This window comes from Panulirus ornatus, chromosome 42 (assembly GCF_036320965.1).
Source record: "Panulirus ornatus isolate Po-2019 chromosome 42, ASM3632096v1, whole genome shotgun sequence".
In the NCBI taxonomy this organism is placed as follows: Eukaryota; Metazoa; Arthropoda; class Malacostraca; order Decapoda; family Palinuridae; genus Panulirus; species Panulirus ornatus.
This window is the reverse complement of record NC_092265.1, coordinates 14,906,594-14,978,682: the sequence shown is the minus strand read 5'-3', so window position 1 is coordinate 14,978,682 and position 72,089 is coordinate 14,906,594.

The window sequence follows — 72,089 nt, the reverse complement described above, 5'->3', positions numbered from 1 at the left end:
CTTGGAGGAAGAGGGATGTTATAGGTACCTGAGAGTGGTTATGACAGCAAACTGAACCACAGGAGGTGAAGTGAGTCACAGAGTGGGTAAAGTGACAACGTTTTTGAGTTTATTAAGTAACGTGTGGAAATAGAGGTCACTGTCTTTATGGGCAAAAATGGGTATGTTTGATGGTGTAGTATTTCTGAGTGTTGTATTTGGTGCTAGGCTTAGGCCTTAAGTAATGCTATGAATGTAGATGTGTTGGAAATGAAATATTTGAGGATAATATGTAGTGTGCAGAGGGTTGATCGGCTACGAAATGATAGAGTAAGAGAGAAGTGTGTGAGAGTATGAGGAGTATGTATGAGAGAACTGAGAAAGATATGATGATGTACTGGGGTGCTTTTTGACGTAGGTTGAGTGAGGAGGGGATGACTCAAAACATATATATGTCAGGTGTGGAGGGAATAAGCAGGGGAAACCAAGGGGGAGGCGGAAGTATGGAGTGACAGATGCTTTGAGTGTTCGGCGCCTGAATGTAGGAGAGTGTGAGGCGTGCAAGGGATAAGGTGAAGTGGGGGGATGTAGTATACAGGGGACGACGTGCTGTTAATTAGCTGAATTAGGGCGTATGAAGCGGTTAGGGGAAACCACGGAAAGGTCTGCAGGGCCTGGTTGTGGATGGGGGCTCTGATACCCGTGAATGATACATGTTGGCTAGAGAGTGGATGGGAGCGAATAAGACCGTTTCATCGTCTGTTCTTGGTGCTGCCTCCCTAACGCGGGAGACGGCGAACGTATTTTTCCTCGTACTTGTTCGCCATTTGCCATGTTAGGAAAGTTGCCCCAGAACTGTCGAAGAAATGCCTTATCCGCTCAAATTCATTCTCTAGCTGTCATGTGAAATGCACCGAAACCACAGCTCCCTATCCATATCCAGGCACCAAAGACTTTTCCATGGTTTACCCCGGACGCTTCACAAGCCCTAGTTCAGTCCAATGAAAGCACTTCGTCCCTGTAAACCTCATCGTTCCAGTTCACTCTATCCCGTGCACGCCTTTCACCCTCCTGCATGTCCAGGCAATGATCACTCAAAATCTTTTTCATTCCATCCTTCCACCTCCAACTTGGCCTCCCCCTTCTCCTTGTCCCCTCCACTTCTGATATATATATATCCTCTTTGTCAACCTCTCTTCCACATTCTCTCCATGTGTCCAAAGCATTTCAGCGCACCCAATTCAGCTCTCTCAACCACACTTTTCTTATTACCACACCTGTCTCTTACCCTTTCATTATTTACTCGATCAAACCACACCGCATAGTGCCCTCAAACATTTAATTTCCAAAACATTTCATTCTTCTCCACATATCGTCTTCTAAAGCCCACGCCTCGCACCCATACAACATCCTTGGGATAACTTTACTTTAGAACATACCCGTTTTCGCATTTCCAGATAACAACATTTATTTCACACAATCTTCCTTGCTACCGGATCCTTCGCGCCCTCACCCACCCTTTGACACTTCTGCTTCCATGGATCCATTCGCTATCATGTCTACTCCCAGATTTTCCTATTTCAAACTCACACCCCAACTAGTCTGTCCTCCATTCCTGCCAACCTTACACATTTGCTTTTATTCATATTTACACTCAACTTCTTGCTTTCACACACCATCCCAAACTCAGTCAACAACTTCTGCAGTTTCTCACTCGAATCTGCCACCAGGGTTGCATCATAAGCAAAAAAAAAGAGGGAGACCAAATTGGAGGTGGAAAGATGGAGTGAAAAGGATTTTGTGTGATCGGGGCCTGAACATGCAGGAGGGTGAAAGGAGGGCAAGGAATAGAGTGAATTGGAGCGATGTGGTATACAGGGGTTGACGTGCTGTCAGTGGATTGAATCAAGGCATGTGAAGCGTCCGGGGTAAACCATGGAAAGCTGTGTAGGTATGTATATTTGCGTGTGTGGACGTGTGTATGTACATGTGTATGGGGAGGGTTGGGCCATTTCTTTCGTCTGTTTCCTTGCGCTACCTCGCAAACGCGGGAGACAGCGACAAAGTATAAAAAAAAAAAAAAAAAAAAAAAAAAAATATATATATATATATATATATATATATATATATATATATATATATATATATATATATATATATATATATATAATTTCTTCAATATATTTGCCATATGTAAGTTCGTCTTTTGACCAGGTTTTTCTTTATGAGTCTGGTGATATGTCTCTCGTCACATTTCCATGTATTACATACATATACCTATTCTATTACATGTATACATATATTTTCTTCTGAACTGCTGTTGGCTGCCATCTGTTGTGTCTGTTAATATGTTTTAAAATGTTTGGTTATTTGCTGTCACTTGATAGCTCGTGTGCTGGTGTGTAGCAGGTGCGAACGAAGGCTGGTGAGTGTGAGGATGTCAGGGCCACAGCCACCCTCCAGGATCAACCTGGATGGGTCCGTGGCCGGAGCCTGACCCGGGTCAGGCCACGGCACAGGAGCTGGTCAGCCAGGACCGTCCGAACCCGCTCCCGCGATGAACCTGATCTTAGCAAATTGAACCCAGTCTACAGAAGCAGCGTTAGGTTCCACGACCAAACCCATTACTGATAATGAACCCGACTCTCGTGAAGGATTCGCTTCAGTGTGAGCTCGACACCTTAGTACGGAACCGGGCTACCATATCGAACCCGGCAAAAGAGTCAAGTCTGGATTCGGTGCTGATCCGAATTACTGTACCGAACCCAATACCGGTGTCGACCCTATCTTGGGCGTTGATTCGGGTCCACTGTACCGAACCCAATACCGGTGACGAACCTAGCTTAGCTGTTGATTCGAGGCCACTGTACCGAACCCAATACCGGTGTCGAACCTACCTATGGGCGTTGATTCGGGGCCACTGTACCGAACCCAACTGTAGCTGTGAACCCACCTGTCCGTCAGACCCAGCACGGGTGTCGAGCCTCGTCCCTGGATCACATATGCAATAAAATTGTTTGTGAAGTATTTTAATATTGATACGCCAAACTCTGAACTCGGAAAACAAAATTCAGGTAATAGATCGAGCTCTCTGGGAGCGCTGGAGGCGTCAATAATAAATGGGGGTAGACTTTATTTATCATTCATGGTAGGTACAACGGGGACAGAATTTTAGCACAAAGATGTATGTGTTTGGTGACTTACAGGGTGAACGTTTTACCATGGCTGTATACACACACACACACACACACACACACGCACACGCACATGCCCGTCGTCAAAAACGACAAAATGCACAAACATAGGCGCACCTATATAAATGGAGATAGACACACACACACACACACACACACACACACACACACACACACACACACAGGCAGACAAGCAAACTCACACACGAAATCACAAATTCGTGCATACATTTGCATAAAGACAGACCTATGCACCAAATAATACTCAAATAATCGCTCTTTTAACTGAAAAAAAATATATAATTTCGCTTCATAGCTTCAAAATCTTTATTGGTCTACATATACTTAAGGAAAGGCTTTCAGTGATTAGGTGGGTGAAGGGTACATGGGTTGGGGGGGTGATGTAGGTGGAGGCAAGGAGGATGATAGTACAGTGTGATGATGCTTGGTGTTGGGGGGGTGATGTAGGTGGAGGCAAGGAGGATGATAGTACAGGGTGATGATGCTTCATGTTGGCGGAGTATAGCGTTGGTGGCTTTGGTCTTGCCTGCACCCGTTGCCTTCGAACAGAAATGATTAGAGAAAGAGGCTGATGAGAGGTAAAGAGAGGAAGGTAAATAGGAGAAAGCTGAAGACTGGGAGGGAGATATATGCCAGGGAGAGAGGAGGTGATTAGAAAGCAAAATCATATGCAGATGGGTTTGGAGAATTAGAGGAGGGTCAGTGAAGAGTAACATAAAGGAGAGAAAAAGCGAGAAGTGAAAGATTAGATGGGTGAAATTAGAGTGAGAGAGGGAGAGTAGTGAGTGGAGAGGAGGTGAGGGACATGGTCAAGAGAGAGAGAGAGAGAGAGAGAGAGAGAGAGAGAGAGAGAGAGAGAGAGAGAGAGAGAGAGAGAGAGAGAGAGAGAGAGAGAGAGAGAGAGAGAGAGAGAGAGAGAGATTTACAGGAACAAGAAGTAATGATGATGATAATGTCATCAGTATACACAAAAGCCCCGCCCATGGCCATACATTATTCGTTACCCCAGAGCCCCGCCCATGGCCTTGCCTTATATAGTATATCTTAAAAGCCCCAGACATGCCTATACTTTTATCAGTATACATTAGAGCTCCACCCACGGTCATACATCATACAATACGCACTAAAACCTCACCCATGGCCATACATCTGTCAGCATACACTAAAACCTCACTCATGGCTTTGCGGTTATATACACTATTCAGTGCAACTCCAACCATAGCCATACGTTCAGCCAGGATTCATCATCCATGACCCTACATAATGTAGGTAGTAGCCTGTACACAACAGGGGCCCAGGTTAGTACTATCATCCTTACTTACTCATGCTGAAGCTGTGTTAAGAGCCATTATATAACCTCTGTGTTAAAGATTACCGACCTTCCTTTGGTCTATCAATAAGTAAACTATTAGGCTAGTTTGATGGTCTCCTTACAGTCAGTTAACATATATCGTAAATACTTTTACCCCCATCTTCACATTGTTTTCTCTCGCTTTTTCATCATTATAAACCTAAGATACAAACGTGAGAGTGCAACATACATGAAGTCCTGAGTTTCCGGTACGGGGTACGAAGTCTTTCCTGAGTCTCTTCTGTCTCTGCTGCCAATGAGAGGGAAGGCTAAGACAATAGCCATACCGGCCCCTCCCTAGACTCTTGACCTTCTGGTCGACTGGAATGTTTTTTTTTCAATACTTTTATAAACATTCACGGTATCTATACTCTCCTTTCTTCTGCTGAACGCCACCTGGCAAGAACCTCGCTCCTTCGAAGAACGAACGGTATAATGATGTTCCTGGTAATCACTTTCACAACGTTCACGAACCTGCTCAGAGTAAGGGAGTATGCTTACTGCAACTCCAGGACACCTGTTACAACGCCTCGTGGATCTTGAATTCCTAAACTAGTAAGTCACCTGACTTATGATTTGTATCGCAAATACCATTGTCTTTCTCTGTGTCGCTTCCTGTTTTCTCTCCTGCATCATTTTCCTCAAGTGTCTAAATTCCTGCCAGGGGCCTGTGCTAGCCTCTCCTCCACAAGCTGACGTCCTTAAACTCAGTCGTTTTCAACGTGTACCGGAAGGAATGACTGAAATCCTCCAAAGAGGTGGTGGGGAGTTTGAGTCGCTCATTACTTCCATTCTTAAAGATCCACAGCAAATCATACACTACATTCTACACTCTGACCGTCCTCCAGACCGTCACACCTCTCGATCTGTGTCTGACTTCCAGTCCTCCACCCTACAGCTACATCATGTCTCCTCCAGCTGTCCCACCTGACCACACACTAGTAACGTTGGTCTTACTTTATCTCCTCCTCTGACCACCACCTCTTAACGTCATGACTGACACTTCCGTGGCGTTAACTGGAGGACAAACACGATGAAATAGATATATTCTTAAGCCATCTTATGAGAGGATTATTGTCTCACCTCTGGTGATGATCCGGTGTTAAGTGTATAACAAATGATGTTATTGTAGGAATGAGGTCATATATCTCCTCTCCCTTTAATCTTATCTCTTCTTCAGATCTATGTTTCAACCATCCCTGTTCAAAAGGTCACTCGGGCAAGGGCCCTGGCAAGTCGAACCTGGAAAGACTTCTCCCTCCTACATGCATCCAGCCGTCACCACCACCTGGGACCATTGCTTACATGTTATTTGTGAGGGGAAAACATTCCTTCAACGAGCGGACGTGAGATAACCTCCTTGGCTTCCCCAAGTTATATGGATCTGTCTGGTCTTAACCAAAGGCATCTTTAACATCATCTGTCGTGATGCCTTTCCTTCCCTTTATTTTCTCATCGACACCACAGGTAGGTGTTCCTCTTGATGACAAAGTGGTTTATTTTCTTCTTTCTCTCCCTCACCTCCACCCTGGATGACTTGAACATTTCCTTACCCCCTGGAGCATCTCTACTAATCCTATGCCTACCCCAATAATCTCCTATTGTACGATAATTTGAAAAAAAAATCTCTGAACACAAATATGGCTTATGGAACAGTTGGATAGATGAAGCCCAACCCAGTTGAATGTGAGCCTGTGCTTGCTCGTCTATTCCAATTATGTACAAAAACCCAAAACTTTTTCTTCTTCTTGGAACCTTGCATTGTTATGGCCTAACCTTAAGAGAATAGTGACCGTTCGAACCCTTCCAGTTATCATCCTGCTGCTCTGACCTCTACTATGTTCAGTCTTCGATATTCTCCTGAATTCCCATTTCCTTAGGCACCTTCAACCCGAAAACCTTTTCTCTGATCATCCATATGGCTTTCGCAAGGCTAGATCCACCGTTGATATCCTGTCCTGCCTTGCTAATACCTGGTCATCCTCTGTTGCAGCCGTTCATATATCAAGAGAAGTGACAGCTGTTGCATTGGGCTCTGATGGTCAGGCTACACCTTCTAGATTTTGTATGATAGCTAAATGCCTTAATCATAGGAATATGATATTTATATATATATATATATATATATATATATATATATATATATATATATATATATATATATATATATATATATATATATATATATATCCTGTTGCTCTGACCTCTACTATGTTTCCTTGCGCTACCTCGCTAACGCGGGAGACAGCGACAAAGCAAAATAAATAAATAAATGTATATATATATATATATATATATATATATATATCAACAACGGGGTCTACACTGGTCATTTCCCATCAGGCTCACACAGCCAGCATTTTACCGAAGCTAACTGTACAACGCGGAGGTATATGAATACGTACAAAGTGTATATGAACGCGCACTTTCATAGAACATTCAAACCTCCAACAGCCAGGATCGAACCCGGGACCCCTGTGCAACAGGCGGGAGCGCTACCGCTAGGCTATGATCGCCCTAATAGGAAAATGACTATACGAATACTATGTACTCGAATACCCTTCGTCTCGGGTTGGTGAGCAACGGGGTCTACAATGGACATAATAAGGGCATTTGAAGCGGCTGGGGTAAACCATGGTAAGGTCTGTGGGGCCTGGATGTGTTATCTTCGTAACTGTAGATGGATCAACTTCCCCCTTCCTAACAACAGTAGTGTCCCTCATTATTTTCTCCACTTTATTACTCTCATCTTTCCTTTGTTTAGCAACAGATAGCCAAGTGCACTCCTGCTCTGACGACTGAACAGTACGTACATTCCTCGATTTCTTTCAAACCCACTTCAACTTCCCTTGCTCGAGGTATGTCTCATCTCGTCACAACTTCCTCAATAAACTCAGAGTTGTAGAAGATTTTTCAGATAGGGGAGACTCATCTTACTTCAGTTCATTGTTTTTAAAAAAAAAATAAATTTCATCTCATATTTTTTCTAGAATCCTTCTCAAATTTACCGTCTCTTCTTATGGTTCTGTTCTTCTACCCACAACAGCAAACATTTCTGTTCTCTGCGTAACATATATTGCGTCTTCGAAGCTGTTCCTTACACTAATAGCCAAGTTTCCCTGTAAGAAATTGAGAGTCATGTTCAGATGCTGAAAGACAAAGGAAAACTTGAATGAATACAAAAAAGATCATCAAGACCAATTCCTTCACTGGGGATAACCTTATGAAGAGCGACTTAAATATATGACATTATTGTTTGTGAAAACGTGCTGGACTCTTAGGCAAACCTTGAGTGACACCTGCTCTAACCTGAGGCGCCCCTGGGTTCTCAGGTGAACCTTGAGTGACACCTGCGCTTAACTGAGGCGCCCCGGGGCTCTCATGTGAACCTTGAGTGACACCTGCTCTGTTAATACAAAGGAATGGTTCGTTCTTTTCTGGAGTATTGCCCTCATGAGAAGGTTAGTTCTAGCTCCAATATTCAGTTAAAAGAGTCCAGTTCAAAGTAATCCGATTGACCACATCTCCCAATCTGACCTCAAAACTTAACTCTCCCAACGCCTCAATGCGCAGTCTCCCTGTTTCCCTGTGTACTATAGATATTGTTTTGGTTTCTGCCACCGAGAACTGGCGGGTTGTGCGCCCCCCGTCGTTAGGCAGACCACGTAATGTTTGGCAAGCCTCTGTGTCGCATGATAGCTGTGCGATCCTTGGTATCTGAGGGATGGGCAGTTGTGATGTCTGTTTCTTTCCCCACACCACTAAGCTTTGGAACTGTTTACTTTCTCGTATCTTTCTTAACAACAAGGGCGACCTGCTCCTTTCTTAGAGGAACGGACTACCAACAGAGACCACATACACTGTGGGAGTGTATGTGGTCTTAGAATTATCCTCAGCACCTGCAGAAGGTGTCAACGCTTCCTAGACTGAAGGTTGCAGCTCGGCTTTAAGGACCCTGGCAGGTGATGGGCCTCAAGACCAAACAACCAAGCAACTTCTAATAATATTATTGAATGATTTAGCCGCCATACTCCTTAATTCTACCTTCTTTTTAATCTTTTAGTTTTTATTTTTCAGATTAGGCCATACATTATGCAGTATGCTTTATACCCTTGCTCATGGCTATACATCATACAGTATGCTTGACGCCCTCACCCACGGCCATATGCTCTAGAGCCTCACTCGTGGCCATACATCATTTAGTATGCTCTTAAGCTTCACTCATGGCCATTCATCATACAGAGCCCCAGCTCATGCCTATTCGTTCACAAAGTATACATTTAAAGCCAACATCCATGACCATACATCATACAATATACACCAGAACACCAGCATGACCATACATCATACAATATACACCAGAACACCAGCATGATCATACATCATACAATATACACCAGAACACCAGCATGATCATACATCATACAATATACACCAGAACACCAGCATGATCATACATCATACAATATACACCAGAACACCAGCATGATCATACATCATACAATATACACCAGAACACCAGCATGACCATACATCATACAGTATACACCAGAACACCAGCATGACCTGACCATACAGTATACCAGGGAACATGGCCACCCCGTCTAACGCAGGTGGAGGCGGGGTCACTCTGGGCGCAGACCCGGGTGATACAACACAACAGGTCCTGAGCCCGGGGCAGGAGCAGCAGGGAGAAGCATATGCAGATGTGTGAAGTACAACAGCAGCAGCTGCAGCAGCAGCAGCAGCAGGGGAGTGCCAGGTGATCCATGGTTCAGCTGCAGGCGGTAGAGTGTTACGGGCCAGGTCTACCCCTTCTTCCGCAACAGCCGCGTTACGGGCCCAGCTGCCTCCACAACAGCCGCGTTACGGGCCCAGCTGCCTCCACAATAACCGCGTTAGGGGCCCAGCTGCCTCCACAACAGCTGCGTTACGAGCCCAGCTGCCTCCACAACAGCCGCGTTACGGGCCCAGCTGCCTCCACAACAGCCGCGTTACGGGCCCAGCTGCCTCCACAACAGCCGCGTTACGGGCCCAGCTGCCTCCACAACAGCCACGTTACGAGCCCAGCTGCCTCCACAACAGCCGCGTTACGGGCCTAGCTGCCTCCACAACAGCCGCGTTACGGGCCTAGCTGCCTCCACAATAACCGCGTTACGGGCCCAGCTGCCTCCACAACAGCTGCGTTACGAGCCCAGCTGCCTCCACAACATCCGCGTTACGGGCCCAGCTGCCTCCACAAGAGGTGCGTTGTGGGCACGGCTACCTCCACAACAGCTGCGTTACAGTGCGTTACGGGCTGGGCTGCCTCCACAACAGGTGCGTTACAGGTCCAGCTGCCCGTGAACAACCTTTGCTTCCTGCTAGAGCGAGGCTCCCGTTCCTCGTCCATCCATACCGCTGCAGTTCCTCTCCCATTACTCTCTAGTTCCTCTCCCTCACCTCCTGTCCCATCATTCCCCCCTGACTCCCCCTAATCTTCCCTCCCATCACTCTCCCTCACTGCCTTTCTCATCACTCTTCCTCATGTCCTTTCCCTTCACTCATCATCAGCATCTCCTCTCCTATCACTTTCCTTCAGCCTCAGCTCCTCTCCCGTCCCTCTCCCTCGTTTTTCTCGCTTCTCTTCTCAGTTTCCGTGAAGTCGATCGTGTAATTTGATATTCGTTGTGAAGAAAAGCGAAAGAAGCAGCGAACTGGGGAGAGAGAGAGAGAGAGAGAGAGAGAGAGAGAGAGAGAGAGAGAGAGAGAGAGAGAGATGTGTTGAGGGTGGAGAGGGTGTGAGAGAGAAGCGTTGTCTAGCATTGGGCCCAGCTTCACTGAGAGCGTTATTACGGGTGGCGTCTCCTGCTCCGTAGTGCCACGGAGCATAAGATAGAAAATCCATCTCTTGGCAACGTTGCCCCGCCCGTATATGCTCGCCAATAAGCGCCCCTTTTCGCCCGCCGCGCGCTGCCCTTTACGCCCCTATGCCATCCTCGCCCAGCGACCATATATGAATGATCCGCCCGGCTGGCTGCGGGACGTAACTCCCTCCTCGTTAGGATGGTAAATTAACCTTTACGTCTCGCTGTAGTAAGAGCTACCTTTGCTCGCCGCCTGAGGCAGTGTAGGTCCGTGGAGGGAGCGTCCGCTGCAAGCGTGCTGTTGACGTGGTCGCTCGCCCGTAATCCTATGCACTTCGCTCTCGTTTGCGTCATGCCATAATATTCTGCTTGCCGTTGCCGGAAAACACTCGCGTCTTGGGGCCAGACACGGGCTCTTAAACCTGTCACCTCACTCGCCGCTGTCGTTGGAGTGTCGTCCCGGGCCACGGTAGGGGCGCCAGAAGAGCAGGACGACACACCTGCGCGGACGAAAGCGACTGAACCCTTTTACAGAAGGCTGGAGTGGCCCGTGAAACAAAGACACGGTGTATAATGCAATCCCTTACCTCCTGCTCTTTTTGCCGGCCACGTTTTGAGGTCTCTCGTTGTGTAAGTGAATTACAAGTCGAGCGGCAGGCACTTGGAGGCAGACGTCAGGCTACCAGCGGCGGCAGCAACCCTCCCTCCCTCCCGTTCTCCCTCCCTCCCTCTCTCTCCCGGCGGCCGCGGGCAGGCTCTGGCCCCCCCGACATTAACCTCCACTTACGTGTGGATTAATAAGGAGATGATGGTCAGGAGGGGTCGTTGGGCGCGGCCTCGGAACCATCCTCCTCCACTTGTTGCTCCACCAGTCGACTCCTCCTCCTCCTCCGCCTCCGCCTCCTCCACGACGCGTAGCTTCTCCGTATCCACATCTCTCACCACTTCCGGCTCCTCTTCTTCTTCTTCTTCTCCTCCTCTTGTGGCGGAGCTGTCACGCCTCTTGCTGCAACTTGTGATCCACCTCCACACATTGTGGGTTGAATTTCCTCTGGTTTCTCCTACGTATATGTGACCCGACATGACCTGACTTGAAACACACCGATAACTTGACTTGGTGTGTGACACACCTCTGACCTAACCAGACCTGACACCTGATGCATGAAGCATCTTTGACTGGAGCTGACTTGTGACTTGCTCCTGATCAAACCTGACCTGCGATACACATGACCTGTCTGTGGCACCCTCCTGACCTGGACACTGACCTGTGACACTACATGGAACGGGCAGGAGGTGGGCGGGCAGGTCGTGCCTTCTTGCTACAGGGCAAGAGCTGAGCGGATTCCTTACGCCATATGCAGACACGAACATTGCTGTGTGGATATAAGGTCCAGTAGTGAGGAGCCGCTGGGGGTCGATGTGTCATGCATTAAAGCGTTGATTCCAGCATAGCTCTCCTGCCTCTCTTTACCCCTCCCTGTTTATCTATCAACCACAGTCCACCACCCTATATACCCATCAGTGTATCTATCTACTACTGTCTACTAGTCTCTATTCATTCATGTACCAGTCTACCACAGTCTACCACTCTTTTCCTTAGCCATGTACCTACCTACCTCTGTCGGTCTAACCATGAACATCAGATTGGTCTCCATGCACGGGACTGGGTACTGTGTACGGTCATGGGTGTGAGTGTACACTCCTGTACCTATTTGTACCGCATGGGGAGGAGAATTTGCACTCGCGGGCACTCCATCTCTTGAGCATCTCCTGCTATCATACAACTTCTGAAATTTACACATGTTGTCTGCATTAACAATGTCCTTAGTCAACCAGGTCCATCCATCCACCACCCTTATACCATACAAATATTTTTTTTACATATTTTAGTGAAATTTTTTTTCTTCATTTCTCGTCATGTCCATCGGCTGCTCTGTTCTCGCGTCCCAGAAAAAAAAAAAAAACTATTCACTGTCTACGTCATCGATATGTTTTAGAAATTTAGAGGTTATGATCAAGTCACCCCTCACTCTTATCTCTTCCAAGGTGGTCCTATTTAAAGTCTGTAGCCTTCCCCTGTAACTCAGCTTTATCAACTCTCATCTTTTTTTCTCTCATTGCTCTCCTCTGGAACTTCTCTCTTAGCTCTTTGTGCTTCTTTAGGTGCGGTGACCAAACTTGAGAAGCATATTCTATCTTCGGCCTTACGTAGGATATGAGCAGCTTGCTAAATATAATCCTCAGTCATATACCCAAGGGCTATTTTGATATTTGCCAGCAGACAGTGAGTCTCCTTAACTCTTCTACTAATGAGGGATTCTGGCGACAGGTTAGGGACAGTGTCTAGCCACATTTCCCTCTCGAAGAAAGAATTCTGAGGCTTATTTCCTGCTAGACAATGATAGTATTAAGGCCTCTGTCACTGTGTCCCATCTTCATGACTTTGCATTTCTTCGTGTTGGATTATTATCAACCATGTATCACACCAACATTGGAATCTGTTTAGGTCCCCTTGTAAGTTGATGCAAACCTCCCCATTTTCCACTTCCCTCATGACCTTTGCAACATCTGCAAACATTTTCAGGCATAAGTTCGTATCTCCAGGCAAGTCATACACACACATCAAGCAGAGTAATAGTCCCAGAACAGTGCCTTGTGTGTGTGCGTGTGTGTGTGTGTGTGTGTGTGTGTGTGTGTGTGTGTGTGTGTGTGTGTGTGTGTGTGTGTGTGTGTGTGTGTGTGTGCGTATGCATCAATCATGGATGTGTTATATTCGCCTGATAAACTGTAGCGTGAGTGAAGCGTTACAGATACCCAACAAACGTGAGCGTCTAGACTTATAGGAAAATGGATGAGTATGAGGCAGATGGTTGCATTAATTATATGGATGAGGTTCAGGGGCTGGTTAAGCCTGAGTATTAGAGCAGGTCATCATGTACATCGGTGTCAGTTAGGAGATTATAAAGGGCATAAAACATGAATACTGGAAGTCAGTCTGAAGTTGGTGATGAAGGTTGTGGGTGTGAATTACACTCTCGGGAGTGGGTGGGTGCATAGTCATGGATGTGCACATAGTACTGTGTGTGTGTGTGTGTGTGTGTGTGTGTGTGTGTGTGTGTGTGTGTGTGTGTGTGTGTGTATACATAGGAGTAGATGGGAAGGACAGATTGATAGGGGAGCTGATGGTTCACGAAGAGGTTATCTGCCTTCGTAATCTTAAAGTATGGGGAAAAACAAGATAGTAAAGAAGAAGGCACTTGCCTATCCACCTCTCCCTCCGGCTCAACTATCAGCAGGAAGAAAAGAAAATAAGATCTGAGAAGAAACGCTATTTTGTGTGACAAAGTATACTTCCATGGAAATTTTGTAGGGAAATGTGAATGGTTGAAAGAAATCTCTACCTGCATTGCTATTATATGTCCTTCCATGTAACTTCATGTAGTAATTTCTGGCCACTGAATCTCTATCCAGTGCGAAGATATATTTCTGTGTTATATCGACGATATGATTTAGTATACTGAAAACATCAATGATTAGATCTCCTGGGAGTCTGTGCTTTTTTTAGTAGGAGAAATATTCTAAGACTCGGAGTCATTCTTCAGCCTTGTTTCTGAGTGGTGGAAAGAGTTTCGTTGCTCTTCTTTGAATTCATTCTAGTTTTTTCCTTAACCTCGATCAAGTCTGGTAACTAGAATGTGATGTATCTTTCATTTTATAGTTTAGATTTCTGGCTATGACACCTAGCAACCTGCTGGGTTTATCATGCCCTGCTAAGCACTGGGTTTTACGTACTGTAATAATTACTGGTAATTACGTAAACATCTTTTCCTTCTCTTTTTATACAGTCGTGGGTTTGCGGATGGATGTGAGTATTAGAATGGGCGTTTGTAAGTATAGTCATGGATGTGTGTATGAAGAGTCATTATGTATGTATAGTTATGGATGTGTGTGGGTTTAGTCATTGATGTATGTACGTACAGTCATGGGTTGTGTGTGGATATGCTCAGTCGTGAATGTGAATGTATAAGTGATATGTAAGTACTTTCCCAGCTTCATGTAGATTAAGTAGTAAGCCTTTGAGCTAGTTCCGATCCCTGCTTACATCTTTCGTCTACCTCAAAAAAAGGATCCTTTTTTTTCTTTTTTATTTATTTATTTTTTTTGGAAGCCTTCCTTAGTGTAGTACATCCCTAAGAAATAAGACCGTTCCAACTCACCCAACCACTACCCCATCTCACTTCTACCATCTCCAGAATCTTTGGAACTCTCCTAAACTCTCACTCTCTCAAACTCAAAAATCCCGTAGCGTTCTTTCTGACCATCAATATGGTCTTCGTGGTGCGAGTTCTTCCGCTGGTCTCTCCTATGTCCTCTATGTCACGTCCTCCGAAATTTTAGTGAATCTTTTGTCGTATACCTGGACGTCTCCACAGCATTTGAGAGGGTGTGGGATAAATCTTTCCTTTCCAAACTTCATTCCTGATGCTTCTCTGTTTTTCTCTGTTCCTTGATGTATAGCCTCCTCTCTGGCTGGTCCATTGTAGAAGTCGTTGATGGAGCGACTTTCTATTATTGTTATTGTTTTAACACTGGAATCCCTCAGGGTTCTGCCCTGTCGCCTACTATCTTTCTCCTCCTCATAAATGATCTCTCTTTAAAATCTAAACCTGTTCACCCTCACACTGACGATTCTAATCCATAACTATACAATATCACAGACCAAGAAAACAGTAAGTAACTTGGTCAAACTCATCAGTGCTAAAAAGCAACTTATACCAATATCTCATATTGAATGTCACTCCTCTCCGTCCATGCAGTTTGAAATTAGTTCATTCCTGCAATGATATAATCATGTTAGGTATATCCTCATCCTCCACTCTATCCCAGAAACCTCACAACAACATTACAGTCTCCTTCCCATGACTTAGTGCTGTCGTACTAGGCTGTAATTAGACCTCTTGGGCGAAGCTACTGCATATATATATATATATATGTATACATACAGGAGTCTCATTCGTCCTAGAATGAAGTACTGCTCAGCCATCTAGGGTGGGTCTTCCTCCATCTCTTTATCAGCAAGAGTGGGATCAAAAGCCTTCCTTCCGTCTGATTAGTTCTCCAGGCATCGTCCCTCTCCTTCCACCCCTCTCCTTCCAACCCTCTCCCTCCGCCACGATGCTCCTGCTCTCTCTCTCCCTGCTCTACAGGTATCATTCTGGACGCTGCTGTTGTGAGCTGATTGCATACGTCCCTGCCACCAAGGCAGGGACCCGTGACTTGCGCATGACTGCTGGATCCCATAGTTTTTGTGTGGAGATAAGCCACGCGAGAATTGACCGTTATGACTTCCTCTCTCTCCCTTCGAACAGTGAACCTGTGGAAGTGTCTTCCATCTACCGTCGTCACCTCTTCCTATAACATTTTCAATTCTAAAAGTTTACAATAACCAGAGGAAAATGGGTTACTCTCTATTCTTAGTCTTTCCTCATTTTCTCCGCACCAGAGATGGTGTTGACCGGGGCATTTTTCGCCCGTGTCATGTGCCTCACTAAAGAGAATTATGATAAAAGTCTCTTTTCTTAGTGACCTTCATCGGCTGACCTTGAGGCTGGCTTCGATGGTTCGATCATTACGGGCGCTTTACTGGCCGGACGCACGCCACACCACTGCTGCCTCCACTGCATGCGCCTCACCCCCATCACCCTACACGGCCCTACACTCCCTCGAACTTCACCCCCTACAAGGCCCTCCCAACCCCCGAAACTCACCCCCTACACGGCCCTCCCCTCCCTAGTACCTCACCCCTTACAAGGCCCTCCCCTCCCTCGTACCTCACCCCTTACAAGGCCCTCCCCTCCCTCGTACCTCACCCTTTACAAGGCCCTCCCCTCCCTCGTACCTCACCCCTTACAAGGCCCTCTCCTCCCTCGTACCTCACCCCTTACAAGGCCCTCCCCTCCCTCGTACCTCACCCCTTACAAGGCCCTCTCCTCCCTCGTACCTCACCCCTTACAAGGCCCTCTCCTCCCTCGTACCTCACCCCTTACAAGGCCCTCCCCTCCCTCGTACCTCACCCCTTACAAGGCCCTCCCCTCCCTCGTACCTCACCCCTTACAAGGCCCTCCCATCCCTAGACTCGCGACCCCCGTACGGCACTCCTTCACTCCGGCCCCCACCTGTTGCACGACCCTCTCTTCCCCGATCCTCACCCCTCTACCGTAAACCCGACCCCCTACACAGCCTGACCCTTTATCGAACCCCCAATCACCCCCCCCCCCCCCCTGCACGGCCTTCCGCTCTCCAAACCTTTACTCCACCCCACACGACCCACTTCTACCCAGAACCCCAGGCCATACAGGGCCCATCCCTCCCCAGATTATCATCCTCTGGGATGTCTTCTCATCCTCAGACCCAGCAAGTCCCTCCCCTTCCAGGATCCACACCCCCATCCCACCCCCCAGCAGGGTCTTTCCTACGCAGGCCCCCATCCACTGATGGTCTGTCAAGTCACTGTGGGTGTGGTGGCCAGCTGTCTGATCCCTGACCACAGCGGTCTGTGACGGATGTGGTTACATACAAACACTCGCTGCTAGGTAACTCCTCTTTAGTCACGAACAGCAACCAATTCCACCCAGCTTAAAGCCCATCGACATTACCATTTCAGATAGATGTTTCAGTCTCGTAAATAGGCCACTCCATTATTGTGAGACGTCATGCTACTGCCTCTGGATTTTCTGTCTTTGCATCGTATATTGAACTGTTCACTACTGACGTCATCAGACTGGTTTAAAAAGTAGGATTTTAATCAAGGCACCCCGTGCTCTTCTCTCTTCCCAGGTGGGACAAATCTGTAGGCTCTACCCTCTCAGTGTAACTCGGCCGTCTTAGTTCTGGTACCATCTTTGTAGCCTTCTTTTGAACCTTCTCTATCAACTCTTTGTGTTTCTTGAACGCTTCACGATTTGGCATGTCATCCTTGATTCTTTAAGCGCTGTGACGAAACTCGAAAAATATATATATATATATATTCTCGTCCTGACTTAATAAAGGATGTGAAGATTTTCCTGAATATTTCCTCATCTTTGAAACTAAATGTAATTCGGATATTTTCCAACAGAAAGTTTGTCTGCTTTACTAGTTTTCTGTAGGCTTCAGAGGTGCCTTAGGGACAGGTTAGGTATCATGTTGACACCCATGTCCCTCTTCCCACACAGATTCCTGAAGTTTATCTACTGTCAAAATCGAGACCTTCTTTCACCGTATCCCATCTTCAGTGTGGGTTCACTGAGGGTTGAGTATCAATGGCTATGCAAGAGACCAGCTTTGGAGATTGTCTAGGTCCCCTTGTAAGTCGATGCAGTCCTCGCTCATCACTCACCTCATGACCTAAGGGTTGTTATCCAGAAGTGAATTGAGGAAGGAGAACAATCCTTCTGGTAGTTGATATACATAGATCAAGAAGATCATTGGTCCCAGCACTGCACCTTGCGGTGTGCCACTGGTGACTCCATCTGAAAAAGCTCCCCTGATATGTGTCCTTTGTTCTCTCACACGAAGCTGATTTTCTATCCATCTAAGGAGACTCTTCCATATCCCTGTCTGAAGATCTCTTTTTTTTTTTCCTACATGTCAATTTGTAGAACACACAATCTATCCGACCCTCTCTATCGTCAACGATGGAGTTCAATGTCACACAGAAGTCGGAAAGACTCGTTGCACAAGACTTTCTTTCTTCTCTTGAAATTCATGTTGTCTCCCGCTGAGGTGGGTTCTCCTTAGCAAGTATTCATCCATTGCCTTTATGATTACCTTTGCCAGTGTCCCACACACCGTATATACACGCGCACTTCATGAAGGTAGTTATGGCATGTGCCTTTCTACACTCCTTGGACGCTTTGCCTTTCCCCAAGCGACTGAACAACATCTTAGGTGGTGTGTCCAGTATATTTCGTCAGGATTGTGGGCCTTATATGAGACTAAGATCCTTCAGGTATTTTGCTTGTGTCTTTTCAGTTTAGTGATTTCTAGGACCTCTTCCCAAGGTGTGTGTGTGTGTGTGTGTGTGTGTGTGTGTGTGTGTGTGTGTGTGTGTGTGTATCTAGGGGCGTGGGCGTGGCTCTAAGAGAGGGCGTGGCTCGGGCTTAGGATCAAGAGCTCAGGACTGAGTCAAGAGGTCATGCCAGAGGTCAGACTCCTTTCAATGGGGGGGAATGGGGGTTGATGAAGAGGGGGTAGAGAAGGGGTTTGGGGGTGAAGGAGAATAAGGGAGTACGGAGAGGGGTTGGGGGGGTTGGGGGTTGGTGGGTGTGAGTTTAGGGCAGTGTGAAGGTGTCTGGGGAGTGTGAGGGAGTACGGGAGGTGTGGGGGAGTATGGGCAGTGTGAGGGAGTGTCAGGGAGTGTCAGGGAGTCTAAGCAGTGTGAGAGGTCAGAGAGAGTGAGAGAGGCGAAAGAGACTGTGTGAAGTCAGTGGAAGTGGTCGGGGGAAGAGAGAGAGAGAGAGAGAGAGAGAGAGAGAGAGAGAGAGAGAGAGAGAGAGAGAGAGAGAGAGAGAGAGAGAGAGAGAGAGAGAGAGAGAGAGAGAGAGAGAGAGAGAGAGAGAGAGAGAGAGAGAGAGAGAGATTACCCATGATGAGACTTGCCTCACGAGTTTCTGAAGCAATATACTTCATTCTGCTCCTCAGGTTAACTCGACGGTTTTATTGGGCGTTTAGATCGATGTCTTAACAAGTAATTAGACGGTTGGCTGGATAACTAGGTGGTCAGATGACTAGATGGTTGGGTGGCTAGATGGCTGGATAACTAGGTAGCTGGATAGCTAGATGGTCGGATACCTAGATGGTTGGATGGCTAGATAGTTGGTTAGCTAGATGGTAAAATACCTAGATGGCTGGATAGCTAGATGGTTGGATACCTAGATGGTTGGATGGCTAGATGGTTGGTTAGCTAGATGGCTGGATAGCTAGATGGCTGGATAGCTAAATGGCTGGATAGCTAGATGGCTAGATAGCTAGATGGCTGGATAGCTAGATGGCTAGATAGCTAGATGACTAGATAGCCAGATGGCTAGATAGCCAGATGGCTGGATAGCTAGATGGCTACATAGCTAGATAGCTGGATAGCTCTTTTCATAAAGTAAACTACGTCTATACAAAGCATGAGAGGTCTTCTTACTTCCCCCAGCCAGACACCTGATCACTGCGTGTCTCACAGTCTTCATCTTGGTCCTCATGGAGACTAAGAACCTACAATAAGCTTCAGCTGGAACATCGTCAGTGTTGGACGAAACTGAGAAACGTAATATGAAAGAAAAAGAGAGGGGAAAAAAAAGATACATTTCATGGCCGGAGTAATAAGCCAGAGACCCTCCTCCCAGTGCGCCTGAAGGTTCCAATATGACTGGTAGAGTAGAGAGGATATGACTGGTAATAAAGCTAGAATATGATCGGCAATAGAACCACGCTCTGGGGAGTTGAGACCTACCGAACTTTACGAGGCAGTTTGACAATATAGTTTCTTTTCAGAATTATTAAATGATATCAACTTGGATGTGTGTACGACATAGCACACGGTAGGGAGACAGTGTTCTGGTTCTCATAGTCATTAGAAAAATATGCGTTTAGTAACTTGGCGAACGAGATAAGACTTCGCTGCCCTACCTACCCTTTCACTACGTTGTCATCTCCTGACTGCCTGACTACTGACTGACTGACTGACTGACTGACTGGCTGATTAACTGGCTGATGAACTGGTTGAGTGAATAACCAAATGGTTGGTTAGTTGTCAGACTGAATGACCAGCTGATTGGTTAGATAAATGAATGACTAGCTGGCTGACTGGTTGCCTGGCTGAGTGGGTAGCTGATTGGCTGACTGACTGACTGGCCGGCTGGCTGGCTGGCTGGCTGACTGAGTGACTGGCTTACTGGCTTACTGGCTGGCTGGCTGACTGGTTTACTGGCTTACTGGCTGTCTGACTGACTGGCTGGCTGGCGGGCTGACTGAGTGACTGGCTGGCTGGCTGACTGGCTGGCTGGCTGACTGGTTTACTGGCTTACTGGCTGGCTGACTGACTGGCTGGCTGGCTGGCTGACTGAGTGACTGGCTGACTGGCTTACTGGCTTACTGGCTGGCTAATTGATTGGCTTACTGGCTTACTAGCTGGCTGAGTAAATGTCCAAATGGTTGGCTGACTGACTGGCAGGCTGGCTGACTGAGTGACTGGCTGACTGACTGGCTTACTGGCTTACTGGCTGGCCGAGTAAATGCCCAAATGGTTGGCTGACTGACTGATTAACTGATTGGATGAATGAATGAACGACTGACTGGTTAGCTGACTGCCTTACTGATTGACTGATTTGCTGGCTAAATGACTGACTGGCTGGTTGACTGACTAGCTAGATAGCTGACTGGCTGACTTAATAATTAGCTAACTGACGGATTGACTGAATGAATGACAAACTGGATGACTGACTAACTGAGTAGCTGACTGATTGCCTGGAGAAATGACCGACTATTTGGTTGACAGGCTGGTCCTGGCTGGCTACCACTATCGACCTAAGACGCCAAGGTGGAGCGAGCCATGATAGAGCCATCTCCCTCCACACAGGTCACACAAGAGCTGGTCAACGTGCCCGCATCAGCTTGTCTCCTCAGCCGTTCCCCTCCGGCGGTACGGAGCTGTGAATATCATCTCCTGCGAAGCTCAGATGATATTCACAGCGCCGCGGCCCTGCAGGCCAGGTCAGCCTGAGGCACAATGCCCGTCGTGCCACAGAAAACATTTCACAACATTGTGAAAATTCTGCGCCACGCGGCGGTCAGGGGAAGGAGTGGCAGTGAGTCACTGTGCGGTTCCGGTGACAGGATGAGGAGGTCACCTCCGAATAAACATGAAGATGACAAGACACTGGAGATGGGGAAGTTCCAACATACATGTATACGGTGTGAGGGGAAGGTCTAGTCCATGTACGTGATGGTGTGAATCATCTCGGTGCACCAGCACACTGACTCACTCATCAGAGGGCAGGTGGGTGCGCAGTGCGTTGCGAGGGTGGTCATGGATGCAGGTTCGTAATGTCACACCGTCTCACACCAACTTCCTGGGATGGTGTATTCCCAGCGGAGGTCTGGTCTGCCCGGGACTCCTGTCGCAGCATCGGCCACCATCACGCGTCACCCACCGTCACTGTATTAATCAAGGGATCACCTGTGACAAACAGGCCGGCACTGTTTCCTGCTGGGGACCCGGCCCAGGTGTCGGGCCACACGACCCCCCCAGCCTGGTGAATGGGTTACGCAAGCCTCTCCTTGGGGGAGGAGGTGCGGGCTGGGGGTGGAGAGGCAGGCAACTACAGGGGTGTAGTAAAGAGGGGATGGGAGGGGAGAGGGTTGTCCTGGGAGTGCAGTAAGGAAGGAAGGGGCAGAGGGACGGGACTAGGGAGTGTAGTATGGAGAGGTAAGAGAGGATATGATTGAGGGAGAGAGAGAGACGGAACTGGGGAATGTAGTAAGGAGAGGAGGAGAGAAGGACAAGGACTAGGGAAGAGCAAGGAGGTGAGGGGGAGAGGGACACGACTGGGAAGTGTAGTGAGGAGGTTAAGGGGGAGAGGAATGGGTGGTGAAATATATTAGCTGAAGGATGGGTTGGTGGGGAGAAGAGGACACAGAGGGAAGTGAAGGATAAAGAGACAAGTGGAAGAAAGTCGTTAAGGGTATGGCAAAGGGAGAGGGCAGTAAAAAACAGTAAGTAAAGATAGCTACTTTACCAGCTGAAGCCAGAGTAAAATAGTTTAATACTTGCACATGCAAGCATTTTTCTAAACACTCTTTTCAAAAATCTCAAAAACATCCTCGCGAACAGCAGGTATTCTCTGACAGGTCAACGACGTGTAGGAATCCATGGATCGCAGGGAATCCATGACCAGCAGCGAAAAGAGGAGGGAATAACTGTATGAAAAAAGCTAGACTAGTGACCGAAGCAGCCACAACAGCAGAAGCAACCTCCGCTGCAGAATGATGAAGGCAGTCATGAGCCACCTTGTCAGTCGACTGAGCTTACATGGGCAGGTGTATAGCAACCAAGGACTCCTTCACTGCGGATTGAACTGCCAGCGTTAGCGAGGATTTTGTGACCTTCATGGTGTGCCAGACAGATCTGTTGCGGCAATTGGGTCCACCGGTTCACGAGATGTTGGCACGATGATCAGCGACGACCAGTTGACAATCACTGGTAGCGGGAAGGTGTGGCGAACCATGCAGTAAAATCCAGATCGGTCATGAGGGATTCATGGCTTGTATTTTGCTGGTCGTAAGAACGCAGATGCGAGCACTGTAGAGTACTACTGGAGGACAGGCCGTGAAGAGCATGTTTCTCTGACCTGTGAAACAGAGGCCCACTCCTTTGGCCGTATACCTCGACCATCCCTGGTAGGTCAGCCAGACATACACTGTCGTCTTCACTGATAACATGACCAATCACAACGCAGTACCTGCAGGTAGTCGTGATGGAACAGGGGAGTGTGAAAACTGCCCCTACAGGTGGAGATGCTACGTTCATCTACGATTCCCCCGCCAGGCCCGTGCAGTGCTTAGTGTGCCAGCGCCATGCGAAAATGAACTCCCACTACGTCACTATTTGGAGGTCATCTTGATGGTCCAACCACAGGATCTCAAGCTTTTTACGGACCCGCTGGGCAAGCTTTACAAACTTGTGGGTAACTTTGTGTCGGTCATACAAGAGAAGCGACGTCTTTGACCCACCTGTTGAGGAAACAGACTTCAGTAAAGTTCAGAAATACTTGTGGGAGAGTTGTCAAGGAGATATCAAGTGCTCACTGGCTCTCATACACGACGGCTGAGAATCCCCAGAGAGATGACCAGTCCAGGTGGGTGCCACTGCTTTCATAATCGTACGATGATTATTTGTTACATGGAAAAGTCCATCTTTTTTTCGGTAATTGTGACCATCCTTGTGCATACATACGCTTCATACCTCTACATCTTTCTTTCACCCTCCCCATTTTTCATATGATCCACCCTCCTCACTCCACATGCTGTTCTTATGTATTTCAGGTCCAGAACATCCACCCTCCTCCACCACTATGTCATCTCCAGCTCCACGTTTCGCATCGGTACACCACGGATGAGACATCCACCAAGTGGCTCGAAACCAAACCTCTTCCATCTTGCACCAATGAAGAAAAACACCTGTGGTGGACAAGTGACAAGTCTCGCTTGTCTTTCCAGTGAACTGAAGCTCAAAACCGATCCTGAGACTCAGACGTGGGGGAATACCGTGCTTTTGGGCCCGAGTTTACCTACAGTCCCACCACTGACTCTGACAGGCGAGATGACAGCGAGACAGAGCCTCCAGTGACCATAGTTATGGCTCGATCAAGACTTGACTTCCTCTGCAAAAGGGGTAAACGTTTGTACAAGGGGGAACGTTTATATAAGGGGAAACGTTTGTTGTACCCACACCCCACGTTTCTTAAGCCAATGATGATAGCCATATGAGAAAGCAGCGCTCTGGGTCAAGATATCGAGCGAGACAGTCTCATTCATACACATTTCGAATCCCGAGTTTCGTTGGACATAAATACCAGGCATGTGAGTGCCCCCTGCACCACCCTGTGTGGTTGGCTGGGTTACGTATGGGTGAAACTCGGTCACACAGCCACTGTCTCGTGAGACAGACTGGCGCTCTCTGGTCCACATACCCTGATATTTCGACTCCCATTGGAGAGAATGAGATACATAAACGATGATTTCAAATTATCGTATATTGTTAAAGAATAAATGATTTATTGAAAATGTGAAAACGCAATTTTTTCTCTGTTCATATTCAAGGGTCAAGAATGATTTTATTTTGGTCTAATAGATCACTCCACCCTACGGAGGGGGAGGGAAGAAGGGATGGGGTGGAGAACAAGGGGAATAATTAAGGGAGAACGGAGGAAAGGGTTGGAGTGGAAGGGAGTAAGAAGAGGGAGATGAGGACGAAGGCAGCACTACGCGGCCTGTGATGGAGAAGGGAAGATTAACTGGTGTCTCGTGGGAGAGTGTTGGTGAGGGGTCAAGGGGAGAGTGGTGGTGAGGGGTCGGGGGGGGGGGGTTGTGAGGGGTCAGGGAGAGAGTGGTCGTGAGGGGTCAGGGAGAGAGTTGTTGTGAGGGGTCGTAAGGGGTCAGGAGGAAAGTGGTTGTGAGGGGTCAGGGAGAGAGTGGTCGTGAGGGGTCAGAGAGAGAGAGAGAGAGAGTCAGGGAGAGAGTGAGGTCGTGAGGGGACAAGGGGAGAGTGGTCGTGAGGGGTCAGGGAGAGAGAGTGGTCGTGAGAGAGAGTGGTCATGAGGGGTCAGGGAGAGAGTGAGGTCGTGAGGGGACAAAGGGAGAGAGAGTGGTCGTGAGGGGTCAGGGAGAGAGAGTGGTCGTGAGGGGTCAGGGAGTTCATGTGAAGGACAGATAACAAGAGACATGATGGTTCATGACGAAGGATATCTGCTGACTCGACTTAAATTGTGGTAGAAACTGAACCATAAAGCGGAGGGCGACTCCCTCACCCACCTCTCCCTCTGGCTCAATTGACTTCAAGGGATAGAGTTGGCGGCTATGAGGAGAACCAGCACGTAGCATGAGGAATGCACACTGCCATGAAGATTTTACAGGAGAGTGTGAGCCACAAGAGTTCTGTCCCAATCATACAAAAGGCTTCGCTGGGATTGGACTCTAAGAGAGAGAGAAGGGTTTGAATATCCCTTCTTAAAACAAGATGATTTGCTGACAAGGTTATAGCTGAAGGTATTTGTCTCGGTTTGATTTGTCAGTATTGATATCTTTGCATTTACTACGTCTAGAGGTAGTTTATGTTAATGTATCTCCACTCTGCAGCTGAATCTTTTTTTTTACCCACATTATCATTGCACCTTCTTACCTTAATCTTCATACTGTTATTTCTGGTCACTAAATCTCCGTCTTGATTCAACATTTTCTTTTATCACATTGTCGTAATTATCTAGTATTTTGAATATTTCTATCAGATCTCCACTTGATCTGAGCTTTTTTATATAAGATAGAATAATTGTTTTTCTCATGAGATATATTCCCAAATAATGGGATTAGATTTGCTGCTCTTCTCTGAATTTGTTCTGCTTTTTCTTCATCTTTGATCAGCTTTGGTGGCCAAAACTGAAGAGCTTTTCCCCAAGTGAATTTCTACATCCTTCATTTTCTAGATTATATTTCCAGCCCTGAAACCTACAATCCTGTTGGCTTTATTGTATAATTAGGGATTTTTTTTTTGGATTTCAGGTCATCAGCAATAAATCACTCCAAAGTCTTCATCTTCTTTTACATCTAGAAACGGTTTACTGAGCATTGTGTGTGTATTTGTGATGTGTATCTTTAGCGATGAAATACTTTACTCTGCATTTGGCTGTGTTGAAATCTATTTGCCTCGTCTCTGACCTCTCTCATCACTTTATCTAAATCCCTTCGAATCTTCAGGCAGTCTGCCATTGGAGGGGCGACGCGCATGCTTTGTGATTTCGCGTCATCATCCTCGAATTTGAAACTTTAACTGACGAGTCCCCTTTACAGGCTGGTGATGTGGAGGATGAAAAGTCTGCGGGGGTCCTGATCCCTGTGGCACTCCGCTTGTCTCGTGAAGCCAGTCGGATACTTCCGCATTCAACACTCCTCCTTGTTTCATGTCTGGGAGCCAGTCTGCTATCCACACGTAAATCTAATTTCCTATACCGTGTTTCCTAATTCTATTTGGCGATCTGTTATGTGGGATCTTGTCTAAGGCCTTACGAAGGGCGATGTATATAACATCAGAGAATATTTTGATGTTTCATTTATTATCTGTATGAATAAGGATTCAATCAGCTACGGTAAGCATGATCCTTTATTCCAACCTCCATGCTGATGGTCAGTTATCATTGTAGTATACGTACACTTGACCGTTTATTTTGAACCCATGATTATGTTCGGCGAGAAGGGAAGCCATTTCTTCATTGTCACGGGTAAAGCCGCCATTGTCATTTAATAATGGATAGATAATATATTTGAGCTTTTGTTTCTCCTTGTCTGTAACGTATTCAAAGAACTCTTTAGACTTTTCCTTCATGGCCTGAGAAATTATTCTTCAAAAAATTCTGATTTTCTTCTTACATTTTCTTTCTGATCATAAATTCATTTCATGGTCCTGTTGGCTGTCCCTTTTTTACATATCGTGTATGCTTAATACAGTCATCAGTTTCCTGGGTCATCCAGCCTAACTCCCTTCCATCTCATTTTCCTCCACATCTTCTCAACTGGACCCACGACTAACCCAGTTCACACCACCAGTGTCCTGGTGCATCTGGTTAACATCTGCTGATATAAAACTTGGTATCAGCAACGCCCGTGGCTCTACGTCACCCTAGGTCGGGCATCACCCTGGGCCCAGCATCACCCTGGGCCCGGCATCACCCTGGGCCGTCAACAGACTGCAGGCGTAGCACGGGAACTTCCTGTGGCCCCAGCCCCTCCCAGATGCCCTTCTCACCTAACCCCCTCTCCCTCGCGGACTGCATGACAACAGGTGAGCTATCAAGACTCCCTCTACTCTCCCTGCCAGCCTCTCCTCCCTCAGCCTCTGCACTGTGGGCCTCTCTCTCTCTCTACGCCCGCAGCACCTTCCCTCCAGCCGCCTCCCACAACGCCCACCACCTCCCCTGGTGTCAGACACATCCAAATGCCCGAAGACCACAGCTGTAACCTCAGCTTACCCTCAAACCCTCCAGCCTGTCTCATATACCTTAACAACCTCTCTCTCTCTCTCTCTCTCTCTCTCTCTCTCTCTCTCTCTCTCTCTCTCTCTCTCTCTCTCTCTCTCTCTCTCTCTCTCTCTCCAGACACTGGACCCGTATATACAATCTCAGTTGTCGTCTCTTAAAACTCTCAGTTTCCTCCTCCACCTCCAACCTCCTTCGCAACCTCGATCCTGTCGTCAGGCCTGTAGCCGTCTTCGACAACCTCACTCCTCTCCTATAACCTCACACCCTGGGTCTCTACCCACTTACTACCACCTCGAGCACCTGCCACGTACAGTCTCCTTTCATATCTTACTCCCACACAAATGACTCCACAGCTCTTACCTCTCCATCCACCATCTCCCACCACCACGCCAGGACTGCTCTCGCCCCTCAACCATCAGGTCAGGTTGCCCTGACCAGCTGCCACACCCGCTGCTCCTGACGATCCTCCAGCTCCAGGTGGTGGTAGGTGGTCATGGTGAGGAGCGATGGACCCCCACAGGTCTGGGCATGGTGGGTGGGTACTTATATTACTGCTACTACCACAACTACTACTTCTAGTACGATAACTACTATGACAACAACAACTTATACTACTACTACAATTAATGATTATAACAATGATAATAATAATGATAATGATAATAATAATGATAATAATAATAATAATAATACTAATAATAATGATAATAATAATAATAACAATAATAACCATGGAAAGCTGTGTAGGTATGTATATTTGCGTGTGTGGACGTATGTATATACATGTGTATGGGGGGGGGTTGGGCCATTACTTTCGTCTGTTTCCTTGCGCTACCTCGCAAACGCGGGAGACAGCGACAAAGTATAATAAATAAATAAATATAAATAATAATAATAATAATAATAATAATAATAATAATAATAATAATAATAATAATAATAATGATAATAATAACAATAATGATAATAGTAATAATAATAATAATAATAATAATAATAATAATAATAATAATAATAATAATGATAATGATAATAATAATGATAATGAATGATAATAATAATAATAATAAGAATAACAATAATAAAAGACTATAATGATTTCATGAATATTGATGATAATGAAAATGATGCTCACAGTCATATTGATGATAAGAGCAGTTAGTTAGTGTTCATAACTGTCTGCTGATCTCTCGATAAGAGGAAGACTTCTTGAATAAGTCTGATAATTTATGTTGCTTGGCAAGATTACTTCCCTCCCTCCCTCGGGCGATGCTTCTGTCTCTGCTGAAGATATGTAGCAAATTACTGAATCATGAATGAAGGCATAACTCCACTTCCTCCAAGCAAGTCTTTCCATACAATGCTCACTTCACTCACTCCTGTTCTGACACCATTCCGATACGGGACCTCAGTGATGTGTTGGCATAAAAAAGAGAGAAAAATAAAGCCCTTCCCTTAACGCTGATTCACCTTTCAGCTTCTCCCGAAATTACTGTTTATTTTTCGTGAAGCGAAGCATTCCTTCGTGGTAAGGAAATATATTTCCTTTTATCCTACTGACAAATCTCTCAAGCTTTTTGTCAGACGTATTTCTCAAGCGACGTTATCAACCTCCCCCCTCCACTCTTCACCATATACCTGCCCAGTCTATAGCAGCTTCTCCCGCTGATAACGCTCATTATTCTTCTCCCTGATATCGCTTTGGACACTTCCTACATTCGCTCAGCACCAGAGGCGCCATCTACTGATTCAGTGTTCCTCTCTCTATGGTTTCGTCTTCCACAGCTCCAAGATCATTCCTCTCTGAAAGTAACCCCAGGCGTACAGACCATATGGTGTCCTTCCTTGCTCGTCTATTTCGATGTTGCTTAAAAAAGATCGAAGATTCCCCTCGACCTAGAAACATCGATTGAATGATCATCTGAGAAAAGTGATTGTTTTAATTCTTTCAGTCTTTGTGTTATATCTTTGACTTCTACCACCAGAGTCTCTTATTGTCTTCTCAGTTCTCACTGTCATGCAGTGCCTTGAATCTAACAATCTTCCCTCTCTTCACTACTAAGTCTTTAGGCAAAGGAAGATCCATTAGTAATAGCGTTTCCCTTCCTACAAAATTCTGGACATCCTCTCTTAGAGATTGTGGGGAATCCTGAGTTGTTATAGTCTGTGATGTTTCCAAAGCTTTAGACAGGCAGTGGCATAAGGTTCGAATCTCCTGCCTTCCCTCCCTCGGCTCCTGTACCTCACCCTGTTCTCTCATTAACATCATTTTCTCCAGTTGGTGTATTTCTGATTCTTGCTAATTGATCAGATTTTCACTCCATTTCCAGTGAAAACTGGAGTTCCTTTGTGTTGTGTACCGTCTCCTACTCTGTTCTTCATTGATATCAAAAAGCTTTTAGTTTTTATATGATAAATATCGCAATTCAGTCATACATTGTTGGCTCAATTTCCATTCCTTCCACCTTTCCATATACGCGTCATCTTTTCTGGCTGGAGTCTTCCCGATTTACATTTCTGCTACAAAGAAGGAAGGGTTGACCAGTACTGAGACACACGTCCTATCCTTACCTCCTGTAGGAGGTTCCTCACAACACTGAGACACATGAACTATCCTCAACTCGTGCATGAGGTTACCCCCACAGTGAGACACACGAACGATCCTTTACGCCACTGGGAAGGGCCACACCGATCTGAAACCCGGTCTGGCTGCACGGCGCTGGCCACCATAAGCGAGTCTGCAGCTGTGCCGTGCTCGACAAAATTCTCCGCCTTCGGGCAGCGTTGGTCCCTACCACAACTATCTTCAGCATCAGGAAGAATTCGATATAAGTAAACCGCCGCCAGGGCCGACCTCTCGACCTGTCCAACAGGTTGAGTGCGAGGGAAAGACTCATTTTTGAACGTTCTGTTGCAAATTTTGGGGAGACTTGAGTGAGCGAAGTCTTACGGGATGTTTCCCGCGTTGCGCCCCACCTTCCCCGTGGTCCACGCAACATGTTCTCTCTATGTTCTCTCCCTCAGCTTCTAACAACTCAAATTTTGATGAATAAACTCCTAAAACTTTTTTGTCGATGTAAAGTATGCATATGTCGCTCTCTGGTCCCAATAAAAGAGATTCGATATATACTTATGTAGTATATAGGGTCCCTTACGTTTGTTTTCTGATATTCATCCCATATATACCAAACCCGGTTCTTTAAAGTTAATAGAGAGATATAAGCCATTATTTGGTGTGAGGCGAGACGCATGTCCAGGAAGAGTAAACAGACCCTTGACGAAGATAAACTTTACATTGGTTACATGGCGGGAGACAGCCTTGTTGCTTGGGGTCGTCGCCAGCTCCTTGTGAGGCAAGGTACACCCGTCGGTGCTCAGTTTGATTCAAAATTCAGCTGTAGCTCTATGTTAAGGCACTTGAGGAAGGCAGGCTATGGTAGTACGTGAAACAACGCAAGAATTTATTAGATGCAGTTCATTAAGGGTAAGTGTAGTGTTGTCGGCGGATCCCGAGACTGTACATTGCTTCACGAGGAACTTGTGAGGACCCTGGAGGTGCCTCCCCGGACGCGCGTTCATCGTTCTCTTGTTTCATTATCTTAAGCAAACAACTGTTCAAATGTGACAATTTACCGTAAGGTACATCATTCATTCTGAGATGATGAAGTTTAAAAATGATGTACAGAATCACAAAGGAAACTGCTGGGGAGGAGTTATAGTAAGGCTGATATATTACTAAGGGCTCGGGTAAGAGATTTATTCTGCTTAAACGTGAGTGATGAGGTTGATTGTCCAGGTTACGATACCTCAGTTCCCCAGCGGTAGATCAGAAGGGCATCGTTAAAGACGACTTGTTATATATTTCTACTTTCATATTACCCAACCAAGACATCGCATTTTCGTCGAGGAGGAATCACTTTCATGAATACGGTGTATTGGATGGTTTGTCGCGTATGTGCGGGGAGGATGAAACCGAAGCCAGCGTCCTGGTCAGCCAACGGGACACTGTGGCGTCTGGTGCCCCGCAAGGCGTTGAGTCTGGCTGACTCCGTTTTTATCCGGCTAGCCACACCCCCACCCAGCCAGTCCTCCACCCAGCTACACCTCCACCCAGCCAGTCCGCCACCCAACTACACCCCCCACCCAACCAGTCCTCCACCTAGTTACACCCCCCCACCCCGTCAATCCTTCACACAGCTAGCTACACCCCACCCAGCTAGTCCTCCACCTACCCACATCCCCATCAGTCAGTCCTCCACACAGCTACACCTTCATCCAGCTCCACCCTCATCCAGCCAGTCCTCCACCCAGCTACATCCTACCCACCCAGCCAGTCCTCCACACAGCTACACCTCCATCCAGCTACACCCTCATTCGGCCGGTCCTCCACCCAGCTACATCCTACCCATAGCTACATCCTACCCACCCAGCCAATCCTCCACCCAACCACGCCCCCATCCAACCACTCCGTTACCTAGCTACACCCTACACAGCCAGTCCTCCACCCAGACACCACCCCCCAGCCAGTCCTCCACACCACCATACCTCCACCCAGTCAGTCCTTCACCCAGACCCCTCACCCCACCCACCCAGTTACATCCGCACTCAGTCAGTCTTCCACCGAGTTACATCCTCATCCAGCCAGTCCTCCACCCCACCATACCTCCACCCAGCAAGTCCTCCACCCAGACACACCCCCACCCAGTCAGTCAACCACCCAACCACTCATCTACTCATCCAGTCAACCATTCTATGACCCAAAATGCAACTAACCTTCCAGTTTGCTAGCCAGCCAACTAACCAACCACTCGTTAAACCATACAGCCAGCTAACCAACTGACTAATTAATCAACCAGGTGATCAATCGACCAATCAATCATGAAAGACACGAATCATAAGACAGTCAACAGGACGACAAACAATCCAGTCAACCATACACTGGTCAAACAATGAACAAAGTAATCAGTGAACCAAAGTAAACAAGCAATAGTCTCAGTACAAACTGTTGACCAGAGTAACCCAAGAACAGTTCCCCCATCACTACCCTGCCCCACCCCACTCAGACCCCACGACACCCACTCACCCCCTACCCTCCTTCACCAATAATCCCCTCACCTCTCCTACTACCCCCTCAGACCCCACTCCTCTCCCTTCCACTATCGCTATCCTCCTCCCCTCACCCCTTTCCACTGCCATTAACTCCCTCCACTCTATCGCCCCTCTCCCCTGCCATTGCCCCTTCCTTCTACCTCCTTCAATGTCACTACCCCCTCCTCTCCCTTGCCTCTGCCACTAACCCCTCGTCTTCCCTCGCCCTTTGCCACTACCTTTTTTTCTCTTACCTCCTCCCTCATTCCTCTCCCCTGCCACTAACTTGCTACCCTTCTTCACACCTCTGGCCTCCAACTACCGCCTCCTCCTCCCTCAGCCAGCCCTCGCCCCACTATCCCTTCCTCCTCCACACCCCTCCCACTACCACCTTCCCCTCCCTCACCCTTCATCCGAACCACTACCTCCCCCTCCTCCTCCTCCCTGCCACCCGGTCCATTACTCCTCTTACGTACACCTTAAACCCCCTCCCCCACTGCTAATGCCCTCCTCTCTCTCTCTCCCACCCCATCTAGCCTCCTGTCCACCATCCTCCAATCTCTCCCCTTCTGCCTTTTTCTCCCCCCACCATTTACCCCCCCTCCCCAGCACACCCTCTTCTCCCCACTTTTAAAACCTTCCTCCACCGCCTCTTGCACCCAAGTCACCACTTGCACCTCCCCCTTTCCCTTACTTACTATCTCCCACCTCCTCCCAAGCACACTCTTCCGTTCGTGTCATTACCTTCCCCTCCGGGACATCACCTGTCGTCTCGATTGGTCCTGAGGCCCCCAGTTCAGCCATGTGTGATTGTGTGGCCTTCAGCCTAATCATGTGTGGTCCTGAGGGCCCTGTCTTGGTCCTGAGGGCCCTATCTTAGTCCTGGGTGCCCCATCTTGGTCCTGGGTGCCCCATTTAGGTCCTGAGGGCACCATCTTGGTCATACGTGGTCATGAAGCCTCCAGCCAGGTCATGTGTGGTATCGTGGCCTCTAGCCCGTCTATGTGTTGTCTTGACGCCTTCATCCCAAAGACATGAGATCTCTTAAGGCCACCAGGAGAGACCATATTGGGTCCTGAAGTCTCCAGCTCGAACATATGTGATTCTGGGACCTTTAGTTCGACGATGTGCAGTCTGAAGACCTCCGACCCGACAGTATGTGGTACTGGAGACTCACGCCTGGCAATAACATCAATGTATGTGGTCTTGACGCCACTATCCTGATCATATGTGGTATTGGGTCCCCAGCTCGTCCACATGTGGATTTGATGCTTCCAGCTCAACCATGTGTGCTTATAAAGCCTCTAGCTCGACCTGGAGTGGTTTTAGGTCTCCAGCTCGACCTGGAGTGGTTTTAGGTCTCCAGCTCGACCTGGAGTGGTCTTTAGGTCTCCAGCTCGACCCTGAGGTCTCAGAGCCAACCATATTTGGTACTGTGGACTTCAGCCAGACCAAGTGAGGTTTTGAGTCCCCGTGACCCGGCCATGTGGGCCTCCAGCCGAACCAGGGTCTTAATGCAGATTAAGTGTGGTCCTGAGGTTTCCAGACAAACCAAGTGTGAGCCCTTCAAGTCTCCAGCTCTCCTATCTGTCAGTCTCCAGCCCGATCATGTGTGGCTTTGAGGCCTCCAGCCCGCAACTCATGTGAGGTTCAGAAGCCTTTAGCCCCACCCTGTGAGATCTTAAGGTCTCTAGCTCGAACGTGCGTGGTTCTCAGACCTCCAACCCGACCACGCGAGCTCTTGAAGTCTCCAGCCAAGCCATTTGTAAACCTGATGTCTTCAGGCCAGTGGTCCTGGGGGCCTCCAACCCAACCATATTATCTTGAGGCCTCCAATCCGTTAGTGTGAGGTCTTCAGGCTTCCAGCCCGACCACTAAGGAGTCCTGCGGCCTTCATTCCAAGGCTGCCAGCCTTCCTGGTATGTGTGTTCTTCAAGCCTCAAGCCCCGCCACAGGAAGGCAGACCTCTGTAAGGTTCTAGAGGCTTCAAATGAATCTAACCATATGGGGTCGAAGGGCCTCCAACCCAACCATGTGTTTTCTTTAGGACTCCAGCCTGACCATGAGTGGTCTCTAGGGTTTTCAATTAACCCTGAATTCAGTCCGGTCATGTTGGATCAAGAAGTCCGCAACCCGACAGTTTGTAATCTTGAAGGTGCCCAAACCCAACCATGAAGAGTTTTGTGTCCACCAGCTCTACCGTGTATGAATCTCAGATCTCCATGCCGACCATGTGGTCTTCATATCAATCATATGGGATCGTGAGGTTTGAAGGTCGACCATGAATGGTCTTGAGGTCTCCAACCAAACCACATAAGGTCTTGAGGTCTGCGGCGTGGTCACGTGTGGTCCCGAGGCACCTACATTGACTGTATTCGGTCCTGAGGCTGGTCTCCATCCCAACCGAGGGAGGTCTTATGGTTGACAGCTCAACCACGTTTGGTCCTGAGTTATCTAACCGGACCATATATGGTGGAGAGGCCTGTCTGTGGTTCGTAACCTCCAGCCCGACTGTGATTGGTCTTCAGGCTTCAATCTCGATGACGAGTGGTCCAACTCAATTGTGTTTGGTCCTTTGGCCTTCACTACAATGCGGTGAGGTCTTAATATCTCCAGCCCGATCAAAGGATCCAAACCCCCACTCCGTGAGGTAATATGCACTCCAGCCCAACCATTCGTGGTCTAGAGATATTCATGTGTAGTTCATAGACCTCTAACCGAGTCGTTAATGGTCTAAGGGCTTCTAGTCCGGCCATGTGCAGATGTTAGAGTTTCAGATCCGGTATGTTGATGTCCTAAAGCCTCTAACATGACCAGGTAGAGCTTATAAGGCCTTCCAACAGACCATTTATGGTTTTCAATCCTCTAGCCGGATCATGTATGGTTTGGAGCTTTCCTAGCTTACCATATGTGGTCCTAAGGCCTCCTGCTCACCTGCCGCCTTCCCTAATTCCTCCAGCTGTTGTCTGCAGGCCTCAAGCACGACCATGAGTGTTTCTACGGCCCCCGGCTCGATCTTTGGCGATCCTGAAGCCTCCAACTCGACCATATGTGTTCCCAAGGTCTCTAGCCTGACCATGTGAGGTCTAGTAGCCTCTAGCTCGACCATACCTTATGTTGAGGCTACCATGTAGGGTCCTGAGTGAATCCTCCAGCCCGACCATGCCTTATGTTGAGGCTACCATGTGGAAGCTTGACCATGTAGGGTCCTGAGTGAGTCCTCCAGCTCGACCATATGTGCCGTTAAAGTCTCCAACCTAACCTTACGCAATCCAGATGCCTCCAGCCCGACCAAGACTCCCACAGAAGTCCCCACCGTCAACAAGTGCCATGTTATTTTCTGTCGTTCAATCACTTCATCGTTTGAGCTATTTCCTTCAATATCCATATTCATATCTAACCGCTCAACACTTTTTATTTAGCGTTACATATACTGTGCACCGTCATGCCCACAGTCTGTGCACGTAGCTGTGCTCCGTCGTCCACACACTTGGCACACTGAACAAAGTATTGTGTATCGTCCTCCATACACTTGGCACACTTCACAGGTACTGTGCACCGTCGTCCGCACACTTCATGCACCTCACAAGATACAACACACCTTCATCAAAAAGGTGCATATACGCTTAACCTGGTGTTGTATTATATGCAAAAGCAAAAGAGAGAAGAGTAAAGCAAAGAGCAACAGAAAATCATAGCAGAACTCTGGAAGGGTAGCAGAGAAGGGGAAGACCTGAGGTGTGGTGTCTGAGGCTCCTGGAGAGGGAAATAGCTTTTGAAAGAGTAACAACAGAGAAGCTTGCTAGGGACATGAGGATGGTGTGGTGAGAGGAGCAGCAGGTATGAGGGACCTTTAGGACGTGGATGATGGGGTGAGGGTGATCTGAAAGTGAGTAAAAAGGAAAGGTTGAGAGATGATCTCTTGCAACTCCGAAGGTGACATATATACTCTGAAAGTGAGTGTGCGTCAATGGGTTTTGAGGGGATAGTGAACATGAGAGAGGTTGATAGATTTGCTGAAAGTGACCAAGATCAGAAAGTGAGTGATAATGATCGAAAAACCCCGTAAGGAGAGTTTGTCAGCGAATGAAAGTGATGACAACATGAGAGCGATTTGGAAGTGACTGTCTCGAAGCATTAGATGAATGTATCCCTCAGATTCTCAGCGTGAGTGAGGGGTCACACTCTGTCTCAATGGTCGTAACTCGAATGGAATGTTACAAAGCAGTGCATCGAAGAGTACCCGTTTGAAAGTATTTGTGTGTGTGTGTGTGTGTGTGTGTGTGTGTGTGTGTGTGTGTGTGTGTGTGTGTGTGTGTGTGTGTGTCTACAACTTCAGCTGAGCTTGGTGTTAATCAAGCCAGTACAGAGAGGGGCGTCCAGCCAGCTCTCACCACCGCCACCAGCCACCCTCCCTCCTGACTCTGACTTATCACCTGAGGTACGACCAGGGTACCAGGGGACAAATTCCAAGGTGACACAATCCCAGGGGACAAATTCCCAGTTGATACAGTCCCAGGGGGGGGACACAATCCCAGATGCCACAATCTCGGGGAAGATCCCAGGTGCCACAGTCTCAGGGAACAAAATCTTTTAGGGGACTGAATCCCTGGCAAGAAAATTTCAAGAGGATAGAAACCTAAGGAACAAAATCCCAGAAGATAAGATCTTAGGGATATCCATGAGACAAAATATTATAGAAAAAAATCCGTAGACAACAAAATTCCAAAAGACGTGACATATCAAGAGACAGAATCCCAAAAGAGAGAATCCAATTAGCGAAACCCCAGGGACTGAATCCCAGTGTGTTTATGACTGGTGAGTTGAGGTACGTTTAACTTCAACCTCCAGCCATTAATCACTGTTGGTTGACTAAGTTGACTTGAAAGACCTCGTCCTGTACCAGGCATTTAGCCCTGTGGGATTTTAGGCCATTATCTTCGTCGCTGAGGGAGGTAATGAGCGGCGTTGTGAGCCACGACCCCACACTGGAATGTGTGTTGAGACCTCTCACTCGGACCGCCAGAGTTAGAGGCCTCGGACGGCCGGTGTAAGAGGCCTTGAACGGCCGGAGCGAGAGGCCTCGGACAGTTGGTGTGAAAGGCCTTGAACGGCCGGAGTGAGAGGCATCAGACGGCCGGAGTGAGAGGCCTCAGACGGCCGAAGTGAGAGGCCTCGGCCGGCCGGAGTGAGAGGCCTTGGACAGCCGTAGTGAGAGGCCTCGGACGGTCGAAGTGAGAGGCCTCGGACGGTCGGAGTGAGAGGCCTTGAACGGCCGGTGTAAGAGGCCTTGGACGGCCGGGGTGAGAGGCATCAGACGGCCGGAGTGAGAGGCATCGGATGGCAGGAGTGAGAGGCCTTGGACGGTCGGAGTGAGAGGCCTTGAACGGCCGGAGTGAGAGGCCTCGGCCGGCCGGAGTGAGAGGCCTCGGACGACCGGAGTGAGAGGCCTCAGACGGCCGGAGTGAGAGGCCTCGGACGGCCGGAGTGAGAGGCCTCGGACGGCCGGAGTGAGAGGCCTCGGACGGCTGGTGTAAGAGGCCTTGAACGGCCGGAGTGAGAGGCCTCGGACGGCCGTAGTGAGAGGCCCCGGACGGCCGGAGTGAGAGGCCTCGGAAACACTTTCAAGCAACGCACCCCTGTTTAGGGAGGCGGATAACAACGTCGTTCACTCCTTCCCTAACGACTACGAAAACGGGCCTTTACCTCGTCTCTTCACTTCTCTCCACAACATGTTCGTCTCCCACTTCGATATCATCAAAGTCATCCTTTACAGCCTCCAAATTAGTGTGCAAAAGCAACCTTGGACACGTGTCTAAAGTCAGCGCCTCCAAAAAAAAAAAATCGCATCAGAACCAGCCTCTAACCTTCACAGCCTCGCCTCCAAACGCCGGACACCAGTCTGACCAAACGCTCAAAAGCAGTCGTAAAATACCTCACCAGGCGAATGTACCCAGACAACATAGATACATAGACCGCCGCCAGATCCACAGCCGGTCAAATAAACCTTGCAATCTAAACTATTATCTGTGTAATTCGAGGGGGGAACATGTCACTTCGGTTGCCAATAACGATCGTTTGGGTCAAACAAGAGAGCAGGGTGTGGGGAGAAGGGAGAAGACACGATCGCACTTGACAATCGGTCCCTATGTCTGGTGAAAAGTGCAGTAAACTATACCTACTGTGTGTAAACAAAGCAGTAGATCTGGATGTGATGCGTCATGTCGCGAAGGAATTTAAAAGACTTTGAATATGACTAACATAAAATGGGTGAAAAAGTTGTCCAGTCTTGTTACAGACGCGAACTGGTCTTGTGAGGGGTTTATTGTATCGTAAAAGCAATATTTGGATTATATGTCTGGTTTGTAGTTATGTAAGAGTATATATATATATATATATATATATATATATATATATATATATATATATATATATATATATATATATATATATATATATATATATGTGTGTGTGTGTGTGTGTGTGTGTGTGTGAGTGTGTGTGTGTGTGTGTGTGTGTGTGTGTGTGTATGGAAGAATCACCACTGGAAAGAGACAATAAAAACGGCGAGTACTTTCGTTCAATACATCCTCTTTCTTTCATTCGGGAAGTAGTGAGCATGTATGGAAAAAAAAGAACGATGACGAAATACTGAATTGATCTGGTTCATTTTAACCCCTGCTCGCCACCCACCTTCCTGCATGTTCAGGCCAGTCTCCTGGAGATGACATATGTGGCTCGGGCCACAGGAATAATCAATTATGGCCCTTTGGCCATATTGTCTCACAGTCTATTAGTGTTCATTTTCTTATGTTTGCTTAGGTATGTGTTTGAGCTTATATAATACTCAGGTAGGAACATACAACAGAAAACACCAATATGTTTATCATTTTCATTTATTTTCATTAGACAATTCAAGGCGCTTTATTAGGATAATAAATATGCAACAGAACCAGTAATTGGACAACAAATTATTCATGTTATTTTCACTTAGAAAATGTATGAGAGATACACCTGCGACACACTTATTAATCATTATTCATTTTTCTCGCAGTGGCAGACCACTGACAACAGACAGGATGTTACCGTAAGCTAAATTGTAGTTAAGAATTTTGCGAGATTGATACGTTTTGTTTGGTTTAGTGTCCCTTCAACCTGGGAATTGGAATGAAAATAGAAAATGAGCGTGTGAGCATAATCTAGTCATGATACAGTTTTACATAATCTATTTACTCAAAGTAAATACTTTTCTCGGTATCTTATCTCCGCCAATGTGTAAACTACTGATATTAGTAAAAATATCTTGCTTATATGCAGTGTCACAGATGATATGAAGCATGCCAAGCCCATCAGTAGCATGCCAAGCCCATCAGAAGCATGCCAAGCCCATCAGTAGCATGCCAAGCCCATCAGTAGCATGCCAAGCCCATCAGTAGCATGCCAAGTCCATCAGAAACCTGCCAAACCCATCAGTAACATGCCAAACCCATCAGTAACATGCCAAGCCCGTTCAACGTTCCTGTCTTGCATTTGACTGATGATAATTCTTCGCTTGCCTCACGACGCCGAGGGCGGGTTCCCCTGGAGCAAGAGATGCATTCGTGTTGTGAGGAAGTATGCCAGTGTGTCCGAGATCGCGTCTAACTTGAGGACGGTCCTCTGGTTTGCAATCCATTTTGAAAATTTCTTAATATATTCGTTAGAGGAAGATTAGCGCGTCACTGAATCATCTAACTAAACATTTCCATGTTCCAGGTTTGGTGAGATTGTTCATCTGCAAGAAAAAAAAAAACCTTCCTTACCCAGATTACTGAAGTGTCGAAGGACCCCAGAGAGGGGACAAATGATTCGTAGTGGCGTGAGTCGACGTGTAAGACCTGGTCTTATGGAGACGATCATGACACAGAAGACGTTGACTCTGTGGTGTTCATCATCATCGAATTCAGTAGGTAATTTGTGTGGTTCCTGATGATCTCTATTGAAATTCCAAGAGTCTCTCTGCTTCTAGTTCAGACTCCTTCAGGACTGACTGCCAGCGTTGACGACTTTGTTGAACATCACTGAAGAGTCTGTTGAATGTTATCTTTCTCAGGTTTGAGGGCTTCAAGGATCAAATTGGTATTTGGTGGATCATAGTCAGTAACTATGACCACAAAGATGATATGAGAATGTGTTGAAATTTTGAACACGTACTTCTGAAAAGACTTGAGTTCAGTCTGAGCATTGAGATTTAGAGATTCAAGATCACTTAAGGCCCTTTTTCTCAGTAAAGCAAACGTAGCAGAACTGGTTCACCGCCATCAGTCTACGCAGACCAACTAGTTGTGGATATACCACTTGGACGAACAGGATGATATAGCTTCAGATTCCTCACCTCTGTTAACTGCTGCTGAACAGTTTGATAGTAAGTAATTGCCCCTCTGTATGATTCAGGATAGCTACATCACCTACAAGGTTTAGTGTGTGGTTACCACAGCTTTGGAGATACAAGTTGAATTTCGCTCAGGCAGAAGAGATTGTACACCTCTGTAATTTCCAGTCATCCTACATCCATTGTCACTGGCTATGCGGGACTGGAAATCTAGTGTCAAAGCCTTCTGACAATTTCCAGTACATGTGAAGCAATTTCTTGTCTTGTATTATCTGGAATCATGAAGCAAGACAAATTGTTCTTCACCTTGGCCAAGCTGTCCTCAGGTTTAACATATTGACTTGCTGTAGCAGCCAGTTCCCTGTGAGAGCAGTCTGGCGCAACATGATCACTGAGGGACGAGTACTTTTGCATCTGAATGTTCATCAAGACTTGTTGCTCTGCACGAAGATTCCACAAAGCCTAATCAACTCCTTTTGTACGTCTGTAGAGAGATACTGGACTTGCAAGCGCCTCTTTTTATCTTCTCGCGATTCGTGAACCCGTTTTTATCTGTTGTGATAAAATCAGATCATATTTACTGAGGAGCTCAATGATGCGTGCAGAGTTTCAATCACAGCGGTCGCCTCAACGTTGACAGGAAGCGGAGAAAGCTTAGCTGATCTCCCGCACAGGAAGACAAAGAATGACCTTCAGGATCCGCTCAAAAAGTACCTTCCAGTTATCAGTTTCTGTAGTAATTCCAACCTAGAGTAAATCTTCGACTGGACTCCCAGGTTAATGATGCCGTATTGGATGATTCCCATACACTATAGTGTGGGATGGTCAGCTCTCGTCGTGTTGTGGTGTTCAGTCTGTTATCAAGTTTCCCCTCAACAAAAGCGGAGCATCTGTAGCACTTTGGTGACACACGAGGAAAATCGTCCACAATACAGAAATTGCGCTTTATTTTTTCTCTCTCTCTCATTCTTTTTTTCCCATTCCACCATAACCAGCCTCGTCTCCAGCAGATCTCACCATTTGGAAGAGTCTTCGTCAACAGACGAAGAGGAAAACCAGAATCATCACCATCTCCTGGAATGTCCACTGGGAAAGAAATGACTGAAGCTGTGCAGCATTTATCCCATCAAGAGTTCCCAAGGGGTCAGCTGTCGTCACATGTGTAATGCGTCTGATCATGAATTCCTGTTCTCGCTCTGCCGACCAACGAAGTCAGATTCTTGCCGCCGAGTTTCCAGTCTGCACACACGGGATTATCTCCTCCGTCTGTGTCTTTTTGCCCACTGTGGACATGTTTAGGCACTGGAATATCATTGGCCGCTGCGTCTGCAGAATCTCCACCATCTGAGGCATTCGTGGCTGAGTGAGAAACGATCTCTTGTGATGTGAGAAATGAAGGTATTTGTCCTGCGGTTCTCGAATGCTGCTTCGCTTAATGGTTTTCTCCGTCTCTCGCTCGTACCATTCCCACGTCTGCACATCATGGAGTTCATGTGATGATTTGAGATGTGTAAATGGTGGTATGGCCTTCACGTGTTCTGCCGACAAGCACAACCAAATAAAGTTATTTCCATAAGTAAATATAAACATATCCATCAAGCTTGTCTTATGTTAGATGTGAACCATTCCCTAAGGGTGGATGAAGAGCTGGGTTGACTGTGGACCGGCTGCTGCAGCCAGGATTCGAACTCATGCGCTTGATCCTAGGCGGCTCTAGAATGTGTCACAGTCAGGAACGCTAATCGATACACCACGGAGGTCCATAACTCACAATACGAGGTAAACTCAACCTCCTTCTAGTGCCTCGTCACACCAGTTGCTAGACTAAGATCACGCATGACCCGACAAAGGTCACACCAGTTACTGGACAAAGGTCATCGTGGACTTTCTCACCAAACCAGTGATCAAAGACGATGGACGTGTAAGTTCTTCGTATGGCGTCAAATTCCGTGTTAGAATCTCAGACGCCTTCGATAATCTCACATTAAACACTGTAAATAACACTCGTTTCAGTTAAATGACTTACAAGATTAATTTTTTCTTTGTTTCTGTTGGCTGGAGTGTTGTTGGCTGGAGTGCTGTTCACTAGAGTGTTGTTCGCTGGAGTGTTGTTCGCTAAAGTGTTGCTCATTGGAGTGTTGTTTACTGGAGTGTGCTCACTGGAGTGCTGTTCACTGGAGTGTTGTTTAGTGGCGTGTTGCTCGCTAGAGCGTAGTTCACTGGAGTGTTGTTCACTGGAGTGTTGTTCACTGGAGTGTTTAAAAACTGAGAACCGAGGAAGTCAGTCTGGGCACTGGCGTCACACCAGGGGCTCACATTCTACCCGACCATACGGGATCTATACGTAATATACAGACACGGTATTACGTGGTTTCCGACACTTGGGAGAACAAGGAGTGTTTTACGTGATCTGGTAACTACATACCGTCGACTGAAGGTAAGTTTAACTGCTAACTAGACTCATGACCACGTAGATGGTGAGAAAGTGTGTTGTGCTAGGTCATGTTGGCTCAAAATCAGGCCAACACACACACACACACACACACACACACACACACACACACACACACACACACACAACTCCTGATTACCCTTGCAAATATTGCGTTGTAAACATACTATGAATACACACGCACACAAAAAAAAACTTTGCCCAATAGAATGTAATGTCAAGAGAGAGTAATACCTCCCACACTCACCTCTCACACCTCCCACACTCACCCTCTCACACCTCCCACACTCACCTCTCACACCTCCCACACTCACCTCTCACACCTCCCACACTCACCTCTCACACCTCCCACGCTCACCTCTCACACCTCCCACACTCACCTCTCACACCTCCCATTTGTGACCTGAGGTCAGTCCATCAGGTCACCACTTCCTCGTGAGATATGTTATCTCACGTGCACGAGGATAAGTGTTATCTATCGTGTGTAGGTGGTGGTCATGGTGTACAGATAACTATTACCAACACTAAGATACGATTAACCAATACTGTCTGTGAGGTAAGGTTGTACTGAAACGTGCAGTGGTTGTGAAGTTTTACGACCAGTCCTGTAGACAACCCTGTAGACAATCTTGTACAGTCCTGTACATGGTCCTGTAGACAGACAGTTGTGTACAGAGTTCAGAGTTATGTAGACAGTTCTGTAGACAGTCCTATTGACAGTTCTATATAGAGTTGTGTCGACAGTTATGTAGACAGTTTAACTCTACTAAAAGTTAAACAACTAATTCTGGTCAATCAGGTCGCCACTCAGGCCTTGCGCTTCTTCAACCATCCAAACCATTCACGTACAGAAACAGTTTCACGTACCATTAATCTACGTGTTTGTTTGGGGGTAATAGATGTCGTAAAGTTAACCCTCAAATTAGAAATGCACATCAGAGAGTCGACAGTCGCTGGGTTAATAAGCTAATCTATCTTAACACCGTCTTACGCTTCAGATAGAAGAAGTCTAGCTGGTATTTCAGGCTGAAACAGGCAGTTAAATAGACACGGTGAACTAGTCGGACAATCTGAGATTAACGAGTCATCAGGGAAAGATATAAGTCGTGGCGGATATTCATAATGAATGAGGAACATCGTAAATATTGGCTCTATACACCAGTGGGGGTAAATCTCACCTCGCTGACACCATAAAGCTAAAAAAAGAAAAAAGAATCGTGTTGTATTTGAACAGGTGTATATGGCAGCTAGGGTGAAGTGTGGTGAGGTTAAGTCATGTTTAGTGTGGTGGAGGTTAGATTATGGATGGTTGGTGTGGTGAGGTCAAGTTATGGTTGCTGTGTTGACGTGTGGTGGAGGCAACAAGAAGTTGGTCGTCTTTCCTGCAGCCATGCAAGGCATCAGGCGGCTCGGTCATCACAGCTGGCTTCGGGCAAACTGGTAATGGTGGTGGTGGGGTAGTGGTCGTCTACCTGGTGTTCACTGGCTCCCTAGTGTTCACAGGAGACTTCTCGCCGTTGACACACCCGTCACTAAACCCAGTCATATCATTACACCCCCGCCTCACCCCACGCTGTGCCTCAGTGCCCTTACCCACCTCATCGAAGTAACATGTACTGTCTGGTACTGGTTCGAACCCGAGTAAGAAAATGCTAGAGCTATGAGTGACTACCATGAACACGGTTTTCCGGAATTAGATATCTTGTTCCAACGAATGTAATAGAGTTTTTGCGTCATATGTATTCCAAATGGGACACCAGAACTTTCTCCAATCCCCTCCCTCTCCTATATTGTCTTTCTCATGCTGTTCCTTTTTTGGGCAGTTGAACCAGAGGGAGAGGTGGGTGGAGCGGTGCCTCCTGCATTGCTCTACTGTTTCACCCACTATCTCTGGAGATCCAGAACAGAAGACCTCGTCACGGACCATCGGGTCTCCTGTTATCTGTCCTTCCCATGTTGTACCCCTGCCAGACGCTCTACCCTGACGTCACACAGGCAAGAGAGCAGGACCCGGAACCCCGCTCCTCCCTCCCTCCCTCACTACTGGAGTTTACCATTCTGTAACAGTCATGGTTAGGCCAACAGATGCCTCTATCTTGCCCTCCTCTCACAAAGTCCATTTTCTCATCATACTACTTTAAGGTTGATTTGTACCTGATGATGGAGATTCAACTTGGCATGTTGCTATGACGTTTCCTAATATATAGGGTAAACTTATAGGTTAACGCTCCCTTAATATATATAGGGCAAACTTATAAGTCAACTCTGACAAGAATAAGATATAAGTCAAAGGAATATGGTGGCATGATCATGTAGTTAGGATGAAATTAACTGAGTGATATTGAGGAACATAACGTGATAACTGGCCTGGTATACTGAGGCGAGGGTTCTGGTGGTGGTGGAGGAGGGTGACGGTCGACCTGTCATCTGGTCGAGTCTTCTCTTCAGCCACAAACCTCGACACCAGAACGTCTTGAACACTTCACTGTTCACCACGTTGTGGGAACTGGGATGTGTGCGTTCAGGTGAACACACACACACACACACACACACGCGTGGCGGTGAACGCCACTAGCAGATGACTTGTCTGTCATATAATTTCTTTTCTTTGGCTTTAAAGATCATCACACGCAAGATCTAGGAAGACTAACACTGCACACACTAAACACACACTAGCCACTAGCTTTTATCGTAGTTACATACGCGAGCTGGGTCGTCCGGTGGTTAACAATGGCTTATGGTGGTTAAGCTTCAAGTCTGTACCGTACAGTCCCAGCTGTTTGTTGTTGTTGTTGTTGTTGTTGTTGTTGTTGTTTTTGGCTCTGATGGCTGAAGATCATTAGGTCAGCCGTTCTTTTAAGTGTTGGGTCTTGTGATCACATTTCCAAGCTTGGTGCTACAATGAAGCGATGACGAGTGAGTAAGATCGTGAATGATTTAAAAAATCTGTCACCCAAGGAGGGAGAGAAGAGATGACGTTCCTCAGGCATGATATAGATGTTGGAAAACGTAAAGCCAAATGGTACTGATTAGTTCACTCTGTGTTGGGCACGTAAACCGGTTCCATAACGGCCACATTATCAGACAATGTGTTGCGAAAACTGAGGTGGATGTGTTTATGTGTGAAGGATCTTAACACTCTTCTTCTTACTTGATGGCAAGTGTTGCAGTAAATTGATGAATGTGGTTGGCAGTTAGTGCTTTCGTTGCAATCTGAACATTGTGATGGAGAAGCTTTGTCAATACGAACTTAGGTCAGGAATGGCGGGAGGTTATCTGTGCCCTCGCCATAAGACTCTTATCCTCTTTGGTCGTGTCTGTAGACAGTATTCCAGTGGCCTGAGGAAGTTTTCATCTGTCCAGTTCTCAGGATGGTCAACACTTTGCACCACATGATATCTGGAGTCCTCCTCCCCAAACAGAACTGTGGGTTGTGAGGAATTCTGTGGACCTCTCCCAGCAGGTTGATCAACCTCTTCCTTGCCTCAGACACCTCAGCGCCCTGGCCAACCAGTGTGTTTGGGAAGCCAAAAGAGGGAAGCTTAGAGACGAGACCCTGATACCACACCTTGTCAAAAACTTTGGATATATCAAGGGCACCTACGTAGGGTTCCCCCAAAATCTTTCAAGGATGATGACCAGACATTAGTTAGATAGGAAGCGATATCACTAGTGGATCTTGCTTTACGGAAGCCATACTGGTGATCAGAGAGAAGACTGCGAGATGCAAGAAGTCTGAGGATATGGGAGTTGAGGAGGGATTCGAGGACTTTGGAAATAGTAGATGTCACAGGAACAGGGGTCCCGGGTTCGAGCTTGGCTGTTTGAGGTTTTTACGTTCTATGAAAGTGCACGTTCATGGACACTATATTCGTCATGAGATTATCATGATGTACAGAATGAAATAATGGTATACATACACATGGGATTACCATGGTATACGCAGTGACCTTAGTGATACTCAGCCACCACAGGTTCACAACCTCCAGTCAACAGATCAGGGTGCATTCTGTCGTCACTCGACAACTCAGAGAACAAACCGGGAATTTTCTCAGCGCCATCTTCGGGAACTGGGTGACGCATGGTAGACACATTGACCTCAGACGTGTTAGCGTCAACATCTGTCAGTTGTCGCGCGGATGTCTTAGAGGTGAGGTATATACAACTGGCGCTCTGGTGCACATTGCTTCGTCAACTTTATACTTACAAGAACATTATCAAGAATTATATTATAACTTCCTCGTCTACAAGAAGTTGTTATATAATCATGAAAGACTCATGTTGATAGTATACTCCCGTTAGGTTTTGCTCAGACGTCATGACAGTACAATGGCTAATCATAAAGTGATCATTAAACAGGGTCGGCTGGACGTTCTCGCGACATTCAGCTGGTACATAGCATGTTAAGCGGCCGTGAGCCACGCACACAGTGAGCGTGGATGTGGCCTCAGGGTTATCCTCAACACCTGAAGAAGGTGTTAGAGATCTTTCGATTGGTGGATGTGGGTTGACGTTGACGGCCTTAATGACCCCGACCGTTGATAGGCTTAAGTTCAACCAACCAGCCAACCAACCAACTAGCCAATCAATCAACCATGTTCAAAGTTTATAGCCTTTACCAAAAAATGTTTTCTGTTGTCATCAAAGAACCTAAAGGGTTCCTGTGGTTAGGGAAGCCACAATGATTAACATCACATCAGGAAAATCAGAAGTAATACTCGTTCTTTCCTTAACCTTACAAAGCCAACCTATCCTTCTTGAAGATTAAGGATGTCGTGTTTAACGGTACATGAGTTTACGAACTTCCAAGGTAGCCAGATTTCATTGTACAGCTCTAACAACTTGCTCAGGTTGTCCTAATCAAGGTGCTGGATCACTGAGTCATGGGTGTAAGACCTGAGTTACTGCTTGTACATGATTCTAAGGCAAAATGGGGTTTCTTTTTACGTTAGCGCAGTTTATGATAGCAGCCAGCACGTTGGCCTACTGCGTCGGTGTCAGTCTGCGTTAGACCAGGTCCTCCACTTGATGTCTTGATAGTGTTGGTCATACTTGATTGAGCTGCTGCTATGTGGAAAATTCCTGGTGATGAAAGTTCGCTCTTAAATCTTCTTTTTTTGTCTTTTTTTTCTTACTGTCTTCCGTGCCTGAGCCTTTGCCTTTTGGTAAATTGTGAACTTGATGTCTGCCGATTGTTTATCAAAGAATTCTGTGCTGCCTATCACGTTTACTCGGCTCATTTCGACACTCTGGTATCCACCAAGGATCTCGATGCTTCTCAGCGACAGCAAGAAAGATACTATGTCGTCAACAGGTAATGAAACTGGACTTTGTGTGTTTCTTGGTCTGCGATCATAGCCATCACCAGATGCATCTGGACTGCCAGATCCCAAGTCTGTCATCTTCATAGATGTATCTAAGTCGAGATGGAGTCGTGAAGGGTCACATGATATGACATCTAGAACGAGGTGGAGTGGTGTTCTCCAAACAAATCCACCTCAGTAAACCCTTTCCTCGTCCTTTGTTACATCTAGATAGGACAAGGATAGACTGACGCTGACACATTATCTGTCCAGTCATGTGCACGTATCTCACTATCGTCATTCGGAAAACGTAAAATCAAGAGTTATCACGAATCTCCCACAACAGGCATTTTTTTGTTGGTCATGAGACCGAAAAATGAATGTTGTTCATTGCCGAGAGAAATGTATGGCGAACAGTGCAACCAAATCTTACTCTACATACGACTAATTGTACGTACCAACTTAGCATCACGTCTCCTTGGTATCGATCCTTGTGAGCTTAGACTGATCCTCGGCCATCCTTTATCTCCTCTGTCCTGACAGATGGTGCTCGAGAACGTCACAAGCATCCACTGTAGTGTTTACAAGTGCCTCGTGTATATAGATAATGGACGGTTTTAAGAAAGGACGAAGAATATTTGCGATATTTCTCTCCAAGGCTCCCGCACTTCCACTGTAATACATAAAAAGCGCTGATGAGAGATTTATAGCGGAGGCCAGTGTGCTTAAGCTTTTTATGTATGTATCATTAAGTGGATGACCAAATGGCTTCTCCCGGCGTCTGGAGGTGATGTTCTCCCTGGTGTCATCAAACATCTCCTCCAGCGAGTGGTTCTTCTCCCGCAGTACCTCCCCCTTGATGAGGCTCAAGTTAGCTTCTTTCTTATGCAGCATCTTCTCTGACGCCTCCAGTCCTCTTCATCTTCACTTTCTTTGCCTGCAGCTTCTTTTCCACCTGCAGCGTCATCTTCACGCAGCTTCCTATTCGCAAGTTAGCGTCTGTTATTCAAAGTACACATGCAAATTGATCAAAAGGTTGATCCCTAGCATTTGGTAAATTGGTTGAAATACCATGGGTCACTCACTCACTTCTTTGCATATGTATTAAGGGAGGTTGAAATGCCGTGGGTCACTCACTCACTTCATATACATTAAGGGATACTTCCCCTGTATGTGTTCCAGGAATGATGAGCCTGGCTCTACTTAGGCTGCATCATGTGCGCCATGATCTCCAAACCTGTGTTGGTTTCCAAGATCACTGTGTTGTAAGGCTGACAAAATCCCTGACTTTTGAGTCTCGTTGCCTGGCGATGATGACTGTGTCAGGTCGCTCCTGCTCAATCTGGCTCTCCAACACACACACATGTTGTTGGAACACAGTAGCTTTGTGTCGCGCACCTGGTTGTTTTAAAGGTTATTGATTGGCCAGCCACTTCTCCTCCAATGGGGAACGTTGGAGAGAGTTCAACAAACGCAAGGTAGCCATCTCTTTGAAGTGAGGGTTCTGAATGGCCAAAGTGTTGAACGTTGGCGCAACAATACTGAAGCAGGCTTTGTGCTGCTGCTCCAGTAAAGTGTAGTTTGGTGAGACTGTGAGTATGGCTGATTACATCTCTGTGACGGTGGTTTAAAGTTTCTGCAAATCGTATTCAATGAGACTTTGGAACTTGGTAGAGAAGATGATAACCCCCGAACTTTTACAACTTCGGAAGGACATGTTTAAAAATATCCTCGTTAACACTTGACACTGAGTCTGGTTTTCTTTTGATAGATACTTTGGAAACTATAACGATAAAATCTCAACACTTCTTTTGGCGTAGTCTGAAGTAATGTATTTCTAATTATAAACCGTTTGCTCTATTATTCAGGGCTAACAATATCTCTACAGATACATCAGGAGTCTTTTGTTTTAGAATGTTTATCAAGTTCGGAGCAAAATTTGTCTATTTATGGGGTCAGTCTTGTTCACATTGATGTCATTAGGAAAGTAGGAGGCAGATGTGGTGTCTATTACTCACCTTCCTGCACGCACTGAGGAGCACGTCCCCTGTACGTGTCCTGTTGTATGTAGCCTGGACCAACGTGGATCTCACTGGTAAAACAGGGGAAAAAGATGACTCAATATGTCAAAAGTCATATGATACATGAATGATTAGAACTGCAGTTTATACCTTAAATTATCCGAGGGAATTCATTTCTTTTTGATATACAATAAGTGACACAACCCCTATACATTTTCCAAGGATTATTACCCTCACCTTATATGCATTTCACTGAAAAAAAAAAAAAGCGGGTGGAGGCATTAATGGCACATGCTGAATACTTAACACACGCTCTATGGGGTTAACCAGCCGTGGGCCAGTATTCTCTCTGTAATTACTGTACTGTATGTGTTCCAGTTGTCTTTATCCATCGTATAATTCACTGGTAATATAAAAGGTAAAGGTGATGAATAGAGCAACGTACCTCTCATGTATAAATGATTAATATTGCAGCTGAAAAATTAGTTCAATTTTTTTTTTTCAGTAAAATTTTCATTTCAGGATCATGAGAAGACAAATACGTTTGCCTTTGAAAAGTTATGTTTGGCTAGAGCAGATACACCAGGAACAGATGATGTGTTCATGGTATATACAGAATAACGAGCGATCATATAGCCCTTGAGATGTAAGGCTAATTACTCATTAACACGAACCACATTTCTATAAATATGACTCCAGTTTTGCTAGTAAGATTGAAGTTAGGTTTGTCTAAACACAGTTGGAACACATACAGGGGAATCTAACCCTCATAATATACACGAAGACATGAGTGACGAAGGAGGATTTCAGTCTTGAATTACAAAGCTAATTATTCATGATTAAGATATGCCTGGATTTCATCCTATGTTTTGCTAGTGAAATCCATGTTGGGTCAGGTTCAGTAGCGGACGTACAGGGGATGTGACCCTCAATGTATACACAGAGTGAGTGGCCCAACGTAATTCAAACCTCCTCAGGGAAAACGAGAAGAATTCAGCTTAGACTTCCATATGTTGTACTGTGACTGAGATGTAAACCAGGATGCGAGTAACACGTGAGGTGGGTCAGAAGCTGTGGGTCAGAAAGGAACTAACCTAAACCTCGTATTGTCTCGGTGGGGGTTTGCTTGACCAACGATAGGCAACCCCTCCTCCGTCTTTCCTTTTTTTTTCTCATAGAATTTCGTTGATTTGAACCTATCATTCTTTCGCCTTCCACTGCTCCTGAGTCTAAGAGTCTGCTGAAGGTGATGAACCCGGCTTGGTCCGGCTGGTGCTCAGTAGGCTCCTAGGAGCAGATGTGCAAGTTATGGTAGGAGTAGAGGTGGAACTGCTAGGATAAGGTCAGTGCTGGGGTCGTAAATGTCGCATATTAAAGGCTTATTTCTTACGACTGACGCAAAAGACTCATCAGGTCTCGGCTTCCCCGGGATAGCACCACAGTCTTATTGCTTGCACAGACGAGGAAAAAATGTTCTCCGTTACCTTAATCAAACAGATCTCCCTTTGCTTTGATCGTCCACTTATGACAATCCCGAGATCACTAGGATGGTTACTTGAACAGCTGATGCACTTGGCCACCCTGAAATGCGAATCCATTCACAGTATGATCCTCACTACACCGCTTCGTGCAGCGAGGCTACGGAGACCGGCCGACCATGTTTTGTGTCCGTTCAACCCTGGTTGACCAGCCCATTAACGCTTGACACTGGACATCCTCCTCTATACCCTGTTAGCAGACTAGTTATCACCCGCGACACTGGGCGAGTGGCATATCTCCCAGGAGTAATGGTGGGGCGAGGCCTCCTCACCTTCCTATAAACAAACCATTAACCCTCTGGCCTCGGAAGGTTCATCTTCACTCTCTAATGGACACAATTAGAAGTACCTCAGCCTGCCAGTCGACCCTGGCCGATCCCAGATGATAGTCTAAATGAAACCTACCCATTCTAGAGTGTAAGCCCCGCGCCTCAATCCCTAAAGCTGACAGACACTCAATCGCAGAAGGGTTATGTGACGCCTTGTCGTTGTCTTCAGCCAGTGTCATGTTCTCAAGTCCGTGTTAAAGCCTAGTTGTCCGTCATCACTAACACCAGCAGCTCCCTGAATTGTATATAAGCAGGAGCATCAGCTGGTGTGCTCAGTTAGCGTGAGAGTCGACAGTAGGGCGGACCTGTGTTGAGTGTGTGTGTGTGTGTGTGTGTGTGTGTGTGTGTTGTGTTCAGGTGGGTAAGGTAGACATTTGTTGTACTTCCTCTGGGTACGTTCCTCCCTCATGATTATCAGTGCGGTGCGTCTGTGTGTCTCATCGTCAGATTCATCCCTCACGTGTATATTGTTACCATCTGTTATGGTGTTGATCATTGGTTATAATTGTGATCTTATCGTATGTTTCCCTGTCTCTGTTACCTCCACACTGCTCTTATGTTAAAGCCTCCGTCAGGAATATCTTACGACAACAATTTTGTTCCTTAGCTGAAGATTATAGCAGTCTTCCTGATCATGACGTTGTGGTGTGTGAGGGAACGTGACAAAGTTGGTCGCTAATTCACCGCTTGCCAGCCCGCGGCGGGTGTTGCACCACACCCACACCTTTCCTTGGTGAGGAGGGTATTGAGGAAGACCCACGTTATGAACCTCGTAGCCTCAATGAAGTATGACGGTCTGAGCCAAGGTGGAATAAGAGACGTGTTGTTCTCCCTGGCAGCGGGAGCAGATGACATCCACAACTCAGCCCTACTCCTCAGCCCTACTCCTCAGCCCTACTCCTCTCTACCAGTGTAAACAACACAAGGCGTTGCCTGAGTCAAGGGTCTTTGGTCAACCTGTACAGTTGATGGTGTATTGTTACCGGGACGAAACACGGCTCAGGTTAAGCTCTCCTGCCATTGCCCCGCGGTAATTGCAATCTTCACACCTTCAACACGACGGTATGATCATTAAGTACAACAATCACTCAGTTTTCTGACTTGAATCTCAAGGTCACGTCACTAGACTCCAGGGTCTTAACCATCGCACTTCAAGGCTGCGCTACGTTCAGGAGCAGGGAGTGGATGGATCCATTTGAAGCCGATTTCGTACGGACTCTATTTCTTACATACGTGAGGGTATGTATAATAAATCAAGCAAAACAACAGAACAGGAAATCTAACTTGAGACATAACTTACTATAAATACTTGTTGAAAGTTATGTTATACATTTTGGCTTTGTTGATGTTATCTGGATGGTGGAGCACACGTAACTCTTGATTCTTGTTCTTATTATAGGTATCCCTCAGCGTCACTGTGTCTATCACTCATGGTAATCTGGAAGGAAAGAAACATCCACAAGAACTCATCCAATGAAATGTGTGAAACACTATGACATTTCGTTTAAAAAGCGGGTGTTGTGGGGGGTGGAGGGTGGAGGGTTGGGGTTGGTGGTGGAGGGTTTGGGTGGTGGTGGAGGGTTTGGGTGGATGGGGAGGTGTAGGTTATCTGGCCAGACACCCTCCTTGTTCGGTTGAGTGCGCTCCATCCTGCAGGCGGGCGTCTCGAGAAGGTTTAATCTTCTCACTTCCCAGCGAGGAAAACTGAACTCGCAAAGAACTGGTGTAGAGTGTATAAGAAGCTTACATGAAGGAGTTCTTGTCACGCCTTTTATATATAGGTATGAAACCCAGGCTTATATATATATATATATATATATATATATATATATATATATATATATATATATATATATATACATATCTGTATATAGTTCGGCATGTGTTAAGAACAAGAGTAAGAGAGATGATCGACTTGTTTGTGAATCAGAAGGATAGATACAGCGAAGAATAAAGATGTTTTAAGGATGTGTCATGTTCAGAAATCAAGAGAAACGTTTAGTAAGATAAAAGGTTGATTTAAAAGATATATTGAAGTGGAGTGGAAAGTATAAGGAAGAGAGGTCGACCACGGATGGTAAGAGAGAGAATTTATTCAAGGCTGGATTTGCTGGGGGGGTCAGGATGGTAGAGGAATGACTGGGGCAATGGATATCACAGAAACTATTCGGAGCAGAGAGGGAAGCGGGCGGTGTGAGTGAACACGGTGGGTTCGTCTTGGTGTGTAGAATGAAAAAGTTATGAGTTGTGTTGTGTGCAGACGTTCATTTCTCGTTCATAGGGTAGTTATGAGTTTAAGATATGTGCGTGTGAGAGAGAGTCTGTATGTATGTCTCTGATGCAACCCAGTGAATCGGCAACACCATGAATGATGATGGATACATGTATGATTATCTTTTATGAGGCGTATAGTGGCGGGGACCGTGTCTCACCGACCCACTCGTGGTCATTAAGACCACCGCCAACTGGTCTAGTCCATGACGGACACTGACCGAACTGAACGTAATAAACTTTTCAGTCAGTCTTTAAAACACACATCTGGTAATGGTTACCTCAAGGAAGCATTACCCACCTGACACAGGAGTGTTGAAGTGATGGCCGGAACCATCTTACACCCTCCGTGTCGGGAGGTTGTACACAGCAGACACCCAGTGGGGGAAGCGCTACCCTCCTGCCTTGAAATGACACCCGGAATCCATTTTACGCTTACCATCTCAAAGTTGTCGGTCGTACTCGCCCTCATTAAACCTAACTATCCTGGCTAGACTGGAAACCTCCCCCTTGCAGGCGCCACTCTTTGTGTGATAATAACGTACACTTGTGTAGGAGAAAATTCACAAGTCAAAGGAAGCGTCGGCGCCAGCGTGAACCAGATTGTTAGACACAGCAGAAGAAACGTGAAAGAGTATTATAGGTATCGAATCATCACACAGTCAGTTACTTCACTTCCTACGGCAACTGGCGACTTAGCTCGAGACGTTGAGGTCATGGCAAAGATCGTGTATGACTTTATTTTCTCATATCTTTATTGGCCACAGAAGGTACAGTCGTGTTGCTGATCCAGTCCCATTGCCTGGGATCGGCCTTGGGATCCGTTGTCCTTCCTGATGTGTGTATACTGTGATGAGTGATAGTAACAGGCCTGCAGTACTATATCAAGAATCAGGGACGACACTAAGCTGTGAAGAAAGCTTTAACAGATTTTGAACCTCGACAGCAACAAGCTGACCTGATGAGGCAGGTGACTAGTGAACTTCAGTAATAAAGATAAAGTTTTACAAGTCGGTAGTAAAAGCGAAGACAACACAAGTTACAGTATGAACTCAACTGAGCGACTGATCTTAAATGAGGAAACAGAATTAGTTGTGATAATCCCCGATGACCTAAAACCAAGGAAGCAGTGTGTACAGGCAGTAAGTAGATTATATTCTTTAAGTCTAGCAATTACGTGATTGTAAGTCTTGATATATCCTGGTGCGACTCATTCTTGTACAGTGACTTGTGAGGTTTTGGTCGCCCTGTTTGGAGACGACGCGTAGATACAACAGAGAAAGTACAAAGGCGACTTACCAAATTATCTTCCGGTCTGAGAACGATAGTATGAGAAAGCTGTCATCAAGATAACCTTAACCTATTTAGGTTAGAAAATAGAAGCTGAAGAGGTGATATATTACAGTTACTTCAAATTTACAGAAGTTTGGACAGTTTTGTTCTCAGCAGCATTTTATGACTAGTTCAGAATGGCTTCAACCTTACTCATGGACACACACACTCATGGCTGCACATTCATGGGTGCACGCACACTCATGAGGAAGCGATTTACTTCGAACGGATTATGACATTTTTTTTTTTGACTAATGCCTCACTTGAAGATACCATCACTGGCGTTATCTTTGCCTTTGTTGCTATAAAAAAAAGTTGACGTAACATTTCTTGCAAAGTCATTTCTTTGTTCTATGTTCCCGATCTCTTCTGCTACAGTAAACACCCTCCAAAAGGACCCATTAGTCTGCAGTTGTATGTAATCGACTGTATCCTTCTGTAAGAGGTCGTAGTCGACCGTAACCAAACGGCGGATGGTTTGTTGACGAAGATAAGTGTTGGGGGCGTCTGCCAACACCTTGCCTTCCGCCACCACCTTCCTCCAAGTGTGGGATGGTCCATGGCAGAGGATGGTGATAACGCAGGCTGCTTACTCTCCCTAGAATACAGTTTCGTCAAACTTTTTTTGCTGTAAAGGAGCCCATCCTCTCCCTGCTGCTGAGTGTAGGTCAACATTGGAAATGAAGGAACTCCTGGAAAAAGGGTCCTGGGTCAATACCATGGGTATTACCTGTGGAGTTTTGGAAAAGGGGGTGACTGTGTTGTTGACTGGTTGGTGAGGACATTCAATATATGTATGGTTCATGGTGAGGTGTCTGAGGATTGGCGGAATGCATGCATAGTGCCATTGTACAAAGGCAAAGGTGATAAAGGTGAGTGTTCAAATTACAGAGGCATAAGTTTGTTGAGCATTTCTGGAAAATTATATGGGAGGGTATTGACTGAGAGGGTGAAGGCATGCAATAGGTCTTCTAGTATGGCTCTACGAATCTTGAGTGCTGGTTTTGATGGGTGATGGTAAACATTGTTGAGTATTTCCTCAACAGTTGGTTTCACTGGACCATCAGTAAATAACCTCTCTACGAGTAGTGATGCCAAGGGTCCATCTGGTAGAGTTCTACGGAAAATATCAATAAATTGATCAGTTGGTCGTAAAGAGCAAATGACAGGAATGTAGGTAGTAATGCTGCTGATCTGTTTAGATAACATGTATGAGGGTGTGGTAAGTGCGTGAGGAGCCGTTCTTATGTATCTTCACATTGCCATCCATATACATCACCCGGGCTGTACTGTCCTGTGATGAGGGAGAAACGCTGTTTAGAACCTCAGTATTAGGAGCGGAGATGAATTTGTACACCTTCTTAAGGACTTCAGTGGGTTCAGATTGATTCGGCGAAATTTTGGCGTTATCATTCACGATTTAATCTAACTTGTAATAACATTCTCTGTTTAGGTGGAGACAGACGCTGGACTTATCTGCCCATCTTATCACCAAATCCTGTGCGCTGTTCAGTTCATATGAACCTTGTCGTAGTTCTTGGGCAAAGAGAGAACTTCTAGTGTACCTGCAACGTTTGCTGCTCTCATACTGGAGTTGTTTTTATCAAGTCTGGGTTTAGGGTGATCTCGCCTTCTTTGGTAAGATGGAACAATGATGAGTGATATAACAATTCCATCTTGATCTTCTTACCAGTCTTATGAAACCAAGGACGCAAGAGGCACTGTCATCATAGACTGAGTAACTGTCTTTCTTCATCAGTTAAGCAGTAACCTAACAAGGCCAGGGATGCAACCAGTGGCTCTGGTGGAGTAAACTGACCTTTCATACAGATGTTTACGTACACTTCTTAAGTCACAGCTTCATTAAAGGACAGAGATTATTACTGCTAACCTATACCAACCACATTCCATCTCATGAAGAACTCACAAACAGTCTCATGAAGTGAATTGTTTCATTCCACAACACTCCCATCCATCTGAAACTTCATTCCCCAGACATGTACTAGTCACCTTTTCTCGTCTTCTCTCTGGGCGCCATCTGTCTCTTCAGTACACCAAACATCAGTTTATTGCATCACAAAGTCTATAAAATGACCAAGAAGCACCTTCCACACTCAAGATATCGCTTTCACCCCACTCATACTAACGCTGGCTCTCTGGGCGTTGCGAGAGTTCATAGAAGGGTCTTTGGGCAGCTGTTAGTAAGATAGTAAGTAAGTATGTAAGTAAGTACGTAAGTAAGTAAGTAAGTAAGTAAGTAAGTAAGTTAGTAACTAAGTACGTAAGTACGTAAGTAAGTAAGTACGTAAGTAAGTAAGCAAGTACGTAAGTAAGTAACGTAAGTAAGTAAGTAAGTACACATGAGCGTTGCTAGTACCACACACGCGTCAAGACCTCGGTACCCAGACACCCTGACGTGCTGGACGGGTGTGTGTGTGTGTGTGTGTGTGTGTGTGTGTAAGTTTTCAGTGTCTATAGATGATCGTCAGGTCCTGAGGGGCTGCTGACCCAGCACAACCGCCGTACACAACAACCGCTGCTGACCAGCATCGTCCGGGAGAGACTCCACCGTATGGATGTCGGAGGCAGACGTAGTGAACACCCGACCTCATGGAGGAACCTGCCTCCTGCGACAGTCGGTACACCACCTGGGGAAACGTGTGTGAAAGATTCAGGCCTGTTTACCAGCCAGGCTCACCTCCCGTCCGCTAAAAAAAGACGACAATTTTTTTTCACCCCCTCCGTTGAGGCTGAACTGTAAACAAGCATGCATGGTTAATCCATGCAGGGTCAGTGAGGTGGGGGTCGTCGTCACCATTATATTCCCGGCCAGGTCAAACTGCAGGTGTAGACGCTACACAGGTGTTGCCTTCAAGGAGGGAGGGAGAGACACCACCACTACACAGCATCTCCACCACCTTCTGCCTGAGATGTAGTGAGGACGCACTTCTTGCTGCACGGCTGATCATCTCCCTTCGAGGGACCCCGGAGGATCAAGGAGTGATCAATGATCAAAGTTTGCCCTGGGAGCGCGGTCTAATGACCTCCCAGGGGCCAGTGGCCATCAGCACACAACCAACCTCCCCGGCCGCAGGGTGAGGGAGCTGCTGCTGCTGCCTGGGGCCCTCGACCACAGTGCTGGGGGTGAGAGGAGGTGGAGTGGGTTAGGGTGGGTGGGTGCCGCTGTCTACCCACAACACCCAACATTCACATGGCAGTTGGTGAGTCTGGCAAACCGATTCATTCTGAGAAAGTTCCACAGCAGGACAAACTTAGGAAGACGTGCAAGGGAGAGAGAGAGAGAGAGACAGAGAGAGAGAGACAGAGAGAGACAGAGAGAGAGAGAGACAGAGAGAGAGAGAGAGAGAGAGAGAGAGAGAGAGAGAGAGAGAGAGAGAGAGAGAGAGACTCCACATGAGTCATGGACCCTTACATAAATGATAAGAGAAGGCGGAAGGTGGATGATAAAAGATGATAGGTAGACTGGAATAGATAGGTGTAGTGACACATAGATTGAGACAGAATGTCTATAGATGGACAGGTGGATAGACAGGAAGAGGTATATAGTTTCTTGATAGATAAACATTAAAAAGAAGGCATTTACAGTAACAAAAAATTGATAGTCTATCCACTAATAGATTAGTGGATAGACACCCAGACGCCTGGATAGATGTACAGAAAGATCAGTAACAGAAATGTGATGTAACCAGGGAACGAAAGGAAGGTGTGACAGATCAATGGATAGATGGGTAGGTGGGTAAGGGTGTGTGTGGGTGACCACGGGGTCGTGGTTGCTGGTCTGTGTGGGTGACCACGGGGTCGTGGTTGCTGGTCTGTGTGGGTGACCACGGGGTCGTAGCTGTTGGTCTGTGTGGGTGACCACGGGGTCGTAGCTGTTGGTCTGTGTGGGTGACCACGGGGTCGTGGCTGCTGGTCTGTCTGGGTGACCACGGGGTCATGACCGCTGGCCAGGCAATGTTTATATGATGGTGGAGGAGGAACGACAAGGCAAATGTACTTTCTCTCTCCCAGTTTTCCCTCTCCCTCACCATCATCACAATCGCCTCCTTCCCCCTCCCTCACCATCCTCACCATCATCGCCACAGCGCTGTTATTACCGCCAATGACCACTATCACCTTCATTACCATCACCATAATTCACAACTTCCCTTACCATCACCAAAACCACCACCATCACGGTCGTCACTACCTACATCACCAACACCAAACCCCCACCATCTCCAACAGGATCATCCCCACCATCACTATAACCCTCCAACACCATCGCCACTAACATCATCACCATCATCAATCTCCCTCACTAACACTAACACTACCACCACTACCCCGCCATCACCATCACTACCGGAACCATCATTATCACTGTCACCATCACCATCACGCCACCACAGCCACCACCAACACCACCATCCCCACCACCACAGGAAATGCCTGGCTGTTGAAAGTAGAGATTCTCTGTGTATTTCACAAGTGGTGTGAGGGAGGCCAGCCAGCGATCACAGGAACCGCTACACTGACGCTGCCGCCCTCCTGACGAAGCTGCGTCAGCCCCACACTTGATCCTACTGTCACCAGTACAACAACTACTACTAATACTACTACTGCTGCTGCTACTACTACTACTACTACTACTACTACTTCTACTACTACTATTACTACTACTACTACTACTACTACTACTACTACTTCTACTACTACTACTATTACTACTACTACTACTACTACTACTACTACTACTTCTACTACTACTATTACTACTACTACTACTACTACTTCTACTACTACTACTACTACTACTACTACTACTACTACTACTACTACTACTGCTACTACTACTACTACTACTACTAGTACTACTACTACTGCTGCTGATGCTGCTATTACAACTATCACTACTGCTTCTACTACTACGACTACTACTATTACTACTAAACTACTACAAGAACATACTACGAAACTTTGCTTTGAAAATTTTGTGTGTGTGAAATACTTGGAGGAAGATAACGATCTGTATATTTTGGAGGTATGTGACACGGCTGATAGAAATACCTGTACGGCAGATGCTGCGGGTATGTGCAGTAAAAGGGAAGCTACTAAATGTGGTGAACGTTTATTGGAAAGTATGGCAAGTGTGCAGGTGGAAAAGAAGGACGGCTCCGGGTGTAGGTGGGTCTGTCACGTATGTCTAATGTCACCCTGGCTGTTTGATCTGTTCATGGATGGGATGGTGATGAAGATGAGTAATACAAGAGTCTTTGAACAAGAGGCGGATATATAAACTAGGGTGGAAGGACTGGGCTTGGGGAAGTGAATCACTTGCTGTCTGGAGATAAGAACGTCACTAGAGGCAGACTCTACATGGGAAGCTCCAGGAGCTGATGACAGATTTTTGGGAGTGTGGGTAGAGGGAGAAAACCTGAGAATATATGTGAGCGTAAGCAAGGTAGTGATCCACAGTAGGCAGTTGGGACAGAATGGTTTTGTATGTGGGTTTACAAGAGGACCAGGAGGAAGTGGAGAACCTTTAGGTACCACGGAGTTAAAGTGGCAGGAGGTGAAACCATGATGGCTGAAGTGAATGACGGTGTATAAGAGGAAGGCCGAAGCTCTGGGTGCATGAGGAGCGGTAAAGCTCTGGGTGCATCTAGGATTGTGTGGAGGCAAAGATCGGTGTCTGTAAGTTCAAAAGACGGTTGTCTGAAGACATTATAGTCACGACAGTGTTTGTAAGGAAGCGAAGCTTGGGGTCTTGACCGAAAAAGGAAGGAAGAGGCTGGATGTGTTGAAACGAAATTCTTGTGGATGTTATGTGGCATAAGACGGGTTGATCTTGTAGGAACGGACATTGGCAAGGGACAAATGTGGTACTGAGGGTGTGTTGACTTATGGAGGTGACGGAGGCGTGGTGAAGTGGCTCAGATTTATGAGGAGGTTAAGTTGAAGGGAGACTGAAAATGACGAATTATGTGTCAGAGGTACTGAGGAGGAGATGGAAGGACGGAATAAAGGAAACTTTCAACTGCTGTAGCCAGAACCTTCAGGAGTACCCGAAGAGAACAGACAACAGGAGACTCGGTGGTTCATGATGATATTGTCTGCCGGACGACAGATACAGCATCTTATGTTCCTGGTTTATTAAACAGAGAGACAGGATAGAACAAACAGAGGACACCTTCTCACTTGCCACTCCCTCCTGCACAACAGCCAGTAGTAATGTAGCTAAGAAGAAGCAGCATGTAATACGTAAAGGGATGCTTCCACTAACGTTTTATAGGGAAGTGTGACTGGGAATATTATATTTGTCTGAGGCTTGAGCATAGTACTCTGGAGAGAAGATCAAATCTAAAAAGGAAGAAAAAAATGTTACAATTGTGCATCAAAATGTAAGTCTAGTCTGTGTTTTTCCTTGATGAACAAGTTTTTCTTTCCCTCATATATGATATCAATGAAGTTCTGATGTTCATAGTCCTACATAAACATCTGGTGTCACTTTAATCCAGTTTCCCTCACGTTAACATCATCACATCTTTACTTTTCATCTCACGCCGTCATTCCTGGTGGCTGAATCTCTAAATAATGTGGAGTTGTCAGTCGAGTTATTGAAATTATTTGATATTCTGAAAACTTGTGCTGATTCCCCCTTATGGTCAACCTTTTTCATGGGGAACGATTTCAGACCTCTTGGTCTTGCTTCATAAGGCTGATATCTGAAGAACGTTCCCCTGTTCACCCCCCCTTTTTTTTTTCTTTTTTATATGTTCAAGTTTTTTTCTTTGTCTCTGATCAGGTTTGGTGAGCAGAGGTGAGCAGCGTATTCCTAGTGAAGTCTGACCAGGCCGGAGTAAAGAGTAAGTGTTGGACCTTTCGTTTTATCGTTTATATTTCTGGCTGTGAAACCAAATATTTCGTTTATCATTGGAAGTTTTGCTGTGCCTCTTGCTGGTCATACATGATGAACACTCAGGCTTACTTCTTACATTTTCTCATAACCGTTTACCGAGAAAGTCTTATTCATTATTCATTATTCCTAATGGCGTCTTAACTACGTCTCTTCGTTGCATATCAACTGACTGTTATAGTTCTTTCTTGTACCTCCCCTGATGATGTGATTATTACACGAAAGTGCACTTGAGAACTTATCCTGTTACATTTCTCTGTGGACTCGTCGGAATATATATATATATATATATATATATATATATATATATATATATATATATATATATATATATATATATATATATATATATAGATAGATAGATAGATAGATAGATAGATAGATAGATAGATAGATAGATATATTCTTTACCAAAATGCATTACTTTGTATTCGCCTAAACTACAGTCCACTTGCCAGGTCCCTGACCACTCCATCCATTGGTGTAAATCCTTTTCATGTAAGTGGTCAGCACTTCCTCCTTCCAGTGGGTTGTATGTTCCAGGTTCTTGTCAACGTGCAGGTGATGAGGCTCTCCAGGTGAGCCCTGCCTTCAGATTAAGATCATGAAAAGTGTGGGTCTCAGACAGAATCATTGTTGGGGAACCCAACTTGACACACTGAGTCAATTGGATGTTTTCCTGTTAAATGCCACTTTTTGCTCTCCCTCTGTGTAACCCAGTCCGCTAGCCGCGCGCTCACTTGATTTCTTTCGTCATGGGCTTTTATTTCAAGGAAAAATATCTGACGTGGTGCTTTGTCGGAAGCCAATTTTTTTTCTTTGGAAGTCTCTAAGTACATTACATGTGAAGGTATTCTGGTGTCCTGGTGATTATGTGTATATATGACTCGAGGATTATATCAGATTAGTTAAACGAAATCTTTGTTTATCAAGGAACCCATGGTGATTATTGGTTATTAGTTAACGAAACATGTTAACGGTACTGATACGTAATCATCATCTTTAATAACTTACCTACAGCTGAGGTAGGAATCATGGGAAGGTAGTTTGAGATGTAGTTTCTATCCCATTTTTCTTTTACAAATAAGGTGTTATTTTTGGCGAGCTTACAGTCATATGGTACTTTCCTTATTTATGACAATTTGTGAAATATTTTGGCGAATTTCTGTCTGTATCCCCAGAAAATATTATCAAGAACAGCTGACTTATTCGGATACAACTGTTTTGGTTTCTGAAACACTTCATAGATTCAAGTGTTGTGTACATCCAATCTCATTTTCTATTCCTGGAAATTACGTTTCGTAAGAGACATTTGCAATGGATAGAATGAGTTTGAATGATGTGATGTACGAGGGGCGATATGGTATTCATGGCTTAATCGAGTGTATATGAAATAATGAAGTTAATTTATATAGTTGTGTGTGGGACTCGTGTGTGGATAGGCAGTCCCTGGCGTAGATGAGTTAGTTATACATGACAACCAAACACTGGATGAGTGCAAATGACACCCATTATCGTGTGTTTCTGACGCTACTTCGTTAAAGTGGGAAAGACTCTAAGAGTATGCTTATGATGGTGGTATATCATGGAGTAGAGAGAAGTGCAGGGAAAGCTACAGAAGCAGCGCACATACGAGTGGAAGATTCCAAAAGCACTAGTTTCGGGCTCTGTCGGTTGAATAAGGATTTCAGATCATATTGGGGTCAGTGAGAGGTCGGTGAGGAGCGGACCAGTTTAGCCATTGGGAACCAAACAGGTAGGAGGATAGCCTGATGAGGAGCGATGCGTTTATATAGGATTTGATTCCCTTCTTTGTGTTTTTATTCTGCTTGAGGACGATCTTGTGTCGAAATCATTGGAATAAAGTCTCTGTTCTAAGCTCGGCTCTCCATCACCTCATCATCATCATTCTCTCTCTCTCTCTCTCTCTCTCTCTCTCTCTCTCTCTCTCTCTCTCTCTCTCTCTCTCTCTCTCTCTCTCTCTCTCTCTCCGGAAAAATATAGACCATATATATATATATATATATATATATATATATATATATATATATATATATATATATATATATATATATATATAAAACTATAAAAGGCACATGGAACTGATGACGACACTTGGCAAGGTGACCTAACCCGCCTTCAAGACTCAAAGGTTAAGGCTGTCAGGTTTGGTGCTGCATAACTCTGAAGTATTCTTAACATTACCATCATCTATATAATCGTTTTCTTCACATATTTATTCTACTTCTTCCATTCCACCATTTGGTTCGTCACGTGCACTGGAGTGTTCACAGCTTCATGTAAAAAAAAAAAAGACTGTGATGATATGTAGGATGGTCAGGTACGTAGGCAGATCATAACAGAACCTTCAGTAATACTGACGTCTTGTAATGCCAACCTTCGAATCACCTGTCATTTCTAGACCCCGTTGGAAATGAGTTGGACTCAATACACCGGCAACATTCAACACTTGCATTGCCTTTGTGTCTGACTTATACAAACACATCTCGCACTCCTCAGTTATCAAAGTTACGAGCATTTATGAACCAAAATGATGGTATGACCGAATTAGAAGAGACGTATATAGACTGACGGTAAAAGTAGTGGAATGGTTCAGACTTATGCAGCAGGAGCAGCAGACCTGACAACCTTAACCTTTTCGTCAGGTAGAGGGGTTAGGTCACCTTCGTCAGGTATAGGGTTAGGTCACCTTCGTCAGGTAGAGGGTTAGGTCACCTTCGTCAGGTAGAGGGTTAGGTCACCTTCGTCAGGTAGAGGTTTAGGTCACCTTCGTCAGGTAGAGGGTTAGGTCACCTTCTTCAGGTAGAGGGTTAGGTCACCTTCGTCAGTTAGAGGGTTAGGTCGCCTTCGTCAGGTAGAGGGTTAGGTCGCCTTCGTCAGGTAGAGGGTTAGGTCGCCATCGTCAGGTAAGTGGTTAGGTCACCTTCGTCAGGTAAATGGTTAGGTCACCTTCGTCAGGTAGAGGGTTAGATCTCCTTCGTCAGGTAGAGGGTTAGATCACCTTCGTCAGGTAGAGGGTTAGATCACCTTCGTCAGGTAGAGGGTTAGATCACCTTCGTCAGGTAGACGGTTAGGCCACCTTCGTCAGCGTGGTCAATTGTTCCACGTTCCTCTCGTGCAGTGAGCTTTGTTTTTGTACACATCCCCTGCTTTGTATGACCGTGTCCTTGTTAGAGGCTTGAAATACAGTCGCCACATGGAACTTTTGTGTGTTCTTTTCCGGGGAGTTGATGCAATAGAATAATTCAAACAGCAACAGACCAGAGGGTCGTAGCGGGAGTGTTTGTGATAATGGAATAGATCAGAATCTCATGAATTCGTGGCGTGAATTAGAAAGACATACAGATATTTCAAAGAGAAAAATACTGTAAAGTTTTCCCCTGTAACTAGGAGAACGCAGTAGTGTCATTCGTGGATCTAAGGCGACATGTTTACCAAGTTTGTTCTTAAATGTATCCATGGTACAGCTTTCAACCACTCGCACTGGAAACTTGTTCTGTTATTAACAATGCTGTTGAAGAAAAACTACTTCGCCTCATGCGAGGTAAATCGTTTACCTTTGAGTTTGTATTCGTAATTACGAGTAGAGTCAGACGAATCTGTCATTAAGCAACTTGTTAGATGGTGATTAGTGAAGCTTTTTTGATAACATTTTGATGACCTGTATTACACCAACTCTTAACCTTCTTTTTTCCTAAGCTAAATATATCTGTAATTTAGTTAGCTCTTATAAGATTTGCTTCACAGTGACTAAAAGTGAAAATATTCCAGCTGGGGACGCATCAGTGACTTGAAACGAGTAAGGATAATTTTCCTGGAAAGCCCTACACACGATTCCAATAATTTTGTTTTCGCCTTTTTTTTTCTCTCTCTACTGCTTCTGCGCACTACTCACTTGGCTCTAGGTTACCAGCAGAGGTTATTACCTTTTTGTAGTTCAATTCATACCGTAGCTTCTCTTTTCGTTGTTATGACTAATATGTCAAAATTTGTACTTCTCCATACTCAGATTCATTAGCCACCTATGAGCCCAGTGTATCAGGTTGTCTATGTCTGTTTGAAGCTGCAGAACTTCAATTTCTGTTGTATATTTATCTTCCAGCTTAATGTCGTCTGCAGACTTCGATATCGTACAATGCAAGCCATTAATGATATCATTAATGTACACGAGAAAGAGAAATGGTCTTAAGACTGATCCATGCGGCACGCCACTTGTCACGGGTAACCATTCTGAGGCTTGACCATTGAACACTCACTACTCTTTGTTGATGATCAGTTACTTAGTTTCCTCACTGGAGAAACAATACTTCCCACGGATTCCCTGCGTGTCGTAGAAGGCGACTAAAAGGGGAGGGAGCGAGGGGCTGGAAATCCTCCCCTCTCACTGTTTTTTTAATTTTCCAAAAGAAGGAACAGAGAAGGGGGCCAGGTGAGGATATTCCATCAAAGGCCCAGTCCTCTGTACTTAACGCTACCTCGCTAACGCGGAAAATGGCAAATAGTATGAAAGGATAAAAAAAAAATATATATATATATACATATATATATATATATATATATATATATATATATATATATATATATATATATATATATATATATATATATACATACATATCGCTCAGAAAAAGTAATGGGGTGATAGATGAATTATGAGTTAAAGCCATATAAGTTATATTTGATATACAAGATTTAAGAAGGATAATATTTAGCTTCCTGGATATCTATAAAAGGCTGGATTGATCGTTCTGTTTTTGGCTTGCCACAAAAACTGAATCACCTCAAAACTCGTTCATGAAGAAGTTAGGATTCCACCTTCGTGTTAAGGAAAGAAAATAGATGGATCAATGTCATCTACTTGGCAGAGAAGAGGAATACATGTGAACAGCAAGTATGTGGAGTACCCCAAGAATCACTGTTGAGACTTAATTCTGTTTTGCATAACCGACTTACCAAAAAGGAGATGCATCATACTAAGATATATTTCCAGAGGATGTTCAACTTATGGAAATGGTCGGGAGCATAAAGTATGTTGCAACCTGCAATAAGGTTGGGATAAATTGCAATGCTAGTGAAACTTAGCCCAAGGCGGTGTATTGTAATGAAGGAGAGCAACAGTGAACACAAATCGGATATCTGAAATCACCTGCTGGATATAATCCTTAAAGGAATGATCTTGCGAGGGACCTTGGAGATACATATCTATCCTTCCTCCAGAAAATCACATTATGAGAAGAGTCGTGAGGGAGGCAATCCCTGTTTAGGAGAAGGTTGAAATTCCCCTCAAACACGGGCAAGAAAAGGTCCAAGAAATTACTTACGCCGTATGTGTGTGTGAGCCATAAATGGCAAGGCCTTGGCATCAATAATTTGGTAACATCACATGACACGTACAGAACCTCCAAAGACGATCCATCAGAGGACTGTGGTTTGGACCTGGAAGAGAAGGTGGAGTCCCCTAATATGCCAGCATAATGGGATTCGAGCTGACGATTCGAGTTTTGCAAAATAGATTGCCACAGGAGGACCCGCGTCCTTATGCACCTGACCTGCTCCGAGTCAGTTCTGACAGACCGGATCATGAAGAGTGGAATGAAATTCTCGAAGTGCCCTCGCTAGGAGGAGGGATGATACGCACAACATGATAACTGTCTTTAAGTTCTTCAGAAAGTGATCATTCCAGATTAGGAGGAAGTTAGGCGTCGAGAGAGAGAGAGAGAGAGAGAGAGAGAGAGAGAGAGAGAGAGAGAGAGAGAGAGAGAGAGAGTCAGGAAAGCGTAAGAAAACACTTCGTTGAGGAACCAGAGTAGACGAGAGGAACAGATTCAAGAAAGAAACGATGACCGCTGGAAGTATCTGGAAATTAGAATGTTTTTACACAAAGAAATCTGGAATCAAGGTGAAGAAGGTCTCACGAGAGTGAAGCTGCCTTCACGAGTGCACACATAGATCATTACACACGCCATCACACACACACACACACACACACACACACACACACACACACACACACACACACACACACACACACACACACATACACACACACACACACATACACATACACACAAGCAAGCACGCCTGATAGCTCTATTAGGACGAGAATATTATATAGTTGATATTATCATTGTGAAGTACCGTAATCTATGATCTAAGATTTTTGAAATCGAGTCGAGAATATACAGAGAATGCAGCCACGAGCAAGCGGCGTCGCTGGATATTAGGAAACACCCGCATCAGGAAATTCCAGAGGTTTATGGCAAATGATTTTAAGTAACATAATTTCCTCAATGATTACAAGAAAATGATTAATGTACGCTACAGCTGCGGCTGCTCAATCTATTGCCGTCACGAGATGAACCATAAAAAGGAAAATTGTTTAAGCAGCCTTACAGACGAGTTCGTGATTGTGTGGTGGGAATGTAAACAATTCTTCATTCTCGGAGGTGTGAATTATCACTAAAATCAGATTGTGTGTTTCCTTCTGTTTGTCGTACAATGTATCTGTTTATTCTCTAAAGCAAGATCAGTTCTGTGTGCCTCTCCAGTGAGGGGTGCCTTGTTTCATGATGTGTTATTATGTCTCTAACATTAAACTTCTTAGGAGTTTCACGAGTGATTATCGGATTTTGGAGACGCGGTGTTCATTTGGAGGATAAGCTCGTCCAGAGACTGGCTGAGGGGGAGAGAGAGAGAGAGAGAGAGAGAGAGAGAGAGAGAGGCGGCGGGAGCGACCGTGGGCGTTGTGAGGCTTCGTGGCCTTGGGTCTGGGCTAGTCTGTCTCGGTCGGCTGCGGCAGAACACGACGCTACACTGTTACCACACCACGCCCCCGGGGAGCTAGGCCCTCTGCTCGGCCGCCCCCCCCGCCTCCGTCTGTGTGTCTGTCGCCACCACGACTCACTCCTGGTGAGGCGAGGAAGTCGGATCGTTACCTTACTCACGGATGAGCCATGATTCTGAGACCATAAGGTGAACAGGTCGCATGATGGTCATGATAATGTTAAGGGTCGGTATTCTGTGCGAGCTTTGGTATGACTTGGTCCACGATGCTGGAAGGTGTCCAATTCTTCCTTTCTTGCAGCACAAGTTACCAATTCTGTTTAGATCTGGTGTATGACTGGACATGACTTGGGTAGGTGTGGCCATGACCCAGGTCATGACAGCTGTCATTAAGGATTTAACCGGTGCCTTCAACGGTCCTGCTTGACCTATGCTGAACCTCCTTCCATCTTGGTCCGAGTGTGTCAGGAGCCAGCAGCGAGCCCGTCGCACTCGCTCGGCAAATGTACGTCCTGCAGGCAAGTGAGCTACTGACGGCGCTCTCACCGCTGTAGGAACGCTTACACCCAAGTACATAGTACACAGACCGAGTGTCAACTTGTGTGCACGTGGGTCATCATAGTGAGACTCTGTACACAACTTGAGTGTAGATGTCGATACTTGACAACCAGCAGACCCAACACAGCAGCCAGGGCTGACCCGAACTGCTGGAGCACTGTATGAGTGTTGCTGCCTCCCCCGCAGCCTACCCTCACCACCAAAACCACAACATCAACGGCATCAAGAACAACATGGCCAACGTAGCCATCACCATCATCTTCATAACAACTACAAGAGCAATAACGGGAAAAACAACAGTAGTTACCACTGTCGTAACAACAACGACAAGTACGAAGAAATAGCCAGAACGAGCCACACCATTACAAGAACAAAAAGGACAAATAATAATAGCCCCATGGACGACAAGAACAATGACAGCGAATAGGAATAATTCTAATAGCCTCCACCGCAGGCCACAAAAAAGAGGAATAATACCTTCAGTCATCATGACGAATAGAATAACAGTATCACCAGCACAACACACAACAGTAATTCAGCGCAAGGGCGAGAGCGAAGGAGAGGGTGGCTACTGCTGAAGCAAGAATTGTAGGAATGTGAGAAGGAATATAAGGAAGTAAACCTAAGGCTAATGTCGGTGAAAATAAGAATGGATTACGAGAGATGGACGATTATAATTGCTAGTGTTTATGCAACTGGTAGAGAGAGGAGTGAGGAAGAGAGCCGAGTGTTTTGGAAGGAGCTGAGTGAGTGCATCAGCAGATTTGATGTGAAGAATCCAGTTACAGTGGTTGGTGATCCGAAAGCGTGAGTGGGTGATGTAACAGTCGAGGGCATAACTGGAAGGCATGGGGTACCCACTGTGAATGGATTTGGTGAACAGTTTGTGGAGTTGGGTGCTGAAGAATGGCTGGTGATTGAGAATACTTAGTAAAAGGAGGGACATGCTTAAGTATACGTGGGAGAGTGAGGTTGATGGTAATATGGCATTATCGGATTATTTCCTAATTAGTAGGCGTGATAAACAGCTCTTTTGCATGTAATTATGCTCAGAGGGAGCACCTGGTGAGGCGCCTGATCAATTCTGGTGAAGGCGAAAGTGAAAGTTTGTAGAGCTTTTAGGAAATGAGGGAATGATATGGGTGGGAAGATGGTAGTGAAAATGAGTGAGCACAGAAAAGGGGTTTAAGTAAGAGATACTAGGAAAGATTGAGTGCGGAATAGCAAATGTGAAAGTAGATGAAGTCGGGGTACTGGGTAAGGAATGGAAGGCATTTAGGAAGTGATCACATGTGCAAGAAAAATGTGGGAAGTGGGCAGGTGAGAAAGAATAGTGACATTAACTTGTCAGTGAAAGAAAAAAAAGAGTTATATGTTATCTGCAGAGAAGGAGTGCAAGTGATTGGGAGATTTACATGAGGAAGCAGTGGGAGGTCAGATGAAGACACAGGGGCTGAAAAGGAGGCAAATGGGAATTAGTGTGAAAGAGAATCAGCAAATTTCACGGGAGAATAAGAAAATGATATGGAAGGAGGTAAATAGTGTGAGGAGAACAAGAGAGCACGCGGAAGTGAATGTTAGGGTCATTGCGAGAGGGGGATGTCTGTGGTCTGTTGGGAGTAGGGAGGTGAGTCAGCTGCTGTTTGCTCATGGCACTGTTCTAGTGACAGATTCCAGTCTGAGTTAGGGAGAGTGTATGAGAGGAGAAAGTTGAAAGATAGTGTGAATAAAAGTGAGGTTATCTAATCTATCAGTGAAAAAGGACAGATTGGCTGGAATGTGAATCTGAATGGAGAGAATCAGGAGGAAGCAGAGTATTTCAAGTTACGTAGTAGCGGACAATGGCAGCGAATGGAACCATTGAAGCTAATGTAAACCATAGAGTAGGCGAAGGGAGCTAGGATGCTGGGTGCATTGATGAGTGTTTGGAAAAAGAG